The sequence below is a fragment of the Zingiber officinale genome, chromosome 3B (assembly GCF_018446385.1).
Source record: "Zingiber officinale cultivar Zhangliang chromosome 3B, Zo_v1.1, whole genome shotgun sequence".
In the NCBI taxonomy this organism is placed as follows: Eukaryota; Viridiplantae; Streptophyta; class Magnoliopsida; order Zingiberales; family Zingiberaceae; genus Zingiber; species Zingiber officinale.
In genome coordinates this window covers 11,662,421-11,734,509 of record NC_055991.1, presented here as the reverse complement: position 1 = coordinate 11,734,509, position 72,089 = coordinate 11,662,421, and the positions used below count along the sequence as shown (strand labels likewise).

Here is a 72,089-nt window from a genome sequence, read left to right as displayed (position 1 = left end):
CAACCTTCATTTCAAACTTCAGTCGATTGATGCACACTATTAGTTAATTGAAATGGTCTCCGATAACTGTTTTGTCATTGAACGACCTTTGAACCTTCTAAAATCTGTATGATTTTATTGATTATTTGAGCATCAGTCGACTATTAAATCCGATCAATTGACTGATATCAATCAATAGAGTTTCATAATCGAATTGACTTGTTTCTGTTGGATTCCTAATCGACATCAGTTGACTAGTATCCAACTATCCATTAATAGTCGACAGATGCCATCAGTCGAATCAATCAGTTGAGTCAATATGCTTCTGTTTGATTCTCAATCAATATTAGTTGACTGATATACATTGACAGTTGACTGATGTGATTAGTTGAATCAAGTAGCTGCTCGATGTTCGTCTATTTAATTACCGATCAACACCAATCAAATCGAGCAACTAAGTTGATATGCTTATGTTCGATTCCTGATTAACAACAATCGATTGATGCAAAGTATCAGTCGATTGATACTTGAATCGAAACCAAAACAAAAGCCTTCTATTTTTTAGAGTATCACACTACAACAAATTTATCTATTGGCAATGCGCTATTATATTATCCGCAGCGCGCATCACACGTTGCACAACTGCAAACTATTGAGAGTCAAAAGATATTGACAACGCCAATGCACATTGCAATTAAGATTATTCGTAGCGCACGCGGTATATACTGTAATTAAGATTATTTACGACGCACCATGCGTGCTGCAATTAAGATTATTTATGGTATACAAAGTGTGTTGTTAACACTGTGTATTACTATTATTAATCAAGATTGAAACAAAAACAAAATCGAAACTTGAACAATTAGCATATCACATTCAACCATCAACACCACACTTAAGCAAAACAATAAGATAAAGTATAAAAATTAATTAATGTCAAGTCTCCATTATTTAATAAGAAAAAAATTAATAAAGTAATAAGAAATTCACTTAGTAATATAATTTCTTTTCTAAAAAACTGTATATGACTTTTGTATCTGTTTCTGATATAGATCCTCCATCGAGTGGATTTTCTCCTCACACAGTGATCACTTCTTTTTATACTCCTGAACTTGCTCAAGCAATGCAACGTTCTCCTTCTTCCTTTATAGAGGCAACCAACTTCTCAAGCTCTTCTAACCTTGAAGTGTCATCCACTAAATCCTGCCATATCTATAGACTATCTCTTGCATAAATTTATTTAAAATGAGCAAACTAATCCATGTTTTGCAAAATATATCAATTCTGTTGCAAAAACAAATAGTACCTTTGTTTCATTTGTCGAGGGGAAAGGGAAAATAGCCTAATCTTTAGAAGATAACTTACACAATAATAATGTCTCCTTTCTTGCCAATTACTAGAATGGCATTGATGTCTGTTTATATCCGATTGTCTTTAACGGCGAACTATTAGTTAGAAAACGTTGTGGATCAAAGAGTTGTATCTTTCCAGATCCCTTCTAATCTTAGCCGCCAGATTAATCCTTTCTTGCCACTCAATAACATATCAACATATATAAGGAGACAATCTCTCCTTGTTCTTTTAGATGTGAGACTATTCTCCATCTATTAATTTTGGGCTTCACTTTAAACAATTAATTTCTCATTCATTCATAATCGATTTTGAACAAATCAATAGTCTAGATTTATCTACGCGAAATGTAGATTTAGAATTTGAAATAAATTCTGACTTTCATCAACTAAAGACACCTCGTTTTTCCATTCAAAAAGTTGTATTCCAAGAGTATCCTCCATCTCCACCAATGGAACCCCATAATACTAGGGGTTCCATTGCCGGTAATAGTGGGCTGGCGGATGCCATAAGAATAGAGTATTGAATCTAGTGTACCCATGAACTTTGCAATTCTCATCTCACAATCAAGGTGGACATCTATAGTGTGTGACTTGCTAGTTCAGAACTAATTGTTTAGTATATTGTTTTAAAGAATAAGTGAAAGTGAAGTATCATCAGTATAAAGTATGAATGAAATAACAAAACTGACTAATTATTTCATAGAAACCACGAGGACCACAAGAACCGACGCCATACTTTTCAGTGAAGCAACACACGGATCCTGAAATATATACTTGTATGACATATTTCTATGAAGTGATAAAAAGAAATTACAAGGAGAAAAATTAGGATTTGATTCTCACAAGTCACAATTATCTTATCATTGCCTATAAGTCCTAGATAGTTTGCAAAAGCAAAATTCACAAGTTCCTTTCCATCAATTACCGAATGTGGCCCTACAGCACTGCATCAAACATTTCTTAGGTGGGGAGGAAAATATGAGTGGATGTATTATGAAGTTTCATCATTTAAAACTCATCTCAACAAGGAGACAAATAAAAACTTGTATGTATAAAATCATTACACAAATAAGTTGTAACTATTCTTTTCACAGGGTGGACACACACAATAAAAGGATAATAATAATAATAAATAAATAAATAATTAATTAATTAATTAATAAAATCACATCATGTTGTCAAATCAAATAGATGGAGAGAACCTTTTATTTATGTAGCCAACAACGTGTAATACCTTTATCAATGTTAGACTAGAAAGGTTAAAAAACAACCAACTTTAGGAGCCTAAGTTTACGAAGTAACATTTAAACAATTTTTTTAGTAGGAATTGAAGTTGAGGATCAGTGTCTTGATACTTTAATTCAAATAGAAAAATTAAATGTTATGCAAGTTGTAGGAAAATCATTGTAGTATACTTTCTCCTCTAACCTCTCTGAACTTCATGAAAATCCAAAATGACTAAAAAGATCATAAGTTTCCCAATATGAGTTCTACTACAGTAAATATAGAATTGCCAAAGGATTTTCAAGGATTACCAACCACCCCAACTTCTTAATCTTTTGGGATAAGTGGAAGAACAAAGACTTTCCAAATTAACAAAGATCAATATGTCATAATAGTTTTTTACTCAACTATGTGAACATCATAAAATAATTCTAAAATTCTCCCTATACCTTTTTAAGGTTGGAGGCTCAACTTTTTCTTGTAAAGGTAAATATATATATAGATAACAAAATGACGTACAATCAACGAAGGTCCACAAACCGATAGATATATGTCTGTAGTTTGTAGAATATCTTATCAATATCAGGTACATCACTCTCAAAATGATATCTATTACGACATTCCCACAAAAGATAAATCATATATGAAACCGCCAAGTATTTCACTTTTATTATGCGTCGGTTGCCTCTATAGTGTTGTTGAAAAATCTACATTAGTCCTCCAATCATTTGTACAGTTGGTGCAATTTCTTCTGGGTCAAAGTTGATCAGGTTGACTAAGCTTGAGTTAGCTCAAGCTTGAGTCTTAATGGTTAAGTTTTGATGTTTGACAGGATATGTAAATTGACGGTTAAAGGTTAATCAGAAGAGTCAAGTAGGTTAAAATTGATTAGATATTTGACTGGGTAGTCATAACTATAGGTTAGGCAAGAGCAAAACGAACAAGAAGGTTAGCAGAAGAAGAAAATCCAAGTGAATATATCATTGTTGACTAGACACTTGGTGTAGAAAGTCCCGGTGAGTGAAATCGGATAGTCAAAAAAATTCTGGTGAGTGGAGCCAGACAATGGGAAAAGTCCTAGTGAGTGAAGCCGGACAATTGAAAAGTCCTATTGAGTAAAGCCAGACAGTTGAGAAATCCTAGTGAGTAAAGCTAGGATTATGGAAATCCTGGTGAGTGAAGCTAGGTGAAAAGCCCTAGTGAGTGAAGCAAGATAGATGTAAAAGTCCTGGTGAGTGAAGCCAGGTGAAAAACTTTAGTGAGTGAAGCTAGGTAGATGTGAAAGTCCTGGTGAGTAAAGTCGGGAATTGGATGGTCTAGGTGGGTTAAGGTTGACCAGACATCTGGTGAGTGGATTGACCGGATAATTGATGACGAAATTCTACTGGTGAGTCTCTTATATTTCTACTGAAAATCAAATCGTTGATATCTTTACTAAATAATTATTCAGACAACGTTTCAACAAGTTAGCAAGCAAACTCAATGTCAAAGATCTCCCGTTAAGTTTGTCGGGGGTAAAAGAGATAAAAGAGAATTATCAGAATTGACCAGATCAAATCATCAAATCATATTAGTATTTAGATTATTTTAATAATTTTATTATAATTATTAGAATAATTTTATTATGTATTAATTGATCAATTGACCAAGTACTTTTTGAACATTACATATTATATTGTCCTTAGGATAAATATTAATGAACAATAGATTTTATTACTTTCATATTATTTCTTGCTCTCTCTTTATTCTTCTTCTTATCCTATTCGCTCTCTCTCCCCCAAGCACTCTCGTCAATTTCATTGATCCTCAACATTCTCAAGGCATGATTAAGTTTCACGTACGGTACCCTAGCTACAGCTGAAGTAAAAAGTGCAAATTTCAAAACTCTTGAGCCAAAGTGTAATTTTAACGGTGAAGTTGATGACTAAAACATAAATAAGGTCCTTATAATGGGCTTTATTAGCATTAAGGTTTATTTGAACTCTCACACATTTGACTAACAATCTTATCGATCTAACTTGCTTAATTAAAATAAAGGGAGAATAATTTTTTTTTTAAAAAAAAAAAATCATATGGCTTCTTTGAAAATAAAGCAGTCGTGATGATACCAGAGAATTTGCAGCTTTTGATTCTCTCTTTTGTTCATTGTGCATCTTTTCTTCAAAAGCAGAAAATATCTACGAGATCTTCCTTTTCTCCTGTTCCACCCAACAATAACCCAGACCTCCAAAGAATTGAAAAACTTAACCGTGTGTATATATATATATATGGAAAATTTATCCCGGGTGCTTAGCGTGAGCGACGCTTTAAGCATCGTTCACGGTGATTTTTTTCTATATATATTATATTTAATTTAGATGTCACGATGGGTACCGAATAAATGTACAAAATATCAAAATTATATATGTCAAATTAAATCAATGATGATAAAAAGAAATCGTTCATCCCAACTACTTTGCCAGCTCGTCCCCAGTCCTCAGGTTAATACGGACACGAATTAGTAGGCTACCAGACTATTAAAAGAAGGGTACCAGATGGTAGAAAAGAAAAGGCAATGCCCAACTGATTTATCATAACTCTCATCTCCAGTCTGTGTCGCGGGTCTTGTGTCTGTGTCTCAGTGTCTGTCGTTGTCATCACGAGTCTCTTAGCTCTCCCTTAGTCGATACGATGCCAGGCGGTCAGATGGAGCTAGAGCTGTAGCTGGAGTAGCCCGGAAATTATGGGGCCGCGGGGTACTTTGGACAGTTAGATTGATTAGCTACGTGCTGCATGCCACAGCATGGGCAGGAGGATGCAGGGTCTGGAGGGTGACATGACTTGTCTGCAGCCAGCATGCATGCAGGAAGGGCTTGGTTTTCCGTGCAGATGTATTCAACCCTGCATGGCTTATCTCGTTGTTTGTTCCTATGGGCTATGGCCATGCTACTAGCAGTCAGCGAGCCACTGCTGCAGCATGCTGCCGCTAGGTGGGTGGGTGATGGGTGCTGCAAACTGCAGACAGTACCAGCGATGACGTGCATTTAATGCATGCATTATACCACTCTGTTTTACCAAACTCAATGCATTTGATGGTCGCCCTATGTTTAATTAAAAGGTCCAAGTTAGCTGGTTGTCCATATATATAATATACTGAAAATTATTTAAAATTTTCGAATATCCAAATCATCAGTTTTAAAAGGAATCCAATTTCATTTTATACTTTTACATTAGCTCGCGTCTATATCAATCAATTGTTATAATATAATAATCAATTTTAACATGATTCATTTGCACAATAATTAATATTATAAATCGATAGTTACATTACCATAGTCGGTTAAAAATTTTAATTTATATTTAAAAAATTATTACTTATAATATCATATATAAAAATTATATTTGAGAATATAAATATAATCAGAAGAACTAGAAATATAGGACTTAATTTTTATATTATTATAAGTTCTTTAGATTCATTAGTCGGTTTCGATCAAAATCGACTGATAGATCTATAAAATTTGGAATGATATAAAATTAGGTTCTATGCATTCGTCTTGTTGTCTTGATTATATCTATAGTCTCAAACATCATTTTCATACATCATATTGAGAGTAACAATTTTTTGAATATGAATATGTCTAGCTAAATCGATTACTATATCGTAACAATCGATTTCAAAATCGGTTGATAGACTTAGAGAGCTCATAATGACATAAAATCATGTCTTATATGATCTAGTATACCTGATTATATTCATGCTCTAAAATATCATTTTCATACGTCATATTAAGAGTAATAATTTTTTAGATAGACATGAGTGATCATGTGGAGGAGCAAAACTCATATGTGATTTAGTAATTTTAAAATTTACTAATATGATTTAGATATTCCACAACTTTAACCATGTGGCTCTGTATAATATAGATAACTACCTACTCAATACAATCTCACCATCAATAATCTCGTTCATATATTACATATTGAATGATTTAATGTCTCGTTATATATTTTTTCATAGGAATAGTAAGTGGATAAGTAACATTCTTATTTGATTAGTCTTTCCACCGTGGCATATCCATGATTGATAAATACCCCTATCAAGTGGAGTCACTATAATTGTACATGTTGTTTGGACCTCTAATGAGATTTTGATATCTATTATTAGGGGTGTAAATGAATCAAGTCGTTCATGAACTATTCGAAGTTCGATTCAATTAAAACTCGTTTGAGCTCATTTAATGAGGCTCATTAAGATAAATAAATCAAGCTCAAGCTTCACAATATTCTGCTCGTTAGCTCGTGAACATGTTCGTTAAGCTTATGAACAAACTTTTAAATAAAAAAATAATAATTTTGATATTAAATTTATAGATTTTATACTCTGCTTATTAAACATATAGATAAATATATTAAATTTATTTATTAGAATAAAATTACAAATTTTAATAAGAATATTATAATTTTCTCTAAATATATAATTTAGTTTTTAATAAATATTTAAATTTATATTTATTAAGCTCGTTTAGGCTCGATAAAAGCTCGAATAAGCTCATGAGTCATGAATATATTCGTTAAATAAAGCTCGAGCTCGACTTAATTATAAACGAGTCAAACTTAAACATTTAAGAGTTCGACTTGGCTCGGCTCGATTACACCCCTATCTATTATAACAAATGATTATTGGATTAATATATTAGTTTTGCTTACCAATCAAAATCCAATGATAAGGGTTCAAGTGTTAAACCATAGCGCTCCAGTTAGATCATTCTCTCCTATCGTGCTAAAATGTGAGGGCCGGATAAAATAAATAAATATGGTTTAAATAAATTTTTGATCCAAATGTCACTATGAAAGTTATATCTTTTTTAATAAATTGTAGCTTGCAAGTTTATCTTCCGATTAATAATGGGATTACTAGTCCGGTCTTACATTTCACTACAACAAAAACTACAAACGACAACGGATATTATCCGTTGTCGTAGGGTCAAAAAACCGTTGTAACTGAGGGTATTGTAGAATGTATTGCCCTACGACAACGGTTTTGAAACCGTTGTCTTTGTAGACATTTGACAACGGTTTTTATCCGTTGTTGTTTATATGCTCAAAATTTGGCTACGAAGGATACGACAACGTTTTAAAACCGTTGTGGTAGATAATTTCAACAACAGAAATAAACCGTTGTGGTAGACTTTTTTTACAACAGATATAAACTGTTGTGGTAGATAATATTTGACTCGTTTTATTTTTTTACAACAGTTTTAATATATTTTACAACGGATAAAACCGTTGTCTTTTATCACTTTTTACAAAAAAATTCTGTTGTGATTTACCTAGTTTTTACAACATTTTTAACTGTTGTCTTTAATGTTCATTAATACCAAACAACTAATCTTATTTTAATATAAGCAAACCACCAATACAAAACTAAATATTTACTAGATTAAATCCAAAATAAACATCCATATATAATTCATCTTGTAGCCACATATATTACAAAAATATACAAAATGAGTTGTTACTCATCAAAATACACATGTTTTCCATTACTGTTCTCCATATACATTAAATCACATGTTTTTCATTTGTTGTTCTCCATATGACTTTTAATTTACAAATTAGCAAGGCAAGCTACATCCTAACAAAGCTCACTCCTTGCATAAAAAATCTCAAGCCTCACGAATTGGCCGAGTTACGTACCTGCAAGAGGAAAATTAAACAAAACTTATCAATTTCAGTTTAGATTTATTCATATAAATCTACATAAAATACAAGCAATATAACCAACTTATAGTCTAAGAAATAAAACTTATGCAATACAAACTTATGCAATACAAGAAATTTCAAGATTTCACATAGCTCTAATATAAAGCAATTCCATGATGACACTCAATTCCAGAATTCCAGAATTCTGATTTAGATTTATTCATATAAATCTACATAAAATACAAGCAGTATAACCAACTTATTGTCACGCCCCAGAGGAGTCTCTGTCCGAAGAAATTTCGGCAGCATCTCCCCTGTACGGCGGACAATATGAAACTTTCTACATATCACATATACTTCAGCCACAGGCGGCTGGAATGATAACAAAAATAAAAACAAACACCACGCAGTTAATAAAGATATTCAGCCTCTGGCTGTCACAACCACGCAATTATAATAGTAATCAAAACCATAGGACTCTGACTCAAAATCCACCCTACTCCACTACACTCGTAAAACTCAAATCCAACGATCTCACCTCTTCTGCCGTCCAGGCAGGCACGTGGTAGAATGAAATCTAATATCATATCAAAAATCCATCAAAAGGTGTCAATCCATACAATATCTATAGGAAAAATCCAAAGACAATACTAAAACAAAATCTGATATAGAAAAAGGCCAAATAAAACAAATAATGATCTAGTAGAGAACTAGCTCTACGTGCAGGTGGGGGGCCAGCGACTGGAACTGCTCCGGACAGCCTCAACCTGAAAATATCAACAATGGAGGCGGGGTGAGTCCAACACTCAGCAGGTACAACTGATATACATAATAAAACAAATAACAGATAACACTAATCATGCGTACAGTCTCCTGAATACGAGAAGGAATAAATGCAACTGAAATGAAATCAGGAGATAACTGTACTAACCGGAATCAAGGTACAAAGGTAACAGGTCGTCAGACCGGAGAAAATCATAATCCTGTATGCATGTCAATCAAATGCATCCATACAAATGCAGCATATAAGTGCAACAATCACAAACAATAAAATGCAATAAATGCATATGGTGACCGTGCACTCGGACATCACTGCTCCTGACAGTGACTGAGTGGACGGAATGCTGTCGGAGTACTCCTGTCCTCTGGCCCCAAATCATAAATGGGGGAGCTCAATGCTCTCATCTCCCGGTACACAACGACGGGGAGGATATCTCTGCCGGCTACCACGCTGAGTCATCTGACCAACGGAGCCAAACAAAGTCCACCATCTGCCGGCTACTACGCTGCTACACTGAATGCCAGCGGAGCCAAACAGAGCGGAACTGACTGCCGGCTACCACTCTGAGTCCTCAGACCAACGGAGCCAAAACAGCAGAACCGCCACACACCTGCCTGATATACCACTAATCCATGAGTGGTGGTGTGTGCAGTATATGTAACTGGCGATGCACTCAACCATAGTGGAGCTAACAATCGCGCAGCATGCAATCATGATGCATGACACTAAGCATAGCAATAAAACTGATCAACATAACCATATCCATATATGTATAATATGGGTACCACAGTATCAGTGAGTCAAATCCACGAATCTAGGGTATACAGATCCTCTATGGTATAACAACCTAGATCCTAAACATATCCTCCTTCTATAACATATGTACCAGCAATATACACAGATCAAAGAATCAGAGTCTAGGTGCACGAATCATATATGATATACAAATAAAGGTACACAAGTCAGGTATGGTATAAAAACCTAGGTATCAGATAATCTAGATACACCTTCTAGAAATAAAATCCAGAACCTAGTCCCAACCTCAGTAGAGCATGGTATGTCACTTACTCTAGGAACTAAGGTACTCATGGTAATAAAGTACTCATGGCAATAAGATACTCATGGTAATAAATCACGAGATATAAGCACGGATACATAACAAGCGACAAACCTAACATGCTATGAATATCAAACAATGACATACCAAAGACAAACATGTTCATTGCTTGTAGTTATAAAATACTATGCATATCCAAAGACAATATCATAAAAGATAAGTCAAGAGGTACCCGCCTCCGAAAATAGAAAGGTCCGATCTGACTCCGAGATACTCGTCTCGCGTCAAAATCCTGTATCACCAATATATATACATTTTTATTTAGCTAATATCCAAATGAAATAGCTAAATAAAAATCTTTAACACTAAAAACAGGACAAACCCTAAACAAGACATAATATAAACCTAATTTTATTACACATGTACAACTAATTACGAAATCCATTTTCTACACCTCACCTCAATTCACTGCCTCTTGTTGATCAACAACAAGGATCGTGGCTGCAGGACACAGGATGGCTGCTGGACTCAAAAATACTCCACAACAAGACCCCTTGCTGGAAACTTCACTGTCAGAATTCAAGGAGAGGAGATTCACTGATTAACCAGACAACCAATCATCTAAAATTAGTGAATCGTTGAACTCCAAAGAAGGAATACCACTCACTGCTTCCTCTCAAATCTCGTGATCTTGATCCACATCAAGAGGATCAAGAACAGAGTGAAGACTACTGCCAAACAAACCTAACTCCAACAACTTACCTCCAAGATCGACTAGGGCACACCGCTGGAGGTTTGGGCAGAGACAGCGGCGTTGAGGTGTGAAACCGACGAAGAAGTCGGAAATTAGGGCACGGTTTCTGATTAGAAGAGATGGTGCTTGGTCGGGGTGCTCTGCCGTGCGGAGAAAACTGAAGAAGAGAAGGAACCGCGGGTCAGCCAGGGCTAGGGCTCAACACTGATCGGAGGTCGACGCGGCAGAGAGTGGGTCGAAGAAGGCAGCGGCGCAAGAGGGCACAGCGGCTTCGGCAGGGCTCAACGACGGCCGGCGGATCGTGTGCGGCGGCGAAACCGTGCGGCGTCGGTTAGGGCTCGAGAGAAGAAGAGAAAACGCACAAGGAGAAGAGGCTCGGGCAAAAAGAAGGATACGGCGAAAAACAAGAGAAAAATAAAGGAAAAGAAAAAGAAAAGAAAAAGGAAAAGAAAAGAAAACTTTTCCTCATTAAAACAGGGTAGTCTAAACAGGCTTTTCCGGGCCCCGTATTTATCCCCTTTAACTCTTCCATACGAGCTCCGAAAAATTCCCGGAAAATTTCCAAAAATTCTGAAAAATTCCTTTATTAAGATTCGCCTATTTTCCGGTATTTTACATTCTCCCCCACTAATAAAAATTTGGTCCCCAAATTTCGTTATCTACCATCAGCAAGTACTAACAACAGATATAAAGTATAAATGCTGAACGGTAAATTAAATCACATACCTCAAGTGAAAAGATGGGGATATCGAGCTCGGATCGTATCCTCAAGCTCCCAAGTAGCCTCCTCGTCTGAATGATGCTGCCATCCGACTTTAACCAGCCGGATGGTCTTGTTCCGCAACTGACGCTCTTTCCGGTCAAGAATCCGTACCGGAATCTCCTCATATGTAATATCAGGCTGAACTGGAACTGGAATATCTGCCAGCACATGCGTCGGGTCGGGCACGTATCTCCGTAGCATAGATACATGGAATAGATCGTGGACGCCTGACAGGGACGGTGGTAGTGCCAGTCGGTAAGCTACTGCTCCGATCCTCTCCAAGATCTCGAAAGGGCCAATATACCGCGGAGCTAGCTTACCTCTGATACCAAATCTCTTCACCCCTTTCGTGGGTGAAACTCGCAGAAATACATGGTCACCAACAGAGAACTCTAGTGGTCTGCGTCTCCGATCAGCGTAACTCTTCTGGCGATCCTGCGCCTCTGACATCCTCCGTCTGATAGTACGGACCAACTCTGCATCTTGCTGAACTCTCTGAGGTCCCAACAACTGAGCCTCTCCAACCTCATCCCAGAGGACGGGTGTCCGACAAGGTCTACCATACAACGCCTCAAACGGTGCCATCTGAATAGCCGAATGAAAGTTGTTGTTGTAAGCAAACTCTACTAACGGCAGATGGTCCTCCCAACTGCCTCCAAAATCCATAACACATGATCTCAGCAAGTCCTCAAGAGTCTGAATAGTCCGCTCTGACTGTCCATCTGTCTGTGGATGGAAAGCTGTACTAAGTCGGAGCTGTGTGCCCAAGGCCTGCTGCAGACTCTGCCGGAAATGAGACGTAAACCGTGGATCTCTATCCGAAATGATACTCAACGGAACACCATGTAGTCTGATGATCTCCCGACAATACAGATCTGCCAATCGATCCAGGGAATCAGTCCTCCGGATCGCTAAGAAATGCGCGGATTTGGTTAATCGATCAACGATTACCCAAATCGCGTCATGGCCTCGTCGTGTCCTCGGCAATCCTACCACAAAGTCCATGGTAATGTGATCCCACTTCCACTCAGGAATAGGAATCCGCTGAAGTAATCCTGCAGGTCTCTGATGCTCAGCCTTCACCTGTTGACAGACAAGACATCTAGCTACGAAATCCGCGATGTCTTTCTTCATGCCGTTCCACCAGTAGGAACGCCTCAAGTCTCGATACATACGAGTCCCGCCTGGATGGATCGCAAATTGAGAGCGGTGTGCCTCCCTGTAAGACCGGATGAGACCGAGGTACGCATAATCCGCCTCGGAAGTATATAACACCTCCTCGTCTCGTGTAAACTCGGTGCTGCCCGCCGAAGTTATCCGATCGCCAATGAACCGACAATGCCGATCACCGAGCCTCTGATCTTCGTCACGATCGACGATGAGCAACCATGGTAACAGAATACCCTGCTCAGATCTGCTCCTCAAGGTCTAACTCGAAAAACTCTGAATCAAGTCTGTGAAAGTCCGGTGGCAAGCCAAAGTCCTCTGGACTTCGCCGAGTGCATCGGCAACCACATTAGCTTTCCACGGTGGTAGCTAATGGTACAATCGTAGTCCTTCAGGAACTCCATCCATCTCCTCCGTCGGAGATTAAGCTCCTTCGAGTGAAAATATATTTGAGACTCTTATGATCGAAGAATCTCAAATGTAATACTGAACAAATGATGTCTCAGAGCAAAAATGATGGCGGCTAACTCCAAGTCATGAACTGGTAGTTCTTCTCATGCTCCTTCAACCGACGAGAAGCATAAGAGACTACTCGGCCGTGCTGCAGCGCCCAAACCCTCAAGAGATGCGTCGGTGTAAAGTACAAACCCATCCTCTCCAGAAGGTAAACCGGAGCCGACACTAGTCTCCGCTTCAGCTCGAAAGCTGGTCTCGCAACCCTCGGTCCACGTAAACTTCACACCTTTCCTGGTAAGGTCGGTGACATAGCAATACGCAAGAAACCCTCGACAAAGCGTCGGTAATATCCGCCAATCCCGAGCTGGATCTCTCGAATCGACTTGGTGCTCCCAGCGGTGACCTCGATCTTCGAGGATCCACCAAATACCTCTACTAGAAACCACGTGTCCCGAAAACCGATCGAGGATAACCAGAATGCACACTTGCTGAACTTCGCGTACAGGTGATGTCGTCTAAGAATCTCCAAAACTATGCGAAGATGCTGTGCATGCTCCTCCTCGGAATGCGAGTAGACCAATATGTCATCAATGAAAACGATAACAAACTGATCCAAATACTCTAGAAATATGCGGTTCATCAAGTCCATAAACACCGCTGGAGCATTGGTAAGCCCAAATGACATTACCAAAAACTCATAATGACCATATCGAGTACGGAAAGCTGTCTTCTGAATATCTGAGTCTCTGACTCTCAGCTGATGATATCCAGATCGCAGATCAATCTTAGAATACACTGATGTACCTCTGAGCTGATCAAACAAATCCTCGATCCGTGGTAAGGGATATTTATTTCTAACGGTCACTGCATTCAGCTGTCTGTAGTCAATACATAACCTCATGGTGCCATCCTTTTTCTTAACAAATAACACAGGAGAACCCCATGGAGAAACACTAGGGCGAATGAATCCCCTATCCAAAAGCTCCTGGAGTTGAACCTTCAGCTCGTTCAACTCCTTTGGTGCCATACGATAAGGAGCTTTTGATGCCGGTGCGGTTCCCGGAATCAACTCAATAGCGAACTCCACTGGCCTTCTGGGAGGCAAACCTGGCAGCTCCTCTGGAAATACATCCGGGTACTCTCGGACTACAGGAACGTCGGAGAGCTGCGAACTGCTGCTGTCCTCAGTACTGATCAAAGATAACAGAAAACCCTGACAGCCATGTGACAGCAACCTCTGTGCCTGTATCGCCGAAATGATCGATAAGCCGTCGTCTCTAATGCCAGTGAAATCCCACGAGGGTTGGTTCGGAGGCCGAAATGTGACCACCCTCGTCTGGCAATCAACTGTGGCATGATATGCTGACAAACAATCCATGCCAAGAATAATATCAAAATCGACCATTTCTAATACTAAAAGATCCACTGTAAGTATTAGGTTGCCAAAATCTAACGGGCAACCTCGGACCTCCTGGGTGACATCCAATGAATCACCGGACGGTAGGGAGACGGTCAATCGCTGGGATCTGCAAGTGGGTAATCTACCAACCTCCCGCATAAAAGTGCGAGATATAAATGAATGCGAGCTACCAGTATCTATCAGTATATCTGCAGATAAGGCATAAATAGAAATCATACCGCGGAAAACGGATCCGTCGGCTCGCTGCGCATCCTCTCTGGTCATCGCATGAACACGTCCAGTCTCTGGCGGAGGAGGAGGAGGTAACGCTGCCAGCGGCTGCTGCGGCTGGGCAGAAGCCTGCCACTGAGGCTGTGCTGGATACTGCGCCAGAGAAGACTGAGAGGACGGCGAATGATACTGTGCAGCTGGCTGGGACTGAGTCTGGTACTGACCTATAGGCTGAGGCTGCATCTGATACTGCCCCTGCGTCGGATAATAAAGTCCCGGAACAGAACTCTGAGGTGCTATGGAAGCACTGGAATACTCCTGTCCAAGCATACCAAATGCCGCTGCTGCAGGTGAAGCACTCGGCTGCTGGCCAGGTAAAGGTTGGGCTCTACGCCCTCCTCGATAAGTACCGGACTGACTGGACTGTCCTCCACGATCAGACCCTCCAGAAGTCATATGCTGAGTCCTCTGCGGACAATCTCGGCTCTGGTGCCCAGGCAGTTTGCAATGAAAGCAAACTGACTGTCCCAGAGAACAGGCTGAAGTGGCATGATCTCTGGATCCACATCTAAAACAGCGTATGTCGCTGGCGGGTTGTTTCCGGTTCTGCTGAGAAGATCGGAAACGTCCTGAAGAAGACTGTCCTGATTTCTGAGGTTTACGAGATACCCCAGATGTACCCTGATCTGATCGACTACGCCTGCTCTGCTGTGGTGTAGTCTGAGGCTGCTGGCTCTGTCCAGATGTCTGACTCGGCTGCTTTCTTTTCCTATCCGGAAAAACTCTCTGCTGAGCTGACTCAATAATGAGGGCTCTGTCCAACATCTCCGCATAAGATGTGATACCAAGACCGACAAGTCTTAGTTGCAGATGCCCATCCAGTCCCTGAATGAACTGCTGCATACGTGAACTGTCCTCAGCAACTAGCTCTGGACAAAACCTGGCCAATCTGTCAAACTCTGCATTATACTCAGTCACTGTCCGATTATTCTGTCGCAAACTCAGGAAATCCTGCCGGCGAGCCATCTGATAAGCTCGTGGAAAGAAACGGCTCTCAAAAGCCTCTCTGAATCTGGCCCAAGTGATGTTCTGCTCACCAATGATAGAACGCTGGGTAAGCCACCAAGTATCGGCCGCGTCCCGTAAGTGAAAAGCAGCCAGCTCTGCTTTCTCCCACTCGGAGCAAGCAATATAAAAGAAAGTCCGCTCCATAGTCTCAATCCAAGACAAGGCCACACTCGGATCTCTGTCTCCTCGGAAAAGTGTGAATCGACTCTTCATCGATTCTGCCAATACTGGAATCCTGGCTCGTGCCGTGGCAATATCAGTGAGGTGTGTCGGAACGGCTGTTGTACTACTGGTGGTACTGGTGCATAAACCGGAGGAGGTACTCCGGTCTTCTTTGGTGAGTATATGCTTGTCGGTGGCATAGGGTGAATATAGGTGGCCGCTACTGGTACCGGATGTGAAGCAACCGGTATCCCTAATGCAGGAGCTGCTGGGTACACGATATGTACTGGGGCACAGGGGCTGCTGATGCCGGATACACGATGGGTCCAGGTGGCGGTGGTGCCAAGTACGCAATAGACTGAGCTCGAGCTGGTGTCGGATATGCTAATGGTATCCCTGGTGGTACCGGAAATACAGGAGCAGTGGATACTGTCGGTGCAGGTGAGGTAGGCACCTCTAAGGGAGCCATCGGAGTCGAAGGCCCGCCGCACTCGCAGTATGCCGAGTCTGTGCCTGGCCGAAAGGCTCATCATCAGAAGGCATCTCTGGTATATCCAGAGATCCTGCAGTCCTCGCACGTGCTCGTCCAGCACCATGTCTCGCAGCAATACGCGTAGATCGCCTCATATCTGTTAAATTATATTACAGATATTACTACAGGTATAAACAATTACCAAAATGACATCATACCTAATTGCTGTCTGGAGATGTTCCGTCGCTGTCCAGCCCCCAAATTGACCTCGGAATTCCGTACGAGAAAAACAAACACCGGAAATCCATATAAATCCAAAACGGAAGTCCATAACATAATCGAAACGGACAAATCCGTGCAACCGAAAATAACTGCCCAGACTAATCTGTCTCGCAACTAGTGCTAGTATAAAAATGTCCAAAATACCAAACGCAGGTATCACACCCTGCTCTGATACCAATGAAATGGTATCAGATAAATCCCGAAAATCCAACACACGGAAATCAAATAAATATCGCCAAACTTTGGAGCGCTAATACCCAATAAACTGATATCAGATTATTCAAAGTATCCATAATACGAAAACAAAGATCGTATAAATCCAGAACACACAGCAAGTATCGTATACCTGCTCTGATACCACTAAATTGTCACGCCCCAGAGGAGTCTCTGTCCGAAGAAATTTCGGCAGCATCTCCCCTGTACGGCGGACAATATGAAACTTTCTACATATCACATATACTTCAGCCACAGGCGGCTGGAATGATAACAAAAATAAAAACAAACACCACGCAGTTAATAAAGATATTCAGCCTCTGGCTGTCACAACCACGCAGTTATAATAGTAATCAAAACCATAGGACTCTGACTCAAAATCCACCCTACTCCACTACACTCGTAAAACTCAAATCCAACGATCTCACCTCTTCTGCCGTCCAGGCAGGCACGTGGTAGAATGAAATCTAATATCATATCAAAAATCCATCAAAAGGTGTCAATCCATACAATATCTATAGGAAAAATCCAAAGACAATACTAAAACAAAGTCTGATATAGAAAAAGGCCAAATAAAACAAATAATGATCTAGTAGAGAACTAGCTCTACGTGCAGGTGGGGGGCCAGCGACTGGAACTGCTCCGGACAGCCTCAACCTGAAAATATCAACAATGGAGGCGGGGTGAGTCCAACACTCAGCAGGTACAACTGATATACATAATAAAACAAATAACAGATAACACTAATCATGCGTACAGTCTCCTGAATACGAGAAGGAATAAATGCAACTGAAATGAAATCAGGAGATAACTGTACTAACCGGAATCAAGGTACAAAGGTAACAGGTCGTCAGACCGGAGAAAATCATAATCCTGTATGCATGTCAATCAAATGCATCCATACAAATGCAGCATATAAGTGCAACAATCACAAACAATAAAATGCAATAAATGCATATGGTGACCGTGCACTCGGACATCACTGCTCCTGACAGTGACTGAGTGGACGGAATGCTGTCGGAGTACTCCTGTCCTCTGGCCCCAAATCATAAATGGGGGAGTTCAATGCTCTCATCTCCCGGTACACAACGACGGGGAGGATATCTCTGCCGGCTACCACGCTGAGTCATCTGACCAACTGAGCCAAACAAAGTCCACCATCTGCCGGCTACTACCGGAGCCAAACAGAGCGGAACTGACTGCCGGCTACCACGCTGAGTCCTCAGACCAACGGAGCCAAAACAGCAGAACCGCCACACACCTGCCTGATATACCACTAATCCATGAGTGGTGGTGTGTGCAGTATATGTAACTGGCGATGCGCTCAACCATAGTGGAGCTAACAATCGTGCAGCATGCAATCATGATGCATGACACTAAGCATAGCAATAAAACTGATCAGCATAACCATATCCATATATGTATAATATGGGTACCACAGTATCAGTGAGTCAAATCCACGAATCTAGGGTATACAGATCCTCTATGGTATAACAACCTAGATCCTAAACATATCCTCCTTCTATAACATATGTACCAGCAATATACACAGATCAAAGAATCAGAGTCTAGGTGCACGAATCATATATGATATACAAATAAAGGTACACAAGTCAGGTATGGTATAAAAACCTAGGTATCAGATAATCTAGATACACCTTCTAGAAATAAAATCCAGAAACTAGTCCCAACCTCAGTAGAGCATGGTATGTCACTTACTCTAGGAACTAAGGTACTCATGGTAATAAAGTACTCATGGCAATAAGATACTCATGGTAATAAATCACGAGATATAAGCACGGATACATAACAAGCGACAAACCTAACATGCTATGAATATCAAACAATGACATACCAAAGACAAACATGTTCATTGCTTGTAGTTATAAAATACTATGCATATCCAAAGACAATATCATAAAAGATAAGTCAAGAGGTACCCGCCTCCGAAAATAGAAAGGTCCGATCTGACTCCGAGATACTCGTCTCGCGTCAAAATCCTGTATCACCAATATATATACATTTTTATTTAGCTAATATCCAAATGAAATAGCTAAATAAAAATCTTTAACACTAAAAACAGGACAAACCCTAAACAAGACATAATATAAACCTAATTTTATTACACATGTACAACTAATTACGAAATCCATTTTCTACACCTCACCTCAATTCACTGCCTCTTGTTGATCAACAACAAGGATCGTGGCTGCAGGACACAGGATGGCTGCTGGACTCAAAAATACTCCACAACAAGACCCCTTGCTGGAAACTTCACTGTCAGAATTCAAGGAGAGGAGATTCACTGATTAACCAGACAACCAATCATCTAAAATTAGTGAATCGTTGAACTCCAAAGAAGGAATACCACTCACTGCTTCCTCTCAAATCTCGTGATCTTGATCCACATCAAGAGGATCAAGAACAGAGTGAAGACTACTGCCAAACAAACCTAACTCCAACAACTTACCTCCAAGATCGACTAGGGCACACCGCTGGAGGTTTGGGCAGAGACAGCGGCGTTGAGGTGTGAAACCGACGAAGAAGTCGGAAATTAGGGCACGGTTTCTGATTAGAAGAGATGGTGCTTGGTCGGGGTGCTCTGCCGTGCGGAGAAAACCGAAGAAGAGAAGGAACCGCGGGTCAGCCAGGGCTAGGGCTCAACACTGATCGGAGGTCGACGCGGCAGAGAGTGGGTCGAAGAAGGCAGCGGCGCAAGAGGGCACAGCGGCTTCGGCAGGGCTCAACGACGGCCGGCGGATCGTGTGCGGCGGCGAAACCGTGCGGCGTCAGTTAGGGCTCGAGAGAAGAAGAGAAAACGCACAAGGAGAAGAGGCTCGGGCAAAAAGAAGGATACGGCGAAAAACAAGAGAAAAATAAAGGAAAAGAAAAAGAAAAGAAAAAAGGAAAAGAAAAGAAAACTTTTCCTCATTAAAACAGGGTAGTCTAAACAGGCTTTTCCGGGCCCCGTATTTATCCCCGTTAACTCTTCCATACGAGCTCCGAAAAATTCCCGGAAAATTTCCAAAAATTCTGGAAAATTCCTTTATTAAGATTCGCCTATTTTCCGGTATTTTACACTTATAGTCTTAGAATTTAACTTATGCAATACAAACTTATGCAATACAAGCAATTCCAGGATAAAAGAAACAAATCAACTATTCAAATGTCTATTTAGGATGCAGACTGGCACCATATTCAACTACACAAGCAAGTCTATTCATGTCAGAGATTGCGATCATACTCATGTTGAACACTATATCAAGTCTAAGTAACATAGACATGGAACAGTTGCAGCACTGGCACCATATTCAACTACACAAGCATTATCATACTAGAGATTTGAATGAACATTAGCTATCAAATTTTGTAAACAGTAAGCAGTAGAGTACTAGCCTTGTATGTTAAACTTGTTGAATGTACAATATCTCATAAGAAAGTTTACCTTTAATGTTATCACAATAATCACATCAGAGAGAATATACAAATCAATGAACTGATCCATAGTGAGTCTTAGCTCTTCAAGAACCTGAAAAATAAGGATGAGGATAAATACAGTAATTCAATTAGCAATAAGCAGAATAATTCCATCACAAAGATTTTTTTGGAACTAGGATCCATTAAATGACGGAGAAATTCTAGCACACTAAAGTGTCCCAATAAAAGTACTTGTTATGCACAAGCAATGACCTCAATTGTTGTGTTAAGATCGTTAGTTGCATCTTCCCTCTTTGAATATCTAAAGAATAAAATAAGCTTAAAGATTATCATTATCTTGCAAAAAAAAAAAGGAGGGGAACAATGACAAAAATGTAAAGACTAGCTTTTTGGCAAGTTCTTGTTTCTTCAGCTCTGGAGATTGACCGTCAAATACATATCTGGCATAAAAAAAATGATAATAAAATATTGTGGCTGAATGAGAAATAAAATGATATTTAGACATGCAAATGGACTTACATTGGCTCGATACATGCTTCTAATAATCTGATAGTTTGATTGAACATCCCTTGCAAATGACTTATTGGCCATACAAAATGTCAAGAGTTAGAAGAAGAAATAAAGAAGTCCAAGTCAAGCATAAATTTTTCTCAAAATTAGAGCACTTTAACATTTATCATCAACAACAAGATGGAATAGAAGTGTAAGATCACCTTGTAACTTCGCCAGTCTGGTTAGTAAGAGTGTTCATACCAGTTCTTCCGACAACGATCTGACAACTTTCACTAACCAAACAAGTCCAATTTTCTTTGTCTACAAGTCGGTTGAGAAAGAAACGACTTTAAACTCATTGTTTTCACAAGCTCTACTATAAATTGTGTTCATCATACAAGCTTTCTTCTAGAAGCGCAGGAGATGGATATGGCAAACAAACTAATTAAATTGTTCTAGCCCATGGCAATGACAGACTAAACCATTAGAAGTTTGTAGGATTATCAGTTGCTTCACTCAAACCAATTCTAACTCTCAGGCAACAATATTCAACTATATTCCTCGATGATAAATATGGCTAACACAATTCCCAAGAAAAAATATTTTCCAGATTCATACAAAGTCAACTCACGTGAATAGAGTCTAATTACAAATTACCATCATGGCATACACAAGGACTATAGTGTTGGAGCAATCCCAATGGTCCGCGGGACCATGTGTTTTGGTGTTTGGGCAAAGGGTTTAAGTTAGGTTCACCCTTGTATTTGATATGTGTATTTGAGTTGTGCAGGTTTGCAGGATACACATATGACTCAGGTTGATGGCTTCGGGTCCGGTGAAGGATGGAGCATCCGAGGGACCGTGGACAAGGCAGCAAGGACAAGGGCCGAGGGAAGCGACTTCGAGGCATACGCGAAGGATGGCATTGGGTACGAGCCGCGGGCTTGAATGCATCCGAGGGACGAGAGCCAAAGGAAGTAGGCTTGAAGGCAAAAGGTCAAAGCTGCAAAGGAAGAATCAAGTGAGTCATAAGGGTGAGGGTACGAGTGCACGAGAGATTGTACTCGGAGTAAAATCCTAGTTTTTAGGGTTTTACTGTAGCAGTACTGTAGCGTTACTGTAGCAGTACTGTAGCGCTACTGTAGCAGTACTGTAGCAGTCGACTGCATGTTTTAGCAGTCGACTGGTGCAGTCGACTGGCAGCGAACAGAATGTGTGGAATCGAGCCGTTGGGATGTAACGGTCGAATTTCCACAGAGGGCAGTCGACTGCATGTTTTAGCAGTCGACTGGTAGGCGGGGTTTTCCAACCCGTGGCCTATAAAACCAAAGCTTGGGAGCTTGGTTTGAGTTGACGAAATAGAGGTGGTTAATCTCTATTAGTAGTCTACTTGTGCCCTAGCGTCAAAAGAGTTCTTGTGAGGGTTGTGGTGAGGTTTCTCCACCCACAAGGAGCTACGTGAGCTAGCCGGAGTTTGCCGGGGAGTAATCCACCGAAGGATCGGGATCGTCCACCTCAAGGACAAGCCGTGGAGTAGGAGCCCTAATCTCCGAACCACGTTAAACGAACGTGTCATTGGTTTGCTTGTTCTTTCCTTGTCTTTAGATTAGCTTTAGTATTCGTATTTGTATTCTTTGTATTCCGCTGTGCTAACGAATACGTAGGAAGCAACGATTTGGGGGCGCCGTCTATCCAACCCCCCTTCAAGCCGGCCGTCCGATCCCCAACAAGTGGTATCAGAGCCAGGACGCTCTCCGTTGGACTAACCGCCAAGGAAGCACAAGATGACCGGCTTGATAGAACCGCCAAAGTTTGAAGGAGGAAGCCTTGGGGACATCACATTTTGGATGATGAAGATGGAAGTCTTCTTCGACACGGATTGGGATACAATGATGGTGATCAAGTACCCGTTCGAAGTCCCAAGAGACAAGAAGGGAAAAAGACTCCGACCACGACATTGGACGGAAGAGCAAACCTCACGATCGGAGGCAAATTCAAAGGTAATATCAATCTTAATAGATATATTGCCGTCTAATGTGATAAATGGTGTAGGTGAGTATAAGAACGCCCACGAGTTGTGGAGCAAAATAAAGAAGGTTCAATGGGAAGAACTCATGCCTACACAAGAAGAAGAAGAAAAAGAAAAATCCGAAGAAATGGATGTAGAAGCTCAAGTAGAGGAAGATCAACAAGAAGTTGAGAAATGTTCAACATCCGAGGAGGAGAAGAAAGATGAAGTGGTCCAAGAGGAGAAGAAGGACCATTTGGATGTGGAGACCAATTCAACATCAAAAGAGGAAGAGGAAGTGAATTCGGTCACATCCAAGGAGAAGGAGGATGAAGAAAGGCCATCCACAAGTGTGGATGAGGAAGATGAGGCATCATCAACATCCTCAAGAAGTGAAGAAAAATCCAAGACAAGTGAAGAGGATGAAGAAGAGGTCTTGGAAGTGGCCAACATAGCAAGCACCTCCACCGAAGTGAAGTCAAAGGACAACATAATATGCTTCGAGTGCAATGAGAAGGGACACTACAAGAATAGATGTCCTTTGGGTAAGAAAAAGGTAAATCCTAAACCCAATCAAGTTATTTTAAACACTAATGTGGGTTGTAGGAATGAAGAAGCCCAAAGGAGGAGGATGCGCATTGTGTGCTTCACATGTGGAATGAAGGGTCACTTCCACACCAAATGCCCCAAGAAGGGGGAAATCAAGAAGCTTGCGCATCTAAAGAAGTGGGAGAAGAAGAAGAAGAGCTCAAATCAAGGGGGAGCTTCAAGGGTAAGGGAGGTATACCCTAACTTGAAGGTTAATTCAAATTTAAATTCCTCCATGCATGCTAGAAATAATTACAATTATTTACCCATGCATAATTTCGGATTTAAATATCATGATAGGAATAGGGTAATTGTAGATCATAACCCTAGGAGACCAATTCATGATAAACCTGGAAATGGTAGACCTAAGGAGACCCAAGGCATTAATCCCAAGAAGGGGAGACATATGCCTAGAAAGGGTAGGTCTAGGAATGTCCAAGGTGGACATGTTGACTCTAGGTTTAGGAACCTAGAAAGGGAGAACCAAGCTTTGAAGGCAAAGCTTGATGGTTTGGAACAATTCCTTAAGAGATTCACTATTGGATCTAAGGGATTAAACATGGTGTTGGGTAGTCAAAAACCCAACAATGATAGATCGGGTTTGGGATACCGATCTAGTCCCTCCATGGCCAAGGAGAGATCATATGCTAGGGTGGCAAATGATCATGGCAAGGGAGAGTCCTCCAAGGCTAAGGGAAAGTCTTATGCTAGGGTTGCATATGACTATAGCAAGGAGAAGTCAATATATGGCAAGGGAAAGACATTTAAAGGTAAGGAGAAATTAACCAAGGACAAGGTGTCCAAGGTTAAGAAAGTTAGGTTTGTAGGCCAAGTGTCACCGGGGGTGGACCGATGCGGCCTAGCCATTGTGGATGAGTCACCTAGGGAGGTGACTAATGTTAAGAGCTCTAGGGGGAGCTCAAAGAGTCAATTTGGGACTCATGGCCAATGGATCTCAGGTGGGTTCTACTTGGGGGTCTAGAGGAGCCATGGAGTGTGCCAAATGGTTTAGAGACGGATTTGAGTCTCAAACCTAGGGATTTGGCACACATGGATTGTGTTTCATGCAAGAAATATGACATTTGGGGTCATATAGCATGATAATTGGTTTTGAATGTATAGATGCCATATAAACCAATGATAGGGATGCATTGTGGGATGGTATGGGCAAATACATCAAGAGGAAGCCAAAACTAGGACTTTAGGTCAAGGTTCAATTGAACTTTTTAGCTAGTTTTGAGTTTTATGTCAATCTTGGGATTGGTGATAGATACATTTTTGAATGTATTTTTCCCAAGTAGACATGGGTAAAACAGACCTCTCCACAAAATTTGGGGATTTTTGGAGGTCTGTGGAATTATTGGTGCATTTCTGAAATTGGGTCAGAAATGCTGAAAAAGGCTGAAAAACTGTGCCAGTCGACTGCAACTTTTAGCAGTCGACTGCACCAGTCGACTGCTAAAAGTTGCAGTCGACTGGCTGGAAACAGAAGCATTCTGTTCGCTCGACCAGTAGCGACCAGTCGACTGGTACTTCTTGCAGTCGACTGATACCAGTCTGAAATTGTCTTCAGCACTGAATTTTGACCAAGTCAACTCATACAAGTGTATGAAATCCATGGGGGATAAACACACGAGTTTAGGGTCAATTGGAATGACAAGTTTTCAACAATTGGGATATTGTTGGAGAACTTTTTGGATGTTAGGCAAAGGGGGAGAAGTAAGGTTTAGTTAGGAAAACCTGAAAGTACCTTTGTGTAGGGGGAGCCTTGGGATAGGTCCTTAAAAAGCCTTATGGGATAGGTCCTTAAAAAGCCTTATGTGGAAAATCCTAGCTCAATGGGAGCTTAGGTGTAGGGGGAGCCTTGGGATAGGTTCTTAAAAAGCCCTGTGCATTGTTACGGCGGTTGCCAAGTGTGTAGCCTTGGCAACGTAAGTCCATTCGGCAGTGTAAGTCCAAGTGTGTAGCCTTGGCATCGTAAGTCCATTCGGCAGTGTAAGTCCAAGTGTGTAGCCTTGGCAACGTAAGTCCATTCGGCGGTGTAAGTCCAAGTGTGTAACCTTGGCAACGTAAGTCCATTTGTTTTAGCATGTTTATTTGCTATATGTTTTCCCTAACTTAAACGTATTGCCAAACACCAAAAAGGGGGAGATTGTTGGAGCAATCCCAATGGTCCGCGGGACCATGTGTTTTGGTGTTTGGGCAAAGGGTTTAAGTTAGGTTCACCCTTGTATTTGATATGTGTATTTGAGTTGTGCAGGTTTGCAGGATACACATATGACTCAGGTTGATGGCTTCGGGTCCGGTGAAGGATGGAGCATCCGAGGGACCGTGGACAAGGCAGCGAGGACAAGGGCCGAGGGAAGCGACTTCGAGGCATACGCGAAGGATGGCATTGGGTGAGCCACGGGCTTGAATGCATCCGATGGGCGAGCCAAAGGAAGTAGGCTTGAAGGCAAAGGTCAAAGCTGCAAGGAAGAATCAAGTGAGTCATAAGGGTGAGGTGAGTGCACGAGAGATTGTACTCGGAGTAAAATCCTAGTTTTTAGGGTTTCTTGTGGCGATCTTGTAGTGTTCTTGTAGCGATCAGTGGCCATCAGCGATCTTGTGATCATTGCATGTTTTAGCGATCGATCGGCAGGAATGTGTGGAATCGAGCCGTTGGGATGTAACGGTCGAATTTCCACAGAGGGCAGTCGACTGCATGTTTTAGCAGTCGACTGGTAGGCGGGGTTTTCCAACCCGTGGCCTATAAAACCAAAGCTTGGGAGCTTGGTTTGAGTTGACGAAATAGAGGTGGTTAATCTCTATTAGTAGTCTACTTGTGCCCTAGCGTCAAAAGAGTTCTTGTGAGGGTTGTGGTGAGGTTTCTCCACCCACAAGGAGCTACGTGAGCTAGCCGGAGTTTGCCGGGGAGTAATCCACCGAAGGATCGGGATCGTCCACCTCAAGGACAAGCCGTGGAGTAGGAGCCCTAATCTCCGAACCACGTTAAACGAACGTGTCATTGGTTTGCTTGTTCTTTCCTTGTCTTTAGATTAGCTTTAGTATTCGTATTTGTATTCTTTGTATTCCGCTGTGCTAACGAATACGTAGGAAGCAACGATTTGGGGGCGCCGTCTATCCAACCCCCCTTCAAGCCGGCCGTCCGATCCCCAACATATAGAACATAAACCAAAAAAGAAAACTAGTTTACATGAGCATCGTACAATAACTAGAGTAGCAAATACAACAGAGATGCCAAAGATGGAGTCAGAGAATCCCCTACACAATTAAGTTAGTACACTGGGGAATTTCATCAAACAATTTTACATGCCTACCTCTCTAGCCCAAGCAAAGTAGCCACAGCAGTAACGACCTAGAAAAATCCAAGCATAATTGATTAAAATTCCATAGTTCAACCTCACAAATTACAAAATAAGGGGAAAATAGAGAAGCGACGGCCTAAAAAAAAAAAGAAACGCTTCTGATAGAGGAATGAGTAGACGGCATGCCTCCCGACCGAACTGCCGCCCTGAAGTCATGTAGTGTGTGTATCGATTACATGGAAACTAGCCAGCATTGTAAATTGTGAAGTCCGGAGTACTGAAATCCTCTAATTCTTCTGGCGTAGGACGGATGCACCTGCGATCCTTCCAATTATTTCATGCAAAAGAGAGTTTTTCTTCTTCTAGTTTACATGTTTTCCCTTGACATTAAGGAGATAAAGAGGAGATAGTTAGCTCACTAACACTAATATATGCATATGTATGATCTAGCGTGCTACTAACACAACTATGATTCACTACTAGAGATCAACATAACCAACGCAAAGATGACTTATCTGGATAACTGTCGAACTGTAGAGTTGAAGAGCATCTGTAGCATTCTTATTAGTAGTATTTTTCACTTACATGTTGTGCATGAACAGGGAATGATAGGCCCTTGCAGAGACAATTTGAACTTTGATTCGATGCTCGGGATCCCAGTTGAGGAATTGGTCATTCACAAATACCTTGTATCATTCAGATGGCATATTAGGATCTATGAGGAATTACATCAAACACTTGATGTGCATGTGTACCTTATCCAAAGAGGTGAGGTGTTAATAGATCAAACTTCAAATAACTTCCTCCCTCAGATGAAGATGAAATAGTTACTTATGGAATTACAAAATTAACCAAAAAGCAGAACTGAAACCCCAAAACTAGACAACAGAACGACAACAAAACAATTTAAAGGAAAACTGAATTCAACCAGAAGTAAAATAGTTGTAGATTTTGAAAACTCATCATGGCATCCTCTATCTGCCCTTTTGTATCCGGTTACTTCCTTTGAGAACTTACAAGGGAAATCAGTAAAACATATTTTTTGTATCACCAAACTTCACAACACGATATTTCATATCTACATTCATGTATGTACCAACAATATGGTATAGGGCCAAAATGCACATACCTGATGAAGTACGATTGGTTTGTTGGCGAAATCAACCAATGGCTTTGGGAAACTTAGTGTCAAAGGATGGAGGTGAGTGCCAAATCCCCCAACAAGGATGAGTGCTTTCATGGTGTATAATTGCTTTACTTCTATAAATCAGGTGGAAGATCTGAAGACCAAGCAACAAACCAAATTTGTTAAGCCTTGTATATATGATGAATCTTAAGTTAATCATAGAGAACGCAAAACTAAGTTCGCCAGATCTGTCACAAGAAAAGAAGACAAAAGCTAAAGACTTTCAGCATTTAGCATTAAAATCTAATTCTGGAACTCCATAAATCACTTGGAAAAGATCAAGAACTCACCGCAATTCAAAGTGATAGCCAGCGAGAAAAGAACAAATGAAATACAATATAAGAAGAGGTTCGGGATCTCACCAAAAAAAGATATTTTTTATTTCAAGATTCGACGAGATTCCCAGACAAAAAGAGCCGATCCTGCCCGTGAGAAAGAGGAGAAGAGGAAGATCACGACGATCTTCGAAGCCCACCTATGACCACCAAAGAAGATCAACGACAAAATCGTTCTTTTTCTCCTAGCAGAAAACAAGAGTAAATGCAAAAATCTCTCGGAAACAGAATCTTGACATGGAATCGGGGAAGCGGAACCTAAAGTGATCATCTTCGAAGCGCCAACCAATCTAGAAGAAGCTTCCTCCGCCGCTCCCCTGCGAAACTCCACACAAATCGCGCTGCCTTCACCAGCGGCGCGCTGTCGTCGTGGCAGATCCCGTTCTCCGATTTCTCCCTCCCGTGCGTCTGGATCTTCGGCAGCCCATTGGAGAACGCCGCCGCTCACCAGGAAATGAGAAGGAGCACAACGTCGTATGAGGAGAGGGAAAGATAAATGGCTTAGGTTTGGGAACGCGAAAACACGGCGCCGAAAAGAAAACAGCGAGGGAAAGGAAAACAGCGAAGGGGGGAAATGACCAAATTCAACTACAACGGTTTTTTGAAAACTGTTGTCGTAGCCGCTAAAAACGCGGATAAAGACAACGGTTTATAAAACCATTGTAAAAAGTGTTGTCGTTTTAAAAAAAAATCGCTCAATGACAATAGTTTTGCTAAAACCGTTGTCTTTTATATTTAATGGGGAGCTCAAAGACAACGGTTTTGGCAAAAACCGTTGTCTTTGAGCAAATACGCAACGCTTTCTCTTAAAACCGTTGTCGTAGGGGTGTTGTCGTTTGCAGTTTTTGTTGTAGTGTTTTAACTGTAATAAATAAATGTTGATGCATGTGGGGATGGTAAAGACCTCCACGTGTCTCTGTCTCTATAAGAGTCAAGGTATCTACTTATATGGTAGACAAAAGTCAAGTCAAAGATGGTTCAGTAAGGTAAGATTGGCCTGAACTACTAAGGCTAAGTTCGTAAATCTACTCCAGCTAATACTCCCGGTCGAACATGGCTGCACGAGTGTCATTTGAGCCAAGCACTAGGAGCCAATGCCACTCTTGCCCGATCATACCCGCTTGGACATCACTAAGGACATATATCTGGTTTCCCGATCAGTTATATGAGGTCCTTTCTTCCTAATCGTGAGCCAAAGTAAAAAAAGGACACCAAACTCATGCGTAATTAATATGCCTCAAAACACCTATCATCATTAAAGACCATTATCATAACATAGGAAGGTGTGAATACTAGTGAAGAAAGGTCATTAATACAAGAAAAGATCAAGAGACATCAAATAATCATTGATCATTAATACAAGAGAAGAACCAAAGCCATCAGATAATGATTGACCATTAATGCAGAAGAAGGTCAAAAGTTATCAGATAATTGTTCATTAATACAGGAAAGTCAAGCGCCATCAAAATCATAAATATCATGCATTAATACATAGAAGGCAAAAAGTCATCAATGAAGAATATAAAAGAGGTAAGTAGGGAGAAGTAAGGGATATGTTTTTCTCAAGAACTCTACTATTTATTGCCTACATTCTTCTTTTACCTCCTTGTTGATTTTTACTTGGGTGTTAGAGTGACAACGATAGGATATCCCAGTGTCATTCTAACCCTTTTCAAGTTTCTGTAACTCTCCAAGTGCTCGAGAAGACGATGGTCTCTCCCCTCGACCTCCTCCCTTTTGCACACTTCAACGGTATCGGTCAACACCCTCACCTCATCACTGATAGATCTCCCTTCGACCATCTTTGGGGGCAGGATCAAATGTTAAATACTTAATTAGTGTCTAATGGTTATCTAGATATGCCTTTTGATGGAATCTTGTAGTGACATGCCATTTAGGAGTGGTATCACTATATATATATATATATATATATATATATATATATACACATATATATATTTCTCGTCTAAATCCCCCTCTTAAATTCTGAGCTGGTCGAACACGTTGTAACAGCTACAGATTCATAGCTGTTATAATATGAATGTTAGGTGAGCAAATTGAATCCGTGTTATAGAAGTTACAAAACTGTTGCTACTACAACCATTGTAGTAGCTACGATTTGTAGCTGTTATAACGTGAATGGTAGATGAACAGGGTTGAATCCATGTTGTAATAATTAAGAAATCGCAACTACTACAATATGAATGTTTTTGAAATTATTAAGTATGTGTTGTAGCTGCAACAAAACCATAGTTGCTACAACATGTGTAGCAGTTACAAAATCATATCTATTACAACACACTTGACCAATTCAGGATTTAGGCAGGAGATAATAATAGGAACAATACTAGAGGGTAGGAGAGTAAATGTACACTACCGAATAATGACAAGTGTTAGGACCTTGCGAGTTAAAGGGCAGATGAATAGTTCCTATTGCTTCGTCTCGATTTTGTGCTCATCATTTGAATGCACAGCGAAAAACTTGAATGAACTCTAACGCCACATGCACAATATCGTTGGTTTTACTTGGTATCTACCTCTTGAGGTAACTAATCCAAATTTTAATTCTAATAATCTAACACCACTAAATTTTCTCCATCTCAGAAACCTTCCGGAGGAAGAAAAGTCTTTTACAACCTGCTCTTATAAACAATACAAGCAAATAGAAGAGATAAAAGCAAATACAATGCAAGTAAACTATTTTACACAAATCTTACTTTAGGCATTTTCTTGTTGCATGGAATTATCTCTTGTTGGTTTTGAAATACAACAACACTGACTATTCATTGGCTCTAAAAATCTCCTCGAAAACCTCTTTTAAAGCCTTTAGGCTGGGGATAATTTTCGCCTATTAGTCAACTAATCTTATCCATCAATCAATTGATATGATCTCTTATCGTTGAACGATCTCTGAATTTTTTGAGATTTGTCTGATTTTGTTAATCATTAATTTGAACATCAATTGACTAATTCATATCTGAGCAATCGATTAATAATAATCAGTCAAATCTCACAGTCAAATCTGTAGGTCTAAGTAGCGGTCAGCTAAAGAGGGGGTGAATAGTCCTGCAATAAAAGTTAGGCAAATATATCTTTTTTTTACTTTAGCAAGGATGCACAATTAATTAATAAATAAATTGCATAAAATAAAATAAATAAAGTAAGAGGACTAAGGAATTTTTTTTTGGTTATAACATAGATGGTTGTTAATCCAAAGTAGTTGAAAGCTCCACTAAAAATCTCCTTTGTAAAGGCAGAATAATCTCTTACAATCTTTGAAAGCTCAAAAATAGTTAAGAAGATTGGTACATTGATTGTTGAATACTTCTTAGTTCTAGGGGTTATTTATAGCCTCCTGGGAAAAGTTATCCTTGTGTTGACATGGCTTAGAGGCACCTCCAAAGCCATCCAGGGCATCTCCATGTGTATAAATTTTTATCCATGTTATAATGGTCAGCCAGCGGCTCTATTTTGTTGAAGGCGCCTTCAATGCGATTTGAGATGCCTCGACACTATTTATCTGAGGTGCCTCCAATCAACTGCCTCGGGTACTTTTCATCTGAGGTGCCTTAGTCACATTGGAGGTGCCTTAGGTCTTGAATTCAACAACTTCATTGCCGGAACTTGAGGCACCTCTAAAGTTATTTGAGACACCTCAAACACTATTCATCTGAATGGTCAATTGCCATAAAGAACATTCTTTTCCCCGTGCTCGCTTGGGTGATACTTCGATCGTTTGAAATTGAGCTCATCCAAACCCAACTCCAACTTTCTCCTTGAGCAGGTTTCCTCCCTGACTTCTTGTCCCTCAGAAGTGCTGCACATGTAAGATATGACAAATTAAATAATAAGTGTTATTGGAGAAATAACTTTATGGAATTTTCTAGAAATTTTTAAGATTTAAACGGAGTCCATATAACACGTTTAAGGGGATGAATCTATTAGGCTTAGAGAAAACCTATTTGGAATATCACTAAAGTGAAAATTGATTGAGGAAATTAACCTTAGATTAAAATCATTTAACCTAGGTATAAAAATGAAAACCTAAATTCATTCTCTTTATTTCTCCTCATCTCTACATGATCCCCCTTCTCTCCCGACTCATCCTCTCATCACTGCCTGACGCTACGACCTCGTCGCTGACTCTGATTGCCACCTCTTAGCTCCAACGATGATGTTGGATGAAGCCGATCATCACTAGGACCAGACACTTGTTTGTTGCTTCATATTCCTGTGCCCTAGCTAGATTCCAACCACCACCTTCCCTCTTCATGTGCGATGTCGATGCCATCATTGCGCTAGTTGCCGGGAGCCTCACTATTGGCCTCGGGCGTTCTTCTCCCCACCTTGGGTTCGGCCCAGACGCTGCCTCCTACTCACAAATATTCGAAGCTGGCGCCACCTCGTCCCCCTCGCAAGTTTATCGAATGCTGCAAATGCTTACCACTCTCTGCTCAGTGTCGTCGTGGCTAGAAGGACAGAGATGATACAAGGGAACCAGAGCTACCGTGTTCTCTCATTGGTGGTCCGAGTAGCAACAACTGCTGTCACAAACAAGGCTAGTTTGCTCCACCCCCAGCTCGGTGATGCCGCAGCCTTTCTTTCTGATTTCTTCAAAGTCGTGCCGCCCCATCTCTCATACCCTAGATCATCATCGCTGGCCACTATCCGTGACTCACGAGCTTCTATTCGATCGCAAGCTGCCACCTTCCTGCACCGACCAACATGGTCGTGGCCACCATTTCGCTTTACTATAGCCGCATTCATCACTCCAGCCATGAGCAATTGATGACACCTCTGGCCACCAACAACTGCACCCATCTCATATGCTACCATCAACAGTCGTGAGCCCTTGCCGGAAGAGAATCCATAGGATAACGAACTCCTGATCCTATTAGTGCTATTTGTTTCTGTTCTTGTTTCAATCAGATTAAAGGGAAATTTTTAGAGGAGTTATATCAACAATAATGATGTTTAACACAAGTATTAGAAGTGGATTTTGGTGGATTACGTTGATTAATCATTGTTAGAAGTTGATCGACTCGATTGTTGACTATCACATGTTAGTATGGATTACTTGAAGTTAATCATTAATTCAGATTAATTAATGGTCATTTGGATTAGGATTTTTCCTAATTAGCTTTGGAATCTAGTTTAGCTAGATGTTGCATATGTGATTAGCTAAACCTCACATTATGTGATTCAGGACTTTGATTCGAAGCGGACATCTTGACTTGGGATTAGTTCAGAACGATCTACATTTTAAGATGTGTATTTCTTTCTTGGCCTCTATAATTCATTGAATTTAGTGCATAATTTTAAATTGATGGATTATATTGCTTTATCTTAAACCTACTCGTATTTACTCATGCTTGATAATTATGTGTGTGATCTTAGAGGTGATCTAGTTATTCTTAAACAGTCTTGGGTTTGGATATCTATACTCTATAGTGTATACACATTTAGAATATGTACTATAGGAGATATCATGTTGACTGAGTTAACATTCTAATTATGCATAAGATATTGAGTGTACACATGTTTGCTATGTACTATAAGAATTACCATGTTGACTATCCATTTGTATATTGTGTATGCACACATGTCTGGGGTATACTATTGGAGAAATTATATTGATTGTACCTATGTTGTGTGTGTACACGTATCTAGTGTGTACTATCAGAGAAATCATGTCGATTATACCTATGTTGAGTGAGCACATATGTTTGGTGTGATTATTAGAGGTATCATGATGATTATAACTATGTTGTAGGGTGCATACATGTTTAGTGTGTACTATAGGTGTTGCTACTTACTGTATTTATTGTTTATAGACACCTGTTGGATCTATCCATACCTTTATATTTATGTGATAGATGGATCATGTACTAGATCGGAGGTACTTATGTTGATTGGGTTGTTGCATTGATAATGACTGTGTCTGTATCATGATTATTTATATCATGTTCATCATTATATTGCATGTTGACGACTATTGTCTCCCTTGTGGTGTGAGAGAGTCGTCAGTTATATTCGCTGCCCATTCGACCACTCAGGGTGAGTGATAGCTTAGACTCGTGCAGTCAGTGACCCTCTTGTTATGTAGCTAGATAGCTACTCTGCATCCTACTCGTCTCGACCATATTAATGTAGTGATAGCTTGGAGACGCTAGCAGTCGTCACAGTCCTGCCCGCTTTGTCACACAGATGTAGTGGCAGTTGGAGTGGAGTGTAAGAGTGACGCATACATGTGCATATGCATATGATGCGCGGTGCATCTTTCAGAGATATATCTGCATTTGCTTGTGATTGTATTTGCTTAAGATATGATTGTTGCATATGGTTGTCATGCTTTATACATGTTCATTTATCATATATGTATATGCTATCAATTATATTGCTCAGGTGTTATGAGCAGATCTATTGTTGATCTTAGTGAGTTTACTAATCACTATACCGTATATGTTATATCCAGATTAAGTATGTGTATCCATTATGTCAGTTATGATTATGTGCACTTATTATGTCATATATGATCCAGTCCTTATTTTCCTATTGAGACTGTTTGCTTTGATCTCCAAATTTTATATTGGCCATGCACTATCATGTCTAATACTCGTCGAGTCACCCGGACTCACCACCCTATTTGTGTATTTTCTTTTTCCTCAGGTAGCAGATAGATGATTGTGCAGTCTCTTGGAGTATTCTATTTATCAGTCTCACATCATATCTGAGGACAACGTTTCGTTTCTCCTTTATGCTTTACTCATATTTACATGACTTTCCATATCATTTTGGCATTGTAATAATTAAATTTGGATTTGGTGTTTAGCCTTGTGGCTACTTTACCATTTTAGTACTTGTTGTGTTTAAGCCGTGCTAGAATGCAATTTATCGTTTTAGTTTAGGTGACCTACCTTTTGCCTTCCACTATATTTTTGTTACAGTCGTGTGGGCTACTTATTATTCTACGTGGTTGTGTATGATACCAATCTGTGGGCTGCTTATTATCCTACGTGGTTGTGTATTATTCTAGCCATGTGAACTGTTAGTTATTATACTTCTATAGTCATATGACTATGTATCCAAGTTTCGTATATTGTCACAAGGGGCGAGATGTATCCGTTTACAAGGCAAGGACTCTCTCGGGGCGTGACAACACATGCCCTTCTCGTCTATTAGTGTACTCTTTAGTAACTTCTCGTCCCTCGGATGCACCGAACCCGCCAACTCGCTTCCCGTGTCATTCTTTTCATTCGCTGCATCTTCCGCTCAACTTCTTGTTATTGGTTATTCACTTATCAAAAAATTCTAAAAATTTTTATACTTAAAGATAATATACAAAATTTGAACATAATAAAAATCAAACAAAAGGTAGTCGAAAAGTTTATTTAGCTAATTATTTTATAAATTTAATTAAATTAGCTTTAAGCATGCACATGAATTTAATTTAATAAGGTAAGCATGATTTAAGAACTTAAAATAAATTTCTACCTACTAGATTAATTAAATTTTTTTTAGTAATATTATTTCTAGTAATTTTCATAATTTGACCCTTATGATTTCTTAAATATCAATTGACTCCATTATTATAATTCGTAAAGTTTGAAACTGGTAAAATTCGAATTTGAACAGAATTCTTTTCTTTTAATGTTTCTATTTCATTATTTAATTTTGTATTTTCAATTTTGATTTTATCAAAATCTTCTAACAAACATACATAGTCTCTCTTCAATTTTAAATATTTAGACATATTTTTGTAAAGGCTTCTAGATAACATCTTAATTATTTCATAAAGCTTATCTAGAGATAAGAGACGTACCTCATTTATCATATCAGACTCGAAGTTCGAAGTTCCCTCTTCATTGTTGCTTTCGATGCTCATATCAGATGTGCTTTCATCATCTTCTTCTTTTTGGTGACTTACCATTAATGCAAGTCCGGTGTATACCTCGATCTTGGATTCTGATGAAGATTTGTCTCAGATAGCTTTTAGGTTCTTGTCTTCAATTGTCTTGGGCCTTTGTCTTTTTCCTTGCTTTTCAGTTTTAGATAATTATCCTTGATATGCCCTTCTTGATAGTTATAGCATCTAACTTTCATCGTTCCCTGAAGATTTTTGTTGGCCTGTTTCTTATCAAAATTATTTTTCTTACTTTTTTTTTAAAAAAAAATTCTTATCATATACGATTCTTCATTTTTGTCGAGCGATGATTTAGATTCTGACTCAATTTTTTTAGCTTTTAGGGTAATATTATTGTTTAACTTTTCTATGTCTTTCAAACCGGCACATTGAAACTCATAAAGTTCAAAAGTTGAAAATAAATTTAAGCACTGCCAAGATCAAGTGTGGGCAGTCATCCATGTTTCAAGTGGAAAAGCTCAAGCACTGCTTCAACAAATCTTGAGAACATGATAATAGAAGGATAGACATTATTTTCATAAATGCTTCTTCGAGGTCTTGGGATGATTGATCTTTGATCGATTAGCATCAGAAAAACAATGTTACGGCAGATGTTCAACACTGGGAGCTAACCACTAATAAGATTCATCTTCACCTGAGAAAAATAAGCTTTAAATCTTCAGACTCCTACAACATCAAATTGAAAACATATGCATCTCACTAATTCAAATTTGGAAAGTTGCTATTTTCTTGCACCAGCATTACTCACAGATCTATGCAAGTGCTAAATCAATAAAACTATTGGGAATTATCAATAGAATGAAAGATGAAGGTCATTCTACTTGCTAGATATCAAAATCAGGAAAACATTAAGAATTCGAAATCGACCGCGCTTTGCTCAAACCACCTAGCAGTAGATTGAGTGTTAAATTTATTTTTTAACCATTTTTATTTTTCTTTCTCTTCAAAAGATACTGTGCTAAAAAGGGATTACCAAAATGTGGTTGGTTTCGAATTCATAATGCTTTCCTGATGTTGATATTTAGCAAATAGAGTGGCCTTCATCCTTCATTCTGTTCCTCCGTATTCTGTTTCAACAGAATGGTTAGAGGATGATTCAGGAAGAGAAAATTAAAATGCAAATAGCAAAAATAGAGAGGGGTCTCACGGAGAGGAATGACGGTAGGGACGGCGTCATGACGACGGGTCGACAGCGATGGCAACGACAAAAGACGGCGGTAGGGACGGCGTTGTAATGACGGGTCGACACCGGCGGCTCTCGACAGATGGAGACAACAGAGACAGAAGACGACAGGAATCGACGAGCGAGGAATGTTGAGGCAAGTGAGAATCGAAGAGCGAAGATGACGTCACGGGAACGATGTCGCATGAGAGAAAAAGTTAGGTTTTAAAAAAATAAACAAGAAAAAATTCAAATGAGGCAGTAGCAAAATTTTGGATTTTAAAAAATAAAAGGAAAAAATTCCACACGCCACGTTCACCGTGTGTGCATATATATATCTTATGGTGCTCATAAATGTCAGTACCAAATCTATTTTTAGAGTTTATAATTTAGAATTTAAGATTTAAATTATAGTATTAAGTTAAAAAAAAATTAAAAAATTACACAGGTACTCACAAGCTGAGCGCTATAAAATATGTAAGATATCAATACTATATATAATCAATTATGGATCACTAATACAAATATAGAGGAAGGAGCTAGAGACGAATCAGGACATTACAGTTTAATTTATAAAACGAACTGACGAGTTCTCAAGCGTTAAACTAGGTCACGTCGTTTAATCAACAGAATATATAGTTATGGCCCATGATCTAACTCTATGAATTCTAATGCAGATATATAGTGTCAAACACAAGTGACCTTTTGGAAAACTACTGTTCATACCACCACCTTATACTTATATAATACTCGTAAGAAAATTAATTTAAGTAACATGCATGTTTTATCTAAACTTAATAAACATGATAAATAACAGAATCCTTAAGATCGTGTTTCTCTAAGCTCGATAAACTGAATGCGAAAGACACAGATCAGGTTTATTTTCCAGATTCCATGTAGGTTAACTCACTGTTCAATACTCAAAATGTTTGGCAAACCAAATCTATATGGCATAGCTGAAAGATTGAATTGTATGATTATCTAGATGATTAGGAGTATAATTAGTAACTCCATTATCTAATTATCTCTATGAGTTAAATCATTGAGTACTCTTAATAGGGTTCCTACCAAAATCAATATTCCTACAACAACCCTTTTTTGAGATACAAGAGAAACAATGACTTTTGCCATGACCCGTATGCATTCGAGGTATTTACGTTCTATTGTCTAACTCGAATCCAAAAATTGTGGCAAAGGGAAGTTGCTCAGAATGGCGAGGTTAGTGCAAATACACAACCTTGACATGAATTTTGAAATGTAGCATATAGTAATTTCACCTGAAACAAATGATATATATGGTTATTATGCAAGAACTAACTAGATCATTAATAAAAATCAGGCTAATCAGGCTCATTTCCAGATTGTTCAACAGGATAAACAGTATGAATGAACATGAATGTACTGCCACATAAACAATCCAATGTCACATGTGAAGTTGTAGTGAATGCAATAAGGAGAAAAGAGAACAATATTGTGGCCAGGGATTCATCTAGGAGGAAGGTATCGGTTATCATGAGACTTTTTGCAATTTCAAGGATAGGCATTAAGAATAAACATGACTTTTCAAACCAATGTACAAAATAGCTTCCCAGAAAGAAGATCTGAATACGTACATTCTTATGGCGCAACTTGAGGACCTTGTCAGATTCTTGAAATAATCTTAGTCTACAAATTAAAAACTCTTCCAGACACTTGACTATCAAGTTTACCTATGTTATCCATAGTGGCATATTGAGCTACTAAACAGTATAATGCCAGAAACTGAAACTATGGTAGCAATATCAAACCGTGGAAGCCATAGCCAAAAGAACATTAGCAGAACCACTAGAAGACTGAAACCTACCAACCCAGAGTATCCTATTTCAACCACTAGAAGAGCTAAAAACCTCCAAGACTGGAAGCATCAGGTGATGATCAAAAACTACTACAGATTCACCTATACAACCATCCTGGACTGCTAAACATTAGCGTCAAAAGCTGAAGGCTAAGATAGCAGTATAAATAATGAGGAAGCTCAACCACCAAAACATTTACCTATGTGGTAGAACAATTTAGTCTATTGCCTGTCTAACTTAACTAGCATGCCAGCTAGAAAGGTAATTCTTGGTCAGATAAAGCCCAATCCGATCACAGAACCATGGTCGTCTATTACCATTTCAAAAAATGAAACAAATAGCCTGCTAACATTACAAACTCATCCTTCAACTAATAATTTGAAATACTTGCTTCTGATCAAAAGATACAAGATATGTAATAAAGGCATCATGTAAAAAAGGCACCATTGGGTTTAATTCTCAGAAACAAGCTTGAAAGTGAATAACTGTCTAACTAGCTAGTTACAAAATTTCTTGCACCCAGTTTCCCGGAATATTACGGTGCAAGATAATAGCACAGAATAAGAGTTCCCAGGTCAAGTGTATGGTTGATTACACTGCTTAAAATCTCAGATAATACCAAACAGATGTTCTTCGTAGATTCAGTGGACTGGAGGTGTTCAAGATTCCCTCCCTCTCAATCTTCTGGAGAAGTAAAATTACAGAATAAGGGATATGAGAAGAAAAAAAGGAAAAAAAAAGACTTATCTGTAAACTATTCTGCAGTGCAAACATGGTTGGGGAATGAAACCCACCATTAGGTGATCTGGAAGAGATGCTGGTGAAGTTGGGTGAGGTCATTGGAAATGACATGGAGAGCTGGGTCGTGGAAAATGAGGCCCGGTTTGATCTACCTTCCTCCAGGTCTGGCCAAGAATCCCTTGCTTTGGGCCATTCTTCAAAAGAGGGTCTGAGGGACTGAGTCTCGTGTTTTGCAGACTCTGTTAAACTGAAATCACTTCCAAATAAAGAATGAACCTGGCGTTGTCGAGATAGTGAGGGGAGGGTAACTTGGCCAATATTTTGCAGTGACTGAAGTTGAGGGTACGCATTCTGCAGAAGAGAAGAATCCTGCACTTTTGACAGAGAAAATGTGGATGACCGTGATGTCAACCGCGTCGACTGCCATGAGTTGTCAGCCGATAAGTCCACCCCAGGGACCCTTGCACTGTCAGAGGCTTCTGGAAAGAGGCTGTGTTCATCCACATCAGCTCTAAGACCAGCAAAGTACCTGGAAAAATGGGGGCATCAACACCTTGACGAACAGAAAAAAAAGTTTGGCATAAATGTTATGCTGTAAGAAACAACTATTATCTTAAAGTTTAGGAAAGATAAGTTTCTATTATGCTGTCAACAAAAAAAAAAAAGAAGAAACCTTGAAACTTAAGGATTCTCTAGATGCATGCGCTCTTATTCCAATTTTCTTCCATTGCGTCTAACCTGTATTGTCGTTTCAGGTAATTTCTAAAGCCCGTCAATTATTTTCCAATGTGAATGATAGTAGGTCATATTAAAACTTGGCTTCGCTCTAGATCATCATACTGGACGTATGCATATCAAGATGAGGTCACCTCTCAAACAAACAATATGTGATTTACCACAATTAATATCTCTCAAACTTCTGGGTGTCAAAATGTTTGAAGCTCTTTAGGTAAATTAAAAAATTAATAATAATAATAATAATAATCTCTAAGTTCATTCATCTTCACTATTCTCCTGAAAATTCTGATATTATCATGTTCACCAAGTAAAAGAGCAGAGAAATATTGAAAGGAGATCAATGAAAATATTTTTGAGATTACAAATAAAAACCTGATTTTCTTGGGTTCCGTGGGTTTATAAACAACTTTTTACATCACCTCTTACACATGGTGCATAGATTGGCATATAAGAGTGTAGTTTGGCTTGACCAACTGCGTGCACATGCTGGTTGGGATTGAGCTTTGGCATGAGGCGGGGGAAAACACACATGTAATATGATGCAAGCACAAATAGTTGAGTCAATCCATACGAAATAAAATCTTTTCTGATCAATTTTTATTTATAAAAGGTATAAATTTTCATTGAAAAGATTTTCTGAAATGAAATTTTTGTTGAATTGAACCATTCGTTAAATTATTTTATAGAAATATTACAACCCGATATAATAGCCTTTTGAGGATTATACAGAGAGATTTATCTTGGTTTTATTAGTCATTGTGCATCGACGGAAACCCTAATTTTCTATAAAGAAAATAGTTTTCCCCTCCTTGAAGCTCTGGTGATCAAAAAGTCCATCCATATGCAAAATGAATTAGTTGTCATCTCGAAGAGAAGATGTATGACATCACATGAACTGATGTGAGGCAATATTTTTTCTAAGGGGACTCAACTAGTCAACGTTTCACCAGATAACAACATTCTAACTCTTTGTTTACTATGTCTGCTGTATCTTGTTTCCGTGCATTAGTTCTTTCTTATTCAGATCTTGAGTTTTCTAATCACAAACAACTCCTATTTGATTTTTCCCTACATTGGTTTTATCAATTTTACAGAGATTGTTGAGTATTTTAACTGCCCACTCAACTAATGTTCATAGAAGAGGCTAATGCAAACTCTTTTCAGACAATAACTTTAACTGCTGGGAACAGGGAATAAAACTTTGGTTGACTGTGAAGTTATTTTGTGTAATTGAAACACTGGTTGATCTTTTTAATGAATTAGAACATGGTTCAACCATAGCATGTAACAAAGAGATTATCTTTGCCACACATATATTACATGCTCTGTTTATATACATCTACAACTATGGCTATATAGTTATGGTTGACAATAGAGAAGAAAAATGACTGAGGATTCTTATCTGAGAAATATACCACAGCCACAACTATGGCTATATAGTTATGGTCGACAATAGAAAAGAAAAATGACTCTGAAGATTCTTATCTGATAAATATACCACAGCCAAGTTCCTAAATTTTGAATTAGCTGATGGAAAGTCTGCAATCCAAGAGATTCTTTTTACATGAACTTGTCAAGAGTGATATGATTTTACAGAAGTTTTGTCTATCATAAAAAACTCCCTGCTAGTTGGGAAAATTTTGGTTCACTCTTAGTGGGGGTATGTCTCTGAATCATAGTAAACAATTTTTTTTTTTTCTATTCCTTCTCTAGTACATCCTCATCTAAATATTTTAGTCCCCTAATGCCAAGTCTACAAAAAAAAAAGAATGTTTAATTTCAAACTCAAAATCAAAGAGAAAGACAAAACATACTAGATCTATGAAAAGATGGGGCACTTAATAAAGTTTTTTCATGAAAGGATGCCAAATTTGGCGATGAATTCTCTGTTTGTCGCCAATATGAAGAAGTGTAATCCAAATGCACAAGCCAATATGGTGACTTTTATTATCGGCCCAGATGAAGTGTCTTGTTTAATCCTAGTTTATTTGATGTCAATATTAATTGCAAGATTCAAAATCTCTACTTGTGCCAAACCATACTATTTCAGTACTGTGTCAGTGTCCCAATGTAGGGTAACGATGATGGCAAACAAGACAAGAAATTTGGAAGGAGATGAAGAAAAGAAAAGGAACATAACCATGTATCTAAGTTTGGACTTTGTCTCATCTAACATGGTTCAATTTTGACATTTAGTTACATAAACATAAGCTAAAAAAATAACAAGTAGTATATCAATACATAGCATGATACTCATCAACATAATTGACACAAGAAGGATTACTTGTGATGAGTAGCACCAAGTTTATGGTAATTTATCGAAACAATACAATTCAGCCGAGTTGCCCCGTAGAAAAAGAATTTCAAGTTGTGGTTAATTGTAAAACTTTTATTGCCTCTCATGATATAGAACAACAAACAATAAGATATGAGATTTAGAGTACTAAAAATAAGATGAATGAGAAAAACTTTTAGCACTGCAAAAGGGATATTGTATTCCATAAGTGTAAAGAAATTTAATTAATGGCTTTTGTTTAGTTCAATTGGATTATGAGATGCCTTTCAAATTTAATATTGTAGTGTTACATTTAGGGTTATCTTCATGAGTTATATGTAGAAATTATTTTATCTAATAATAGAAACTATTTTTGTGTATATTCTTATAATGTGGAATCTTATGATATTTAGCAGGATCACTTAGGAAATGTGAATTTTCATGCAACCAAACATATGATGAAGCTTGAATTAACTCCTAAGCAAATAGTTGAATGTTCCCAAGAAAGGATCTATTGTACGTAGTTTTACCCTACTTTGCAAAAGGTTGTTCTTGTGACTCGAACCCGTGACATCCGGATCACACGCCAGTAACTTTAGCGCCAAGGCTCCCCTTCATAGATAGAAATTCTAAGAATAATTTTAAAAAATTAAGGACTACTAATGGAAAGTTCACTTTGAATGTTTTTTTAAGAAATTTAATCGATTCTCTTAAATAATTCCTTATAGTCTTCTCACTCAAATGAGAGTAAAATTTAAAAATAACTCCTAGGAGAGATGGACAGTGTCATGTTAGAAAGTTCATAATTATGTAACCTTTTTTATAGAGAGAAACTCTATATGTTGGTGCAATTGTGTCCTTAAGTGGTTTCGATGCTTGGGCAAAGATTTAAGTTAGAATATATTGTATTTACTAATCAGGTGTGTTAAGTGTGCAGGTGTGGATTACTTGACACGTATATTGCATGTGCAATAGATCAAAAGTGACCGGATGTTTGGTAAATGAAAGTTTTAGTAGGTCAAGAGTACCTAGAAGGCTTGAAGATTAGGAAGATCCGAAAGCAAGACTTCTTGACATACAAAGTCCTAGAGAAGGATACTCTTAGCATATGATATTGTGCAAAGGTTGAGTGTCATGGGTTAGGTTTAGACACAGACTAAACCTTCGAAGTAGCTTTAGTCATTCATAGACTCAACTGAATATTGACTCAGGTTAAATGAAAAGAGAGGAAAATGTTTCTATTCACCTCTGTTTGTAAGACAATAGAATAATAGTCAACTTTATAAGAACAATTGTTATTTGAGTCAACTAAAGAAATAATTTTGCTCTTATAACAGAACCAATTATTCTGTTGATACAGTTGATGATCTCAAAGATTCTGCAGGACTGGTGGAAGATTGAGTCGACTAATGAATCAGTTATACAATTACAACGGAATGATTGTATTCCAGAAGCTTCAGCAAGATCAAATGATATTTGACTAACGACATATTTAGTCAAATGAAGTGGTAAATAAAGTTGTGAAGGAAAGAATAATCGACTAAAAGCTTAAAACAATTCACTGAAATTGTGTAGATGTATAGAGAAGATATAATGAATGTTGAATAAAGACTTAATGTAAGGATATAAATAGGGGGTCAAGGAGCTACAAAAAGGCTTATAGAAGTGCTCACACTCTGCTCATTCCCTCAACTTTTGCTCTATTTTTCTTAAGGAGTTTTTGTAAGAAGTTTCTTGAGAAGGAAAAAGCTACATAGAGTGTTGAGTAAGAACCAAGCCTTTCAAACGGTGTAAAAAATCTAGAGTTAGCATTGTTACTTTATTGCTTTCATATTGTGTTTGTTGTTTCTTTGTTGTTGTGTACTAGTGATTTGTAGAAGTTTAAACGGCCAACTCTCCCCCCCCCCCCCCCCCACAACACCTAGCCTCTTATTTCGATCCAACACTATATACATGATGGTTATACTGTAGCATTCAATAAAGATACGAGGAGAAAAGCCTACATTTGTAGGAAGGGTGAATAGTCGACGCCTCTAAATTGAAAATCTTGTGCAAAAGCAAAGACAATAAATGTGCTAGTGGTTTGATGTATTCGTGTGTGTGTTTGTTCACAAGGGTATAAGACATGGCAGAAATAAGGAATATAAACAAAACATACTCATTCACACAAGGATATAACGTAATTCAAAGATTGCTCCAAATTAACAATCTATGACTCATTCATTGAGTCAATCTCAAATATTTCACCATTAAGAGGTATTAAGACAAACCTCTTACAATCCCATATTAAGATGTTTATAATGAAACCTTTCATATTAAACAATGGAATGAATAAAGAGAGATTCTAAGAGTTTAAGTCAAAGACTTCAACTTTATCCAACCCCTTAAAGATTTTTGAGCAATGTAAGCATTTGATTAGAGGAGCATGAAGAATATTTTTCATGGAATCTATAGATAAAACCTCCAATGGCTACATTTTATCAACCGACAGTCAGCTGAAATAGCCCCAGTCAATTGAATGAGAAAATGTAGTCATTGAATAGCTAACAACTATATCCACAATAGGCTACACTATGACCTTCTCTTGATAGATGACCTTGTTTGAACAGTATGTCTTCTATAGGCTCGTACAATTGTATCCTTGAGTGCTAAGGAGACAAGCAACACAATAGACTACACTATCACTAAACTGCTAAGCCTCTGTCATCTGGACCAGTCCAGTCAACTGGGTTCACTCAACTATTGCTTAAATAAAAGTATTTTTGTTCATTTAACCCTTGCAATCAATCAACTGTCTGATCAAGTGCAATGCTCCACTCAATTGAATTAACCTTTGGTCAAAAAGTTTAGCCCTAACACTATTGATAGTATATGTTTAGGTTATGCTCAACATATAGATTTATTATCATAAAATCTTGAGTAGTCAAATAGCTATACATACTTTTGTTAAGCTGCGTGACGAAACCTTCTTAATGAAAACTAGTCCTCAACCTGTCCCCAACACAATTGAGCCAAATTTAGTTCTTTAAGTAATTTTATACTTGTAATGCTTCTCATTCCACAAGTCACTCTAAACAATTATAGTTGTAAGGGTACAATAAAGAGAGGAGTTAACGATCAAGGATATCAAAAACCTTAAGACTAAAATTTATCAACTTCCACGTAGAGGATAACATCACCTATATAGACATTACATCTCTTGAAACCAAGCAATGGGAAAAAAACTTTAAAAGTGAAATCAATTCCACTATTTTTTGGCACATGAGAGTTGATAAATCTACCTCCTAGATGCATTTTTGCAAGTTGTAAGTGGGTATTCAAAAAGAAACATATACCAAATAGATTTATAAATAAGTTCAAAAGTAGGCTAGACAGAATTAAAAAATGAGAGAAAATTAATCTATTTCCTAATTTTTAGGGTATAGTCCATCTACATGCTTATGGAATTGTCATTCATTATAATCATGTTATCCATACAAAGCAAGTCAACACCATTTTTCATCGATAAGAAGATATATATAGATTAACTAGAAGGATGTGTTCGGCTAGATAACAACATCAAAAAATTTAGACTCATTAAGCACAAGACAATGTCAATGGAAGTTTAAGCCAGTTATTTTCTCATTAGGCTTTCAAATTAGTAATGAAATATGTTTTGATAAAGTTAAAACCGATAGCTGTATAATTTTGTGCTAGTAAGTAGATAGCATTTTACTATTTTGTGTCATATATTATTAATTATATAAGACAAAAGTTTGAATGAAAAGTTCAATATAAAGGAGTTAGGTGTTGATGATATGATTTTAGAGCTCAAGTTGACTTGTTAAATTGATAGAATATTAATTTCTGCATATGACAATGCTTAGAGAAATTTGGCTATGATCATGCACAATTAGTTATTACACGTATGATTAAATCTAAGCTCATATTTCAACGGGTTGAATGATTATAGCATCTTATCTTTGACCGTGTAATTAGCTTTATTGTAGGGATTGCATTTTATCTTTGACCGTGCAATTAGCTTAATCGTAGAGATTGATCTTGGACCGTGTAATTAGGTTAATTGTAGGGATTGTAATTAATTGAAATAATTATAGGGTGATGTATATAAATACCTACACATAAGTGAATAAAGATCCAAAAAAAATTATTTCTTCTCTTTCTCTTCTACATGGTACCACAGCAGAGCATTATTTATCTCTACCGAAAGTTGATCCTTTCTGCTACTGAAAGTCCCCGTGCCACCGCTACCCAAAACTCTATCGCCGCCGCCGCTCTAATCTCCTACTCAGGTTTCTGCCTATGACCTTTTCCTACAATGATGTCTTCAGATTCTAAACCTAATTTGGCTACCACTAATAAATTGAATGAGACCAACTATCTCTTACGTTTGTTTGAATTATTCCCAGTCCCACAAGAAGAAGGAACATATTCTATTCGACCCTCCTGATCCTAAAGATCCGAAATATTCAGTGATATTTGTAGTATATCCCCAGAAAATATGCGAGAAGGCATATTCTATTCGACACATATTCTATTCTAATTATGTTTTATTTGCATCAAAATTTTCTGTTAGTTTATTGTCCATAAGCCAACTCACAAAAACTCAGAGTTGTTCTGTATCGTTTTATCCATCCTATTGTATCTTTGAGACCTGCAAACGAAGAGGATGATTGGAAGAGGATATAAGCGTGATGGCCTATACTATCTGGATTCTGTTACACCTGCATGTTCCCATGCACTCTCAGCAACAGTGTCTCCTTAGGTCACTCATCTCCTTTCTCTCATAAAATTTAGTTCATGTTCGGTCTAACTGATTTCCAATGCGAAACTAATGAGTTCAGCAAACACCATTGCATATTTTTTTCCTTCTAGAGTTGATAAACGTAGTTCTTTTCCTTTTGAACTTGTTCATTGTGATGTTTGGGGGCGTATCAGAGTTATGTCTAGAGGGGGCTTTCAATATTTTATAATTTATGATGATTCCCGCATGACATGGTTCTACTTACTCAAAAATAGAAATGAGGTTCCTGATATTCTACAATCATTTTAAAATGAAATAACAACCCAATATTTTGTTGACTTGCACACTCTTCGTATTAATAATGCACTTGAGTTCACTCCTAAAACTATTTCTATATTCTATAATTCTTATGGCATAATTCATCAAGCATCTTGCTCATACACTTCCCGGCAAAATAGGGTTGTTGAACGCAAACACCATCATATTTTAGACGTAGCTCGTACACTTCTCTGTCACATACATGCCCCTAAGTATTTGTGGGGTGATGTTGCTTGCTTCCTCATAAATAGGATGTCATCTACTTTGTTACATGGGGATATCCCATTCTCATGTCTTTATCTTGACAAACATATTTTCTCTATGCCTTCTCGCATATTTAGTTGTGTTTGTTTAGTACATAATTTTACTTCTGATTTGGATAAATTGTCTCCTCGCTCTATTAAATTTGGATAAATTGTCTCCTCGCTCTATTAAATGCGCCCTGCTTAGATATTCTCGTACACAGAAAAGATATCGTTGCCTTGACCCGTTCACAAAATGCAATTACATATGTTATATTTTTTTGAGTCACAACCTTACTTTTCCCCCATCTGGCTTAGTCTCCTGATACATTAGCATCTCTCCTATTACCTATCCCACCATCCATGTCTCCCACTGCAGATGCTCCGTCTCCTAAACCATTGCAAGTGTATACAAGGCGTTCCCAGCCAAAACTTATCTCATGTCCCTCTCCTCCTCTTACTGCAGCTCCTGATGCTCCTCGCCCCTACGATATTGATCTGCCCATTGCTCTTTATAAAGTATTTGTTCTTGCGCTACCCATTCATTGTCTAACAATATCTCATTTGATTACCTTGGTCCTGCTTTCCGCACTTTTGCTATTTCTCTCTCATTTATAGAGGTTCCAACTTCCTACTGAGGCTTATTAACACTCTGCTTGGCGGACTACAATGGATGAAGAAATGTCCATCCTGATCTCTTGTGATACTTGAGAGCTTGTGCCTGCACCGTCTGTTGATATTGTTGTCTTTCGTTGGATGTTTACTCTGAAGTATAAAGCTGACAATACTATTGATCAATACAAAGCTCGTCTGGTGGCCAAAGGATTTAGCCAAACTTACGGTGTTGACTACTTTGAGACATTCTCCCCTACTACCTGCCTGAATTCTATTAGAGTTCTGTTCTCACTCAATCTTGACCAATATATCAACTAGATGTGAAAAATATCTTCCTTTATGGTGAATTATACAAGACCGTTTTTATAGACCAACCTCCAGGGTATGTTGCTCAAGGGGAGAATGCTACTATGGTTTGCAACTTAAAAAGGCTATCTATAGTCTTAAACAAAGCCCCAAAGCAAACTCAGTAATATCGGAGTTGTTGGCTTCCAACAGTGTAAATCTGATCATTTTGTGTTTGTACGACATAGCACGAATAGGACTATCATTCTGATTGTTTCTATTGATGACATCCTAATATCGTAACGAGACATGACATCTCCTTTGCAGTTTGAATGGTCAGTCGTTTTATAAATAAAACGAAGAATGTTACAATCAAGATTCTTAAGTAAGATTCTTAAGTACATCAAGAAATCTCCAAGGAAAATGGTTGTCTTTTAAGAGAAATGAGCACCTAAAGATCGAAACATATTTTGATGTCGACTATGCTGAATCAAAGATCGATAGACGGTCCACTTCTGGGTATTGTACTAATGTAGGGGGAAATCTAATAACATGGCGAAGTAAGAAACAAATTGTCATTGCTAGGTCAATTGTTGAAGCTGAGTAAAGAGCTATGACTCATACTGTGATTGAAATGTTATGGATGAAGAATTTGCTTGAAGAATTATGATTCACTAACAATGAACCACTATCTACAACCAAATGGCTATTCACATTGCAAAAGGGCAGCCCGGTGCATGAAGCTCCCGCCATATGGGGTCCCGGGGAAGGATCCATTGTACGCAGTCTTACCCTGCTTTTTGCAAGAGACTGTTTCCAGGATTCGAACCCGTGACCTTTTGATCACATGGCAACATCTTTACCGTTGCGCCAAAGCTCCCCTTCACATTGCAAGGAACCCGATTTTTTATGAGAGGACTGAGCATATGAAGTTTCTGTCACTTTATTCGCGAATGTGTAATGAGCCAAAAAATTGTCACTCACATCATCATCCAATTAAGTTGCTGATGTCTTCACCAAAGCATTGGGAGAAAAATGACTCCCAGACCTTTGTGACAAGATGGATATAATTGACATATATGCTCTAGCTTGAGGGGGAGTGTTGAATGATTATAGCATCTTATCTTTGACTGTGTAATTAGCTTAATTGTCGAGATTGCATCTTATCTTTGACCATGCAATTAGCTTAATTATAGGGATTGATCTTGGACCGTGTAATTAGCTTAATTGTAGGGACTGTAATTGATAGACATAATTATAGGGTGATGTATATAAATACCTACACATAAGTAAATAAAGATACAGAAAAATTATTTCATCTCTTTCTCTTCTACATAACTAATAAATTATCAATTAACATACTAAATTATTGTAGCCTAGTGCACTAAGCAAATTGTTCACATTTTCTATGCAGTTACTAAGATAAATATGAATACTAGCAAATTCTAGCTGTCCTGACTAAAAAAAATGGGATGTTTTGGATAGGAAAAAAAAACCTATCTTGACCTGACATTATAAAAGATTTCTTGCATTCTTAGAGGAATATAGTAATGTAAGTTACATTGTTGAAACTGCAAGAAAGTTAAGGCGCAGTTAGTTATATGTTTACACTATATGGTGGCACTATTTTCTGGAGGTTTGTTAAGCAAATTATCATCCCTCATGCCACTTAAGAAGTTGAGTTGTGAGCTTTGGATATTGGTAGCAGAAACTAATTGGTTCAGAGATTTCTTGGTCAATGTTCAATTATTGAGAAATCTTATTCTTGTAAATCTTGATGTATTGTGGTAACCAACCATAATTAGTCAAGTTGAGAGCTTCAAGTCGAACCTGTTTGATAAAACTAGTCCCCTCTACTACTAAAAGAAAGCACATATAAGACACATTAATGCTTAAACTGACAACTACTTTTTTGTCTCTGGATAATCCAGAGCTTTAACAAAAGGCTGCACCAGAAAGAACAAGGGCATCCACAGGAGTTCCAACAGTTCAAGAGAGAAAGTTTCCAGTTCTTGCAAGTGTTTTGGAAACCAAATGAACCTGCCAGTTCCAGAACCGGAGGCCAATCTGGTGCCAGCTGAATTAATGAAGACACTCAATGTTGAATATGAATTTTTACTGGTTCAATTGAAAAACCAAGAGCAGGGGTCCTAGCCGGTTTGATCCCTCTGTCAAAATTTGACAACACTGGTTTCCTACCAAGCAAATGTGTTACCTAAATTTAGTCTCACATAGAGAATTGTGAGCTAATATGTATATCTAGATGGTAAGCTACTACTAGTAGGGCTTCAACAATTAAACTAGTGTTTGACCCTAATAAGTTAATGGATGCGATGAGATGTTGGAAGATTATCTATTGTGATAATGAGTCACCATTAGGCCTCGTTGTTAATTAGGGATGATTTTAGATTACGATTTTGAACTTAGGACTTGAAAAGGACATCAAATCTTATGTGTGGGGTTGTGATATCCTGTTTAGTTTTGTTTGATGATTTGTGAATTAGGTTTTATAAGCTTAGATTTGGGCTCCTATTAGCTTGAGTGTAAGTATTTTGAGCCAATGAATATCCTTGGATGGGTTAGCTCACTCTTTTCTGAAAGTCATGACAACTGATATCAAGAGAGACCTAATCCTAGATATGGTGAGGCATTCAAAAGACACCAATGAACCTCACAGTTTGTCTATTAGATATGATTTTGCAATATGAGTTGGATTTTAGCTACAAGCTATAAAAGGTAGCCCGGTGCACAAAACTCCCTCCAATGCGGGATCCCGGAGAAGGGTCGGACCACATTGGATCCATTGTACGCAACCCAAAGTGAGGGATAATTCTAACATTCTAGTTTAGTCTCGCATAGTGAGTTATGGGCTAAGGTTCATAAGCTTAGATGAAACCTGACCCAGCACAGATGAGAAAATTAATATATTTGTCCAACCCAACAAGAAGCCCCAAATCATTGACCCCAACTGTAATCCCAGTAATCGAGCTTATAGACCTCTTCAAATTAGCCCATATTTCAACAAGGATAAACTGGGATATCATATACAACAGAAGTTTTTTTCCTCAAGTAAACATACTGAACAAAATGGTAATAAGAAGATAGGTATTTTTCTAAACTCATTGGCAAAATTGTCGATGAGCATAGGTGGAGTCTTTTGAAGTGTTAATTTATGGCAGTGAACAAAATTACCTCAAGTACTTCCAATAAATAAATTCAAGTTAACCAATCAGCAGACAATAATCTGGATCTATTAAAAAGCACCTATTAACTCCACTTGAACACAAGACGATCATAATCTCATATAAAGTCATAATAACCACTTTTTAAAGTAGAACTAGTGACATACCTATTACTCACGGTGCCAGTGCCCAATGGCAGCTGAGTTGAGCTGGTAATACTGATGCATGGACTATGAGTAACTGGACCAGCAGTCGAATGCATGGTGGTGTTCTGAAGGTTCCTGAGACCACTCCCACTTGCATTGTTACTGGAGGGAGAAAGGGATGTCAAAGTTGATGAGGTATTCTGAGTTTGGGAGACAGTTTGTGATTCCACAGGCTTTCTTGAACGGTTGCGACCACGGTGCATGTGACGCTCACAATACTTGGAGCCAGGATATGCATCCTTAGAGCAGCGCCACTTCTTTCCATCAGTTCGACGACACCGCCCTGGTTCTGGGTCTGGTTTCTTTCCATAGTAGGAATAGTAACTCACTGAAATAAAGAGAAAATAAGAACTTATAGGAGTTATATTTATAGAAGAAGAGACAATAACAAAAGATAGAAAAATACAGCTAATTCAGAAGAACTGTTGCTTGAGGCAAGATTCTAAATTAAAATTTATAGATCCAGTAGGTTATCATAAAACAAAATATCGGTGTAACTACGAAGGAATGCAAGCTAATCAAATTCTATAAAGAACATACGGCAAACATCCATTTCCGAAGCTATAAGGAGCTGCAAGCTGTTTACAGTGGCTAATGATTTTTCCCAAATATAACCCTGTAAGTTAGAGAGAGAGAGAGAAAAAGCTTTTGACATTCAACAAAAAATCAGGCGAGAGATAATGCGCATATAACCCTGTAAGTTAGAAAGATTAAAGTTCCTGGATATGGCATATTGATGGAACAAGAAACCCTCTGCTGAACTATTTCATTCACGGGATAAATGGTTGAAAAATCGAAACTTTTTCTATCTTGACTGTAAAATTGAAATAGAAGTTCCAGGATAGCTATATATATAGCAAACATGAAATACTCAATCGCTAAAAATAAGTTATTAAAGGAAACCATAAAACTACATCAATATCCCGGCAAAAAAGGCCACATGAGGCAAATGTAGGAAGATGTTCACGACTTTCTGAGGGCAAACCAACAAGAGAACTTGAAAACGATCATCCAAAACATCTACTCACAGGAAAGCATCAGTCGAGTCGACTCAAACACACAAAAAAAAACTAAAAAAAAATCAACTTCAAAGGAAAACTCGAATCAGCAAATAAGCTTCAAACGGAATCCACTAGTAGAACAGAAAAACAAGAGGGCAAAATGATGAGAGCTTGGCCTCGATCTCTTACGAGAAGGGTGGTAATATCGTCCGGCCAAAGCCTCGAAGCTTCTCCGAATGGGAACGATGAGCTCCGGCGGCACGGGCATGCCTGCTATCAGATACTTCAAGATCAACGCCTGGTGCTCCAGCTCTTGCCACTGAGCCTCCGTGAAAGGGCGAGGGCTCCCAAGCGCCGCCTCGTAGCTGTTCATCGGCGCCGCGACCACAGAACAAACCTAAAGGAGGCTAGAAGCAGCAGATCGATAAGAGGAGAGGAAAGAGCAAGGAGGAGGCCCCCAAACTCAGTCATGGCCGGAGGCGGGATGGAAGGTTGAGCCATCCGCCGGCGACGAGGGACTTACGAAGCTTCGCCATTTGGGGGCGGAAAGGTGCGGTGGAGAGAGAGAGAGATGGAGGTGGCAGTCTTCTGTATCAGACAAACGAGAGAGCGCAGCTAGCTCATTGCGAGAGAGAGAGGTGCGAATGCAAATTAACGAACTATAAAGGATTCAAATGGAATTCGATTCCTAGTCTGGGCCACAATTTATGGGCCCAATTGGGCCGTAAGCCAAACAATTTCTTGCGACCAGACGAAGGAAAGCATTCATCAGTAGCAATCATGAAGACGCATTTATTGTTCAAAATATATTGTATTATTGTTGTAGTGAACTTAAAGCTAAAACCAAGTGGATTGCAAGCATCTGGCCAAACACTTTAGATAATCAAAATAAAACTAATGGCCTATTGAAATGCCTTATAGATACATTTTGAGATCATCATTAATTCATATATATATATATATATAAAAATATCAATGTACTTTTTTTTTAATTTTGAAAAATTATTTCATTGTACTTTTTATTTTAATTATTAGAAGATAATGAAATTGTTTCAAAAAATGACCTTACTTTTTTTCATAGTCCTTAATAGTCTTTTTTTTTCTTACAGTTAATAATATTAGATACAGTTCAATAACATGTCTCAACTCACATTTGATTCAACTTCACAAATTGACCCATTTTCATAAAGATAATTCATTTAAAAATATATTTTAATGAAATAACAATTGATTTTTTAAAGAGTTAGTTATTCCTACACCTCAAAAATTATTTTGTTAAAATGTATAATTTTCTAATGTGGTCTTACATAGTTTTATATTGAGTCAAATGGCAGGATTAGCTTATGACACAATTAGCATCATATAAATCAGCACACTTACCTGCAATGATGATATGAGACCGCTAATGCCTATATGATACTTAAGGACAATCGGTTAAATCCAATTTAAACGTTCGGTTTGAATTATTCGAAAATTTATTTTTTTTAAAAAATAATATGTTGATTTATTCAATTCATTTTTAAATTAAAAAATCAATTAAATTGAATAACATCAATCAATCGAGTATTATACCCTAAATAGTTGTTGACTCATGTTATTAGTTTTTTTTTTTAAAAAAAAAAAAGAGAATCATGATTTCTAACTGATCAGTCAACTAAAAAATATTAATTAATTTGATAATCGATCAAATTAATCGATTTTTTCGATTCAAGTTATTTGATTTTCATGATAAAATTCAGTAGGTTCGATTGTCCAATAAAAATTCAATTTATCATATTTTGATTTAATTATTTTAATCGATTTAGTTATTAATTGATTGTTCACCATTAAATCTTACTAATACTCTAAATAATTCATCTGTGACACCCTAAGACATGTCATGGTGGTAAAAAGTAAGACTTGTTCTTTTATCATCATTTAAAAATAGATCTGTCATTTTAGCGATCTTCTAGTATCGATCCTATGGATATGGAGGTGGAGGGAGGCAGGAGCGTCGCCACCTTAAGGAGAGGGGGTGCGACCGCCCCCTCTCACATTTTATTAAAAAATTATATATATATATATATTTGGAAGTCCTTATCGTCACTTTGAGTTGAATCATCACCATTCAATGTCGAAAACTGAAATTGATCACATATTTGGAAAGTTCATGATCTAAATTATCCATTGATACCACTTCTACGAGAAAATATCACGATTTGAAATGTTAAGTATTGAATTTTAAAAATAAAATATATAACAATAAACGAATGAACTAAATCGTAGGGCACAAAGTAAGGAAGCTAAATTAAAATTGAATCGAGTTTGAACTAAATTCAACGGGTAGATATGGTGATAAGAATTATTTTAGTTCAAATTGGAATTGATTTAAAGTTGAATTAAGACTGAACCAAGTTTAATGTTTAAATGAGTTCGAACGATTTAAAAATAATTAAGATATTTTTAACTAAACCTTTCATTTTTTTATCTCCCTCTTCTCCTTATGCATGTTACATCCCAACATACCGTATGCCACCTCTTCGCCCATTCCTCTCTTTTATTTTTTTCTTCCTCTTCTTCCTCATTTGCTTCTTCTCCTTCTCTTCTCCAACGTTAGTAAACTTACAATTTTTTCCTCTCCTCTTCTAAAGCACACGAGCTTTTTTCTTCTCCTTTCTCTTCTCCAGCAAGCAAGAAATACAACACCAGTTGCTGCCCTCTTCTAGCAACAAGATCAAGCAGCCATCAACCCCCTATCTTCTTCCTCTTCTGGTATTTTTTAGGATTTTATTGGCACAGCAAAACAGTCATGTTTTGTCTTACCTTGCTCTTTTTGTGTTATTACCGAGCTCACCGAAACTAGTCAAGGTTGCTAACGAAGAAAGTAAAGTTCTCCTTTTTTTTTTTACTTCTTCCTCTCTATTTTATTTTCTCTATTTTTCTCAAAAGCAATGATCTTCCAAGAATTGTAAGTTATTCCTTTCTTGTTTCATGAATTTTTGAAAATTGCCCCTCCTAATCGAAAATCCTGGCTACGCCCCTGGAGAGAGGTACATATAGATACATAAACCATAAATACATGGTGAGATACATCCCAAGTCGTTAGTTTCTGAGAATCAACCTCTAGTCATTACGCTAGAAATATCATGAGTCCACCGTCTATGCTAACCACTTATGATAATATTAGGATATCTTGTCAAATCATCTATTGAAACATGGATAATAATAATAATAATGATAATCCTTACCATCTTGATTTTGACCGGCATTCCTTCGTTTTAACCGCTACAAGTCATAAGATTTTTTTTTTTAAAAAAAAAACTTTAATAGTCTTTCAATTTTAGTACGTGAGCACCTTAGGGTGCTCCTATTAATTAAATTATATTCTTTTACTTCTTGATTTTAAACTATTAAAAATATTATTAAAGTTGAGTAAAAATTTGATTAAATTAAATTAACCTATAAAACTAATCTAATTTACAAGTTCTGTTTGATAAATTTTTTTTTTTAAATATACGATTATTTTGGTGGATTCGATTTGATTCCAATTTTAAAACTTCTATTTCAGTTAAATAGCTGAATAAATAGGAGCTTAAATTCCTAAATCGAGAAATCATCCCTAATTTAGAATTTATTAAATTGAAAGTTAAAATTGAATAGAAATATATTATTATTGAAAAGTTTAATTAATTCAACCTAAAATCAAATTAATTAATATTTATCGGTTTTGTTCAATTTTTATTAAGTAATTTGATCGATTTGATTGGTTAATTTTATTTATTTATTTAATTTTAGTTAAATCAGTTCAATTTTAAATCCATTTCTCACCTTGTTTAGAAGTGTCTATAGCTAAAGGTGCACTTTGCTTATGTTGTAGAATAACATTAACTTAGTTGTCTAATAGACTTGAGATGATTTCATAGAGACTGAAATGTGTTGATAGAGGCTAATTGCAAATAAAGTTCTGTTTATATTTTTGGTTTAAGAGGTTTTAGTCTAAAATATTTGGATGACCTCTACGATATCATAATATTATTTATTCAAAAATTGAGTTGTCATACTTTTTATTTTGAAAATCAAAAAGTTTGTCAAAGTATTTTGAGTTTAAACAATAGCTTGTTGACTTTACTTTGTTTATATTATGCATCCAAAAGCTAAGGTATGTTGGAGCAAGTTTAAAGACATGCAATTCGTTCAGGACGATCTAATGATTAATACATGAAGTATTATCATTATAAGGCATGAGGTTCGAATTTTGATAAAATCGAGTTAAATATCTTCCTTATGTATTACATTATTTCAAAGATTAGTAGTCGTCCATGATTTACCTTCTTCATGTTAAACTTGAGACGAGTTGACGGAAATATTGGGGCGAATGTATTCACTTAAATGAATCTCTTGTGTTATGGATACGTCAATTTGAGACATGAGTTAGTATTAGTAGTTGGTTGGTAGTACGTTCCATTGGATTTAATCATTAGTGACTTAATATTATTAGCTGTCAAATGACTATTTTAAGATTGTCGATACGCTTTTTTTTCTTTCGGATAATTATTAAGATTGAAGTAAATGGGTTATTTTATTAAGATGATTTATTAATAATCATCTCCTAAAATATAACTGCCTTCGATTCGAAATAGAAAAACTTTAAATGTTGAACTCTTTTTTTTTTCTGACAACACATTAAAACTCTTAGAGATAAAATGAGAAGAGAGACTCAATCAAGTTTAATTTGATCTGAAATTAGTGCAATTTTAAAGTTAACTATTCCATTTACACATATTCAAACTGGCATTCATACATTTAAGTTCATAAATGGCATTTACGCTTGTGCAGGAGCTTTATGCCTTCGTATAATCAAGTCAGGATAGGATTAAAGCAAGAAATATCACTTTTTATTTTATTCCGCAAATAATTTAATCACTAATCTCTCCCCCACTTAAAAGACCATTCAATAATTTATAATATTTCTGATGCTATGATGTCATAGTACAATATTCAAGTTATCACTCAGACATTCATAATTCAATCCCTAGTTATAACGTATTTATATATTATAATGTTCCTGAGGCTAAGGTCAAACCGATCACTTCAAAAATAGTCAATGAGATTAATGGTATCCGCAGTTCGATCCCTAACTATAACGTATTTGCATTTATAACAGGGTCGTCTCAATCATTCTTGAGACCCTAGGCTGAAAAAAAATTAAGGCCTTAATATTTTTTTATAAATAAATATTAAAAATATTATTAGAGATATTTAATTTTGTTAGTAAAATTTAAAAGGACAATTTTATACATTGTCAATGATTATTTATGCAATCGGAAGGAATGACCAACTAGGTCACATAGAAATAACTTTATCTTCGGTCAAACCTCATTTTTTTTTTATTAGTAAAATTTATAAAAAATAAAAAAAAATTATGTTAACTAATTTGACAATGATTAATAAATTATTATAATACTATTAATATACATTTTAATTGTTATTTTTTTAAAAAAAAATTATTTCGAGTCTGACGCAAAGCTGAAAGTTATTATTGTGTGACCTAAATGTAATAGGTTCGAGTAATAGTCTAATAGATATAGACACTGTGTACAATAAAGTCTTCCTGAGGATCCCAAATTGACAGGACCTTTGTAAACCAAACTGTCTTTTATCAATTTTAACTTGGATAAATTATTAATTAAATTATTTAGTCAAAAAAATTGACGACAAATTATTAAAAAAAAAAAATGCATAATAACTCATAAAGAGCAAGGACACAATAATAATGCTAAAAAAATGATAATAAAAAAACATAGAGAAAGAAAAATAAAATTTAGAGAGAAATAATAATCCAACATTAAATATACTTTTCAAAGACTTTCAAAAATATTTTTATAAAAAAATATTAGTTAATTATAATCAATAAATATTTTAAATTAATTAACGAGACTTAATTTTAATTATTAAATTAAATTTTTATTAATAAAAAAATTAAAAATTATGAGTCTAATTTTAATAAAAAAATAAAAATAAATTATCAACCAAATCTAACTTTAATATTAAAAAATTAAAATTATCAATCAAATGTAATATGAGTAGAAAAATAAAAATGATCAAATTTAACTTTAATCTATAAAAATAAAAAATTATTGATTAAATCTAAAAATTAAAAATTATTGACCAAATATAATTTAACTAGTAAAAATTTAAAATTATTAATGAAAATAAATCTTGACTAAAATTTATTTTAATTATAATTTTAAATATTTAATATTTAAATTAATATATTATATATATATACACATATCTAATTTGATGTCCCCAATATAATAGGGGCCCTTGGTATAATCCTTAATGGCATATACCTTGAGCCGACCCTGATTTATAATATTCTTGGGGTTGGGGTTGAGCCGACCACTTCAAAAATAATCCATAAAATTAACTGAGATTATTATTTTTAAAAAAAAAATTATTCTACACTTACAAATTTTCAGACTTTAAAAATACTCAAAATATAAATCTAACTCTTATATTTATATATCAAAGAATACATTGGTTTATTAAATTAAATACCCTTCCACTTATTGAAATGATTTTTCAACCATGAACCTAATCAAAAAATAAATTTAAAAAAAAAAAAAAACTCTGACAGCTTGTTGTCGCCTGTACCTCAAGCATTATATTTGCAACTTTAAAATCACGGTTAGCCGAGTGTTCAACCAGATGACCATAAAATCATGGTCGAAATCATAGCCAGCTAGCTAGCCACCATGAAATTACAGCCAACTGCCCCTCGAGACTGTTCAAAAGGCAAGAGCATAATAGGTCGACTCTCGATTGAATCGTGCATATACTCAATTTTGAAGAAAAATTTATAGAAAATGACATAAAGTATGATTATCCGTAGGTGTCTAGTACCTCGATGTATAACCGTCGGTGGTTTATAATACAAGCACTTTCTTGATATAATTTGATGATCGATAGAAAAATTATATAGGATTGAATCAGTATTCAGTTCAAAAAATTAGAAATTTGAATTATTTAACAAAAATTACAGTAAAATTTTTATAATCAGAATATGAGCACTCCTATAATCGAGTTGGTACTCAAATAATAGAATTACATTATATATAAGTTGATTTTTACTTAATTCATTCTCTGGAAGATTAAATATCTTTCCACCTAAGAAACCCTCGATATCATGAGTTATTACTTGTCATCTCGCCGTGACGAAGAACAGTTGGAGTAGGCGAAATCAGCTTTGTAATAAAAGTATGAGCATTTGCGACGATAATAATTTCACAGTCGCCTGCTTGTGAGCATTTGCGACTATGAGCACTCGCAGACGGTTGGTCAGGCGCTTGCGACCGCTTAGCCGTGCTTTCGCAATCGCACCAAATCATGATTTTACGGTCACGCTGGGCTATGAATGCCCGTGGTCATGAATTGCTTGAGTTTTCTTTTGAAGTGAGAGTCCTGTTCAATTTGGTTCAGGTTAGTGAAATATATGAAAGGAAATAACAAGTTGTCTTCGATAAATATAAAAATTAGCTGCGTGTTTTGAATATTTTTAAAGTTGAATGAATATGGTAAATTATCCAAATAAAAAACTCCACCTCAATCTACACGCATATTTGTAGTTTATACATATATACGAAAATAACTAATCTCGACTCATTACGTGGGAAAAAGCAACATATTTGACTAATATCACTTTGGGGCCATGCAATTTATATTTTTCGCACATTGACCCATCACCGATCCGAGTTCACACCTGCGACGACACTTTTCAAACGGAAAACTAAATACATTACTATAATTTTCCGGATTAAGATGTAAAAAGAAATGCACAATTAATTACTTTTACATAGATTCTAACTAACTAATGCTAAGATTCTAATAATAAAGAATTCAATTTCTCTAGTCCGTAACGTAAAATTGACTTAGATTTTTATTAGATTTAGCTTCCCATTCCGATTATAGTTTGAATCTCAATAGATAATCAGAAGTCATTAGAGATGGGTAAAATTATAACTAATTTTGATCATCACGACGTATAAAATATGAAAAGGAGAAGAAAGAAATCAAGGATTACATACTAAGGACATTCACAGTCATGAAATTTTTCCGTAAATTTTTTCATTATCACATCTATGTCATATTAAAAGTAAAAATTATTATACATCTCTCCATTATAAAATAAAATCTTTAACCAACTTCTTTATGGTCTTATATTTTTTCATTATATTTTATTTTATGTAAAAAAAGTTATTAGCTTTTTAAATTACAATAAAAATAATTATATTAATTAAAAAATAAAAAAATAAAAAACGAAGGTAGAAAGAGATCCAAAATATAAAATGAGGGAGCTCCCTCTCACGATGAGAGGGAGCTCCTTTCCACATATTACGTTCATAATGGGAGCTCTTAAAAAACTCTCATTGTGTATGATCTTGGACAGAATCTGGATTGTCCCCAGGGCGTAGCACAGATGGAGAGTTCATGGTTCTGTGGCTGAAAGGTCCAGGGGTCGATCCCCGGGGTGTCATTACCTGGGGTTAACGTCTCCGCCATGCACTTTCCATCTGTTCTGATGTGACGATTCCACATTTTTTTTTGGACCGAATCTGGATTCAACAAGAGGACATTTTTGTTTTCAAAAGGGTGTAACTTAAATTTTTGACGCATCATATTTTAATTTTTTTTTTTAATTAAATGACACTAACTCCTAATTCTCAAAATACACTTCTCGTCAATTTCAACCCTAAATTAAAATAAACTAAAAATAAATAAAACTTAATTATTTCATTAAATAAGTTCATACAAAGACAATTAAGGATACTAAAAAGCTTATTTTTTAAAAAGTATAACTCATGATAAACTTTTAAATTTATTCATATTTTAATTTTTAATTTTGAAACTTTACAAATTCTAAAAATATAAAGAGCTAATAAAAAATTAAAAAATAAAACTCATAATTTTTCCTAATTTTATTTCACTTTTACTTTTTTAATTAGATATTAAATAATAAAAAAATAAAGATTTTTAATTTTTATTAACATTCTTTTATATTTTATTATTTTTAATAAAACTCTAAAATTTAAAATAAAAATTTGGATAAATTTAAAAGATTATTATAAATTATATAACTTTTTTTTTAAAAAAAATGAGTGTTATCAATGACTTTTATATATGAAATAATTAAAAAAATACTTTAATGAAAATTAAAATATAATGTACACTTTTAAAATTTTAAAAACTGAATGCGCACTTTATAAAAATGTCATTCTAACCAATACTTCGTCAGGAAGAAAGTCGTCCAGATAAAAAATAAACAGCCTGCGTTCACACGGAGGAAAAGTTGGGAACGACAAGTAGACGTTACAAAGAACCGAGCAAATTTTAAAGGGAGACGTTGGCGATTTACGCGGTTTCACACGAAGTGGCAAACCGGTGCCATTGACTGGGCGAACTTGCTAACCCAACTCCTAATTTTTAAAAATAAAATCCTAAATTATAATCATGTTATGTTATGTTGTCCACTTCTGTCCTTGACTTTCATAGACAAAGTTGATAAATTTTTATTTTTTTTCATTCGGTTCCTTTTTCTCAACAGAATTCAAGTTATGATTCAAAAAAGAGGTCAAAGTGTTCTATATTATTATTATTATTATTTTAATGAAAAAATAATAAAAAAATATGAAATTTAATAGCCATACTTATCGATATCCAAATTTGCATCTGAAATGGCATTTAAGGTAAATAGCTACAAAGAGGAGACCATCTTTGTCTTATACGACATGCTGCGTCTATAAAGACGAGCAGATGGGCGATGGTCTGTCCCTGTTCGGGAACTCTTATCTCTGTTTGGGCTCGCCGGCGACGAACTGAAAATAGCGATATTCCATTGGAGGAGGAATGATGCTAGGAGGAGACGGCGATGGTGACGCGCTCGGAAGAAGGATGGCGGTGCTAGCGGGAATTCCGCTGCAAGTGAATCCGCCGCCGGAGGGGATGGTCGGCAGGAGCGGCAGAGGGGGGAGGCAGCTGCCGTCGCCCTTGAGGGGAGAGGGGGAGAGGGAGATTCCGTGGGGCGAACAGGAGACAAGGGATTTGATCGCCATCAGGGCTGATTTGGAGCGAGGCCACCCGAAGGCACGGGGTTACAGGACGCTGTGGGAGGCAGTGGCCGACGCGATGAGGGATCGAGGCTACCTCCGATCTCCGGATCAGTGCAAGTGCAAGTGGAAGAACCTCGTCAATCGCTACAAGGTCTCGCCTTTCTCCTCCTTGTTCCCTTTTCCCCCTTTTGCTTCTGCGAGTTGCATTCGAGATTGTGTCTCGAAAGCCATGATTTTTAGGTCGAGCTCGCGTTCTTCTTCGTTGTTCTTATCTTCTGGATTAATCCGGCTGATTGATTTCGTGGATTGTTTGCTTTGCAAAAAAAAAGAGATTTTGAAAGGGTTTACAGCATTATTCTATCCGATTCGGATTCGAATTTGAATTTGGGGCAAACATTTTTTTCAAATCGAAATGTTTCTTTTTGTTTTTTAGGGTACAGAGACGGCCGATCCCCAAATCGGCCGGCAATGCCCTTTCTTCGACGAGCTAAATGCTGTGTTCGTGGAACGGGCCAAGAGCATGCGTCGACTCCTGCTCGAATCCGAGTCTGGCGCCTCCCAACCGAAGAAGAAACTGAAGAGGCCCGACGGCGATCGTTTCTCTGACGTGTTCTTCGACGAGGACGAGGACGAACACAGCATCGACGACGAACTCCTCCCGAGGAGCAGAACGAAGAAAACCGGTATGGCCAGAGCGCGGCAGCAGCAGCAGCAGCAGCAGCAGCATCGGGCAACGACATGGGCCGGCGTGGAGGAGCTTCTGCAGGAGGTGTTGCAGCAGCAGCGGCGGATGGAAGCGGAGTGGCGGGAGATGGTGGAGAGGCGCGCGGAAGAGCGGCGGGCGATGGAGCAGGAGTGGCGAGGGGCGATGAGGGAGCTGGAGCAGGAGAGGGCGGTGCTGGAGCAGGCGTGGCGGGAGCGGGAGGAGCGGGAGGAGCAGAGGAGGGAGAGGGAGGAGAGGAGGGCGGAGAAGACGGAGGCCCTGCTCGCGGCACTGGTCGACAAGCTCATCAATGACGACGAATGATCTCTCCGGCGAGCAGAGCCTTCGTCTTCTCCGCCCTCCTTGATGAGCTCATCAAGGACGACTAGTTCCTCTGTTCGACAGCTTACTAATCTGCCACGTAGTTGCTTTACATAACAGAGATTGCTTTTGCTTTGCTTGTAAATGTCGATTTCTGAAAAGAATTTATAGGCGATTTTTAATTTATCTTATAGGGACAAAAAAAATGGATTTATCTCCAAGTCGTGCATTTGTTTTATTTTTTTAAATCATTTTTCTTTACTCTTATAATTTATACTATTATATAAATCAGACAAAAATATTAAAAGAAAAGAAGAAAGAGAATTAAAAAAATCCTTAAAAATATAGATCTGAAGGTCGTTTGAGAAATACAAAAATGAGGGCATTTGAAAAGAAGGATAGAATTGAAGACTTGTGGTTTAAAAAGGCAAGTCTTCCCGGAGTGAGGAAATCATGAGATTCATGAGTTTAGTCATGTCACATGCAAATAATTGTACCTTGTTTTAAATGAACAACAATAACAATAATAACAACCAAACCTTTTAAATAAAATATGAGATAAATAATCCGAAAGTAAAAAAACTTAAAAAGAACATCTTACATTAAAAATGAACATTAGTTTTTAAAATAAATGTGTAATAATTAAGAGGTGGTTTCTATAATATGAAAAAATGTTTATTTCATTTTAATCAAAATTATTATATATACAAAATATTATTGTATTAAAATAATTTATTATTAATTTAAACAAAATTATATCAACTATTTACTTACTCTATAATATTATATTAATTGTTATAATAGTCATAATAATTATCTAATAAATAGCTATTATAATATTATAATAATTTTGTATTAGTTGTCATAATGTTGTATTAGCGACTAAATAATTATTAAAAAATTTTAAAATAATTTTACCCAAGTTAAATAATGAGTTTAAATAATTTTGACCCAATTGAAAAAAGTATATTTTAATGAATAGTATGTTATATGTAATAAGATTAAAATAAATTATTTTTTAAGGCTCTCGGTCATCCCATCAACTTTTGCTTTTGACGTGTAGGAATTAGGTTATATTATTAAGTATATATATATATTTTTAAAATTGATAATTTTTTTGTGTGCTTATTATTATAACTCTACCGCTAAATCTTGAAAATAATATTTGATGAGATAATCAAGAGTTTAAAATATATATATATATATTCTGTCTCGAAAGTCGATAAGATGAAAAGCTGAAGATGTGACGTTCTCACTGACCTCCTATGAACTCCGCTCGGACTTGTAACATAAATGATGTCAGTGTCCAGCCAGGGAATCGGCGTTGGTCCTCCGACGCTCAAATCAATCATCGGCGATGAAGAAGGCGGAGCAAAATGAATAGTAGCAATAACAATGTCTATCGCGTGCATCTCTTCGCCGATGCTTGGACCCCCCTTATATAAAACTCCTGTAGCGCACATGCACGCTCTCCAAGGCGAGTATGTTTCCCAAAGTTTTCCCTGAAAAGATCTGTCAATAAAGTGTCCCTGACACAGTAACTCACCGGGCCGAGCATGTCTCTGAAGTGACAGTAGAAGCTTCCGTCGTACGATCTTCTAGTTGTCCATGCCCTATGTCGGTGGCACTAACTCCCAAAATGATGTTGATGGATACCAGAGAGAGTATGCTGCTAGGCAGAGCGGGTTGACCGCTCGGCCGGAACTTCGCTGTTCCGATATTCCGTCCGCTTGGCTGGAATTCTACTGTGCTCGTGTCACGTCCGCTCGGCAGAAATTCTACTTTGCCTATCAAGTCTTGCTGTCTGCCCCGAGCAAATTAGCCGCTCGGCAGAAGTTCCGCTCTGCCAATACCGAGCCCTGCTACTTGGCTAAGCAGGATAGCCGCTCGGCCCAATTTTTGCACATCGACTCCTTCATCCGACGCCCCCTACTCAATTGAGCATCGGTCGGCTGACACCTCCCCATGTCGGGGCAGGGTCAGATCGGACCCTTCTTCCTCTGGTCGGGGCATGACCACCCGATCGGCCGATGATGTCTTAGCGCTGACTTGTTCGCCTGACCAGTCGATAATATCTGAATGTTAACCGTCTTGATTTTCATTTCCACCATGAGATGACAGCTATCCTCTACAGGATATATATATATATATATATATATATATATATATATATATATATATATATATAAAAGAAACAAATCCAACAGGAAGCGCACACTAACAACTCAAAGTTGGAAATATGCGGCCTGCTGAGGATCATGTACGTGATGCTGAAATCTAGATTAATTCTGGAGAGGACAAACCAAGGTCTAACTAAGATCGAGTTGTGTAGTGGTCTGACAGTGAGATTGCTATGTAGGCAACTCAGATTGAGCCAAATTAGATGGGTGGTTCATCTGTTGAAGCTGCAGCAATAGAATAAATCTGTTCATGGTTGATTCCACACTGCTGAGAATCTTGCATGCTTCTGAGTGTTCCTCTGATAGCAAGCTGCAAATATTGACGTTGATCAAAGGTCTTAACTTTGCAGCTAACCCAAGAAGCAAAGCTCGTTAAAGGCACATCTTCCCCCAATTTAGTAATAGCATCCTCTTCAACTGGTTATCTCAAAATTAACATCAATTTTCTTCATCATACTATCTCTATTTTGAACAATTCACCATCTCTCTAAAGATGATGACAAAAGGTGAATATATTCATCCCCAGCGCTTCCATCAATTCATCCCAGGGTCAACACGGAAGAAATAAATCACGGACGGCTATTAGTCTTTGGAATAATGAATCATCTATCTAAAGATGTGGCAAAAGGCGATTCGCTCGCCCCCAGCGCCCCCGCCAACCCGTCCCTAAATCAACATGAAAGAGGTAAATCACGGGTGACTACTAGCTGTTAGTGCAAATGGCCAAGACATGGGGGAGGTCATGCTCTGTCACGCCGAATTTCGACCCCAAGACCTCATGTGACAATACCCCATGTTTTAACCATCGTACCACCCCGAAGAGACATCATCTCTCTAAAGATGAACATATAACCAGTTGCCACTGGGGTATCCATTTAGGTATTTTTGGCTTCACACATCATCAATTGGTCCCCTTGTTTGGGATGGGATATGTAGTTTATAGTTTTTAGGAATATTTAGGATTAAAGCCATTATAAGACCCATTATTATGTTTTTACTAGGTATTACAAACTGGGTAAAACTAGACCTTGACATCAGAGACGTATAGATCTGTGCTACTTAATACAGTGCTCTTCTCTTTCAAAAATTACTTTCATTAAATTTGTAGGTTTAATTATTTGTATTAACTTAGTTTTCTCACAAAGCTTTCACTCTACTTTTAAAAACCTTATTTAGCTAATCTCTTATTTGTTTTAGCCAACCCCACTTAGTAGGATGCTTGGTTGTGGTGGTTGTTGTGTTGTAGTCTGTTATTTGTTTTCTCTACAAAAAAACATATTATTTAATTATGCTTTTTTATTGTATAATTTTCATTACTTGTCTAGCTTAACAGCAGCCATGATGACAAAAAATACCACTATGAAAGATATATACGTATACTACCTTGAATCCTAATTATTCTTTATATTATGTAGTCAAGTTACTCTTTCAGTTGTTAGACTGCATAAGATAGCCGTATAGACAGGTTGATATCACATTTGCCATCTAATTTTAGAAAATCCAATAGAAATTATTTAGTACTTAAATTCTCAATATTTTATTCCATAAGTAATGGTCACTTGGTTGTTAATTCCGACTTAGGAAATTTGCTTAGATATCTAGTAGGAGAAAAATTAAACATTTGGAATTGCATTTTGCTGATTGTTGAATTTGCCAATAACATTTGGAATTGCATTTTGTTGATTGTTAACATAAGGAGCACAATATAGGAGATGGCCTTGTTGTCATTCACCTTGTAATTTTCTAAAAACTTTTCTAAGAAGTTTCAGCCCTAGTACTCCGCTTATTGCTTTTGTATTTTTGTATTGTAAGAAAAATTAGTACTAATGTTTAGGACTATAAATGAGTTGAGCCGAGTCGAGTTTTGGGTTGTTTAAACTTGTTTGATAAGGTAATCAAGTCGAGTCGAGCCAAGCTTAAAATGAATCAAACTTTTAAAATGAGTGTTTAATCTTGGCTTGGTTTATTTTTTATGAGCTTGAACTTGTTTGAAGCTTGGCTTGAGCTTGATTCATTTAGATGTTATCAAACTCTCAATTCAAGCTTGACTTGATCTTGGTTTGACCTTGGTTTGAACTTGATTCGAGCTTGGTTCAACCTTGGTTCGTTTAGATGTTATCAAACTCTCAATTCAAGTTTGTTTGATTGTTTGAAATTTTTAGTTGTTTGATTGGTTATTAAGCTTGATAATTTAAATTTATTATTTATTTAGCATATTGAAAAGAGTTTCATTAATAAATATAGTTCGTGAACGTTGTTCACGAACGTTAACGAGCTGAACACATATGTGTTCAAATTTGCTTAATTATTTAATTAATCTTATGTATATTGAACGAAAATAAACAAACTGTTACCAACCCGAATATCAAATTTGTTCACAAACACTTGGTTCATTTATAGCCCTACTAATGTTAATATTATTGAATTACTTGAACATTAATTCAATTTTCAAATACAGGAATTATCATTTTATAAAGGGACATTCAAGCCTTTTTCTTATTAATTTGCCTATAAGTCATATTCCTACCCCTCCAGTGCCTGCATCTCCCTTCGTAGCAAGGTTAACTCCTCAAATTGAGAGCATTTTGAATATGTGGACGGTGCTAGTTACGTTCCGCAAAAACATTCATTCGTTCCGCTGCACAGCAGGCGTGCGCATCTCGCACACGCGTCGCCCAGGCTAACTAGCTATATGAAGCTGGGAACATGAGAGAAGACAGTTAATCAATTTGTTTCTAAATTGATAATCAATCAATTAACTATTAATCCTAAATTATTTTAATTCTTAAATCAAATCAAATTAATTAATTAACAATTAATCAATTTAATCAGTGGAATCAATTCAATTAATCCGAAAATATTAATTAATCACTTAAATTAGAACCTAATTATCAACCTAATCTTAACTTAATTAAGTTAAGGCAAATTAATAATTAATCAATGTAATTAATCCATAATTAATTGTTAAATTAATTAAAATTAAACATTAATTAATCAACCTTAATTTAATTAAGCCTAATTCAATATTAATTAATTAATATTAATTAATCTGAAAGTAATTAAATCAACCTTAATTCAAAATTTTCATAAATTCAATAATAAAATTCATTCAACGAAAAGGTTAATAAGTAAATTTTAATTAATTATTTATTTCAATTAATCTTTAATTAATCAATCACATTAAATAATTCAACACCTAAATAAATTTAACTCAAAACAATAATCAACTTTAATTAAAATTAGATAATTAATACAACAATTATATTAATTAGTTAAATTTAAATTTAATGACTAAATTAATCTAATCCAAAAATAATCTGAACTAATTAATTAATTAAACTAAAGTTCAAATGTGAATAATAATTTAAATTAATCAATTCAATTCGAAATTAGTAATTAATCAAATTAATTCAAAAATTATAAACAATCAATCCTAAATTAATTGAAAGTTAATAAGTAAACTATTTAATCAATTAAATTAATATATTTAATCAGAATAAATTAATATTAATTAAAAAAATAATTAATTCAAATTTAGTTATAATTCAATTAAGTTTAATAAATAATTAAAAAATCATCGAAATTAATCAATAAATTACTTTAATTAATCCTAAATTAATTTAATTTAATTCTAAATTAATTAACCTTAATTAACCCTAAATTAATGAATAAATTACTTTAATTAATCCTAAATTAATTCAATTCGAAATTAATTAATTAATCCTAAATTAATTCGAAATTAATAATTATCAATTAATCCTATATTAATTTAATTCAAAATTAATAAGTTAATTAGTGATTTATTTCGAAAACAATTAATCAATTATTCTTATTAATGGTAAATTAATTAGAAATTAATTAATTATTTTAACAAAATCAATTAAGTTTAACTTAAGCCAAACTAATTAAATTTATTTAAATAATTAACTTAAAAATTAAATTAATTAATTTTAATTTTGTCCTTAATTAATTAATTAACTCTAACAATTAACCTTAATAATTATAAATTAATTAATCTTAATTAACTAAAATCAAAATAAATCAGAAGCTAAATAAATCAATAAACAATTTTAATCTCAAACCTAATTAATTTTATTTTATTTGAATAATAATTAAACCATTAATTCTCATTTAAATCAAAATTAATTATCAATGTTAACATAATTTAATCAATTTAATTTTACAAACTAATTAACTCAAAAGTCAAATTAATCCAAATTTAATTCTCAACTTCATCAACTTAATTAATTCAGAAATTATTTAATTTAATTTAATTAATTAAAATTAACTCAATCCAAGTTTAAATGAGCTTAATAATTTCATCTAATATAATTTAAACCAAAATTAACTTAAAACTCAATTAATACATTTAATCCAAAATTACCTTTGGCTTAATTAATCTAAAAATAAGTTTAATTTTAACTTAACCTAATTAATTAAGCTTAACTTAAATTCATCCAACTTAATCCATAATTAAATTAATAATATTTAACTTAATTAAAATTTTACTGAATTGATTAAATTTAAATAATCTAAAATTTTAAATTAAATAAATCATCTCATATAACTATAGGATTACCATGTTTGAAAATCTAAAATTGGTGAGATGCTAAGAAAAATAAATGGAAAATATTTTTGAAAATTTATAAATTTATTATTAGTTTCAAAACATTAATTTATTGGGTGCATTTATATATATACTTTAAAAAATTAATATATTTTTTGAAAATAATTGTTAACCAATACTTAAGCTAATAGATCCTTAAGCCAACTTATGGACTCCTATACCCTTATAAGCATAGGTATAACTTTCTTGCGGTTATGGAAGTTTTAAATAAAGGGGGAGCATTTCTTTTAAAAAAAAATCTTTTAAATCTCATTTTAAAAAATATCTTTGTAAAATATATTTTCAAACATTATCGGTACTTATACCTAAAATTTAATTTTTTTTTTTAACTTGAAAAACACTTTTGTATTTGTTTTGAAAACTATTTTAAAACATATGTTTTCGAAAATAATTTAACTTAAATTTTTTAGATTCATTTTCAAAAATTCATTTTCAGAATTACTCATTTGATGATAGTTTGCAAAATTTATCTTGAAAATATTTTTACTTACAAAACTGTTTG

The 72,089-nt window shown here is 36.6% G+C and overlaps 2 protein-coding genes and 1 long non-coding RNA gene across 3 annotated transcripts; 1 reads left to right on the top strand and 2 right to left on the bottom strand.

Moving 5' to 3' along the window:
- Positions 1-27,156: 27,156 nt before the first annotated feature.
- On the bottom strand, positions 27,157-27,647 carry LOC121968077. Its single transcript, XR_006107922.1, has 3 exons — positions 27,635-27,647; positions 27,465-27,565; positions 27,157-27,195 (listed from the first exon to the last, which is right to left on the bottom strand). It is a non-coding gene; the product is annotated as an uncharacterized LOC121968077 (long non-coding RNA).
- Positions 27,648-39,753: 12,106 nt separating this feature from the next.
- Positions 39,754-54,289, bottom strand: LOC122055906 (growth-regulating factor 4-like). The gene is made up of 4 exons (XM_042617584.1): positions 53,858-54,289; positions 52,629-52,995; positions 40,116-40,591; positions 39,754-40,005 (listed from the first exon to the last, which is right to left on the bottom strand). Exons 1-4 carry the CDS (start codon positions 54,039-54,041, stop codon positions 39,998-40,000), a joined length of 1,035 nt encoding a protein of 344 aa, XP_042473518.1. The 5' UTR covers positions 54,042-54,289; the 3' UTR covers positions 39,754-39,997.
- A 9,208-nt stretch (positions 54,290-63,497) lies between these two features.
- LOC122054684 (trihelix transcription factor GT-3b-like) lies at positions 63,498-64,783 on the top strand. Its single transcript, XM_042616123.1, has 2 exons — positions 63,498-63,907; positions 64,190-64,783. The coding sequence occupies exons 1-2, from the start codon at positions 63,554-63,556 to the stop codon at positions 64,781-64,783; spliced, it is 948 nt and encodes a 315-aa protein (XP_042472057.1). The 5' UTR covers positions 63,498-63,553.
- Positions 64,784-72,089: the final 7,306 nt, after the last annotated feature.

Bases quoted from the DNA above. Each gene is read 5' to 3' on its own strand.
- LOC122054684 (XM_042616123.1), top strand. From the start codon at position 63,554: ATGATGCTAGGAGGAGACGGCGATGGTGACGCGCTCGGAAGAAGGATG. The intron at 63,908-64,189 runs GTCTCGCCTTTC...TTTGTTTTTTAG, and splicing joins ACCTCGTCAATCGCTACAAG to GGTACAGAGACGGCCGATCC.
- LOC122055906 (XM_042617584.1), bottom strand. From the start codon at position 54,041: ATGAACAGCTACGAGGCGGCGCTTGGGAGCCCTCGCCCTTTCACGGAG. The intron at 52,996-53,857 runs GTAAGAGATCGA...TCTTTATTTCAG, and splicing joins ACGATATTACCACCCTTCTC to TGAGTTACTATTCCTACTAT. The intron at 40,592-52,628 runs GTATGTCACTAG...CCATTTTTCCAG, and splicing joins ACTGGCACCGTGAGTAATAG to GTACTTTGCTGGTCTTAGAG.